The sequence below is a fragment of the Polypterus senegalus genome, chromosome 10 (assembly GCF_016835505.1).
Source record: "Polypterus senegalus isolate Bchr_013 chromosome 10, ASM1683550v1, whole genome shotgun sequence".
In the NCBI taxonomy this organism is placed as follows: Eukaryota; Metazoa; Chordata; class Cladistia; order Polypteriformes; family Polypteridae; genus Polypterus; species Polypterus senegalus.
The window spans coordinates 17514920-17573891 of record NC_053163.1 but is presented as its reverse complement, the minus strand read 5'-3'; the positions used below and the strand labels follow the sequence as shown (position 1 = coordinate 17573891).

Genomic DNA, 58972 nt, shown 5'->3' with positions numbered 1-58972 from the left:
TGGTCGAACTTTCCAGTGTGTTGGCTTTCCAACTGTCAACAAAGAAGAACACTTTCCCGAGTGGAGTGGACGTGGCGATACAGGTCTGGTCATTTCCAGCAGCAGACTTTTATAACGGAGGATTTCTGGTAAGTAACCCTGTTTGTCAACTGTTAATTTTAAGTAAGAACTCGTAATAAAACATACTTTCAAGACAGCTGTAGAAACGTTTAACAATTTTTTGTTGTACAGTATATTTAAGATTTACACTGCAAAATGCTTGTGTATTTGCACTAGAGTTTTAAATAAATGTAAAAAGTACAGCATTGGGATGTGTTATGTTCATAATATTTCTAATAGCATAAAAACAGGTTACGACCAATAAACCATTTTAAATTGTAACAACTTAAAAAATAGAGTTACTTCAGTATAAAATAAGTAAATTAGACACCCAATCTCTGTAAATGATTTGCCTCAACTTAAAATTGTGGGTTCAATAAGATAAGATAAAAATAATTATATTGGTTCAGATTGATAAAATTAAGTGTGACTCACTACCTTGATTATTTTAAGTTGAATGGAGTTTATAGTTTTTTCACTGTACATCAATGACAGGCTAGTATGCAGCAAGAGCTGTTTGAAAATCAGGAACACAGTGGTGTTTCACAAATATGTTAGCATCTATTCATGGCTATCTATGGAACCTGTTACAGATCTAAATAAATAAAGGTTCTTTCTGGAATCTTCTTGTAGGTGGTTCTTTTGGGAATATAAAATGGTCACTCTGAAGAATTACTTTGGCACCTTTAGTTTTAAGAGTGGCGTGTGACGGCCAGCATGGAGTGCTGTGCTAGTATGTTCTTCTGTAAAAAAAAAAATCTATCTATCTATCTATCTATCTATCTATCTATCTATCTATCTATCTATCTATCTATCTATCTATCTATCTATCTATCTATCTATATAGTGCCTTTCATCTATCTATCTATCTATCTATCTATCTATCTATCTATCGATCTATCTATCTATCTATATAGTGCCTTTCATCTATCTATCTATCTATCTATCTATCTATCTATCTATCTATCTATCTATCTATCTATCGATTATATAGTGCCTTTCATCTATCTATCTATCTATCTAGCTATCTATCTATCGTGGTTCACAATTTTTCTTCATTTTAATCAGTTTATTTTTGTATGTGACAAGGTATTGTTGATGTGATGCTTTTATATTTTAGCACAGTATTCTTCAGTGTTCAGTAAACTCTGTCGGCATTTCTTATGAAACACTCCCAAATCAAACTACTTTCAGCACACGTCAGTTCTACAAGAAAAGCAATCTGATGTGCTGGTTAAACACTGCCCTCTTGTGTCTATTTGAATAAACAACAAACTGCAGCGAGTCTATAACCCGTATTGCAAAAACAGTAGAAAATAACATCTGCCAATGCAAATTTCAATTACTTCTATACTCAAAACATTTAGTTTGGTTTAAATTCTTAATATAATCAAAAAGTAGTTAACATCACTACACTGTAAAATGTATTCTTCTAAGTGATAATGTTCACTTACCATATTGTGCCTTTCCATATCTAGACCGGCAACTCGTGGCAGATAACTCCACCAAGATAACTGCCCTGACTACTAAATATTTTAATTTCTGATTTCTAGAAAATTATTGAGATCTTTTCAACCAACACTTGACATATTGCCACCCTCCGATGCCCGATCAGCTTCATTATATAGATTAGAAAACACAAATCTGATGGCCTGATCTTCAGTGATGCTCCTAGCTCATGAAAGCAAGCGGGCCCGACAATGGCCTAGCACCTCAACCAGGCTGGGTCTCTGTCTTGTTTTTCTGAAGAAAGGTGGACAACAAATTTTCCAGTTTATCAAAACAAACAAACAAGCAAATAAATAAAAAAATTAATAAATTTAGGCACAGTTATAGGATGCACTCTGGACCCCCTGGGGATAGTAAGGGAGGAAAGAATAAAGACAATACTGATGGCCGTTATGAACAATTCTGCACATCCTCTCTAGGATACACTAACACTGAGAACTTTTAGCAAACTAATTATTTTTTAGAAGTGTGACAAAAACACGACTGGGGCTCCTTTATACTAAATAGCAATACACCTTTACAATGCCTCAGTGTGACTGCTCTCTTGTCTTTAGCCAAGCCCAAAGTTTTCTTCATTGTAATGCTTGTGTATGTTTGAGTGGTTCTATCTATCTATCTATCTATCTATACAGTGTATGTGTGTATATATATATATATATATATACAGTGGAACCTCTAGATATGAGTTTAATTCGTTCCAGCACTGAGCTTGTATAGCGAATTTCTTGTATCTAGAACAAAACTTCCCCATTGAAAATAATGGAAATCCAGTTAATCCGTTCTGCACCCCCAAAAATATCAACATAAAAATCAATTCTCCTAACAAATAACACTGATAAATAAGTGTGGATACACTTTGTCTGCTAAGCATCATGTGATCATAACTGAGCTGATGGTTCTTCTCTCTCGTGTGCGTCTCCCTCTCCTTATCTCTCTTGCTAGCTCGCTCGCTCGCCTCTCTCTCTCCTCTTGAGGGTAGAGAAAAGCCAAGCAAAATGACACCTTTTATTGTCTAACTAAAAAGATTACAATATGCAAGCTATCGAGGCAACTCAGGCCCCTTCTTCAGGCAAGATGTAATCAAAGCTTGCATATTGTAATCTTTTTAGTTAGCCAATAAAAGGTGTCATTTTGCTTGGCTTTTCTCTACATTCATAATGGCTAACATGGTACAACACCCTAGTACTCCTTCCTATTGAGGGCAATCGTCTCCTATTCTCCATCTGCATGTCCACAATATTTTTGGATACGCTTATACGCGAACTGCTACAGCGAAACAATGAAATCACAAGCGCACAAACGCGTAGATCCTCACGCTACGGGAGAACAAGGAACACTGAGTGAGCTGACGGGCTGGCAGCGTCAGCTTGGGTGAATCCCCGAGTCGAGGCGGATTGGGAAACGCGTCACGCATAACCACAGCCTGGCTCGTGGCTTGTTACGAGTGCCAATGCTTGTATTTAGATCCAAATTTTTCGCTCATACTTTCCTCTTATCTTGAATTTCTCGTATACAGAGGTGATCGTATCTAGAGGTTCCACTGTATATAAAAATCAGTGTATGTATGTATGCTCCAGCATCACTTCCAAACAGCTAGGACGATTTTCATGGAACTTGGTATACATGTTTCTCATTGGTCGACTTATAATACTGTAGGGCAGGGGTGTCGAATTCTGGTCGTAGAGGGAAGAAATGACTGCAGGTTTTCATTCTAACCACCTTCTTAATTAGTGACCTGTTTTTGCTGCTAATTAAGTTCTTTGGCCTTAGTTTTAATTAACTTGACTCAGACCCCTTAGTTCTTTCTATTTCCTTAATTAAAAGCCAAGCAATAATGAAACAGGTGACCAGCTAACCACATTATCTGAACATAAAGAAAGGTGAGGGTCTCAGTAAGGTTGATCTCTCAGGTCAATAATCAGGAACAGAAAATCAACAGTTTGGGAAATGTCTGCTGTGGCAGAATAAGAGCGGCAGCAAGCCATGGAATTAAGTAACAGGTTTAATTAACAGCAAGAATTGGCTTCTCATTAAGAAACTAGTTGGAGTGAAATTGGTTGGAGTTTTAAACCCCAGTTTAGCTGGTCATCTGTTGGCTTGTTTCACATCTCAGTTCTGTTTAGTTGCCATTTAATGAAGAAAGGAATGAATTGAGAGGAGTGAATCCTTAAAAACAAGGCTATTAAAATGAAGGGAAAAGGAGTTAATTAGCAGCAAAACTGGTCAATGATTAGAGAAAGGGTTAGAATGAAAACCTGCAGCCCACCAGGCTTGGATTCGACACCCGTGCTGTAGGGTGAAATCAACCCTAACCCACCCTCTTCTGGGTATGGTGGGGGTGAGCTTGCGGTCTTGTATACGTTATCATCCAGTTGACACTCGAATGACCACCAGAGGGCGAACTGGAGGTGACTGCCACTATTCTTTATGTTTTACCACCACCGCGCTCCTGTTGCTTTTGAAATCGAGTTGGCCGGTTCCGAGCTTCAACTGGACGATAACATACAAACAAGATACAAGACAAGTGCATTGGTGAGTTTTCATTATTTGTTCATTTATTTCTATTTTTAAAATTGTGTTTTTTTTTTTAATTATATTTTTCTCAAACAATTATAAAAAGACTATTTTCTTCCTGGGCAACGCTGGGTATTTCAGCTAGTACACTATATGGACAGACGTATGTGGACATCTTTGTCTTGAATTAGCTTCTAGAATCGCACAAACCCCACGGCATTGGGGGGGGGGAGGTTTACTTTTCAACTTTTTAGCTATCTTTCCAGCTGTAAAATAGTGTGGGGAAGTCTTGGACCACAATGCAATAGAAGGTGTGGGTCTTTACGAAAATATAGGATAGTCGCGAAGAGAAAACGTATTTATTTTATGTTAAATCAATTTAATTCAACTGTGAATAATGAAAATGGGTAAATCATGATTTGAGCATTTAAAAAGTGTTAACAATTCTGTGTAAGATTAACATTAAATTGGTGAATAAAGACAGCATTCTTTGAGGCTGACTACATTTTGGTTAAAAGGAAACAATTTAATGTTTTTTTTTTCAACATCATTTAATTATGTTAAAACGACATCTAAGATAATTATGTCAATGTAACTAGTAAAACGCTACATACTATGAACATACATCCATCCATTTTCTAACCCGCTGAATCCGAACACAGGGTCACGGGGGTCTGCTGGAGCCAATCCCAGCCAACACAGGGCACAAGGCAGGAACCAATCCTGGGCAGGGTGCCAACCCACTGCAGGACACACACAAACACACACCAAGCACACACTAGGGCCAATTTAGAATCGCCAATCCACCTAACCTGCATGTCTTTGGATTGTGGGAGGAAACCGACGAAGACACTTGGAGAACATGCAAACTCCACGCAGGAAGGACCCCGGAAGCGAACCTAATATATATATTTAAGTTATATTAACTCCTAACCTCTTAACTCAAATTAGATAAAGTGAAGGACCCTGCTAAATCAAGTGTTTAGAAACTGGAGGGATTTCTCTTTGAATATATTGTTAAATCTTTTTTTTTTGCCATCAACGTTTTTGGCAAGTTCGGAAGACTATAATTTGCTGATGTAACAGAATACAACAAAAAAGAAGGCGATTTAAAATGATAAACTTTCCAGTCGCACATTAATGAAACACGTGTTGATTCCTCCAGAGCAGATGATGGCAGTAACTAACTACTGGATATTAAGCGCACTAGCAAGAAAAAAACAACTGGAATACTTCCGGTTTTTAGTAAAGCCCAGCAAGAGAGTCGTCGCTGAATGTAAAATGAGGTGCAGGATTTTTGGAATCGGAGCGAGCCATTAGTTAACGACCGTGGTTACTAATCAACCTGAAAATTACGAAAATATTGGAGCAAGCCAAATGGAACTTAGTGGGTGAGGAAATAAATGGGATAACGTCTGATGCTATGCTTATTTTTTATCTTTATTGTGTGGAATCAGAAGTACACAACAGTAGCTCACTAGCGCAGTAACAATTTACGAGTGGGGTTTTTATATTCTATGGTATTTATGTTTCTGATCTTTCAGTTCTCGCGCGTGTTGGCTTTTAAATTAACGCATGCTCATTGTTCGCTGCCACCTTTCAGTTTTGCGCACGCGTGCGTCTTTAAATCTGCAGTCCCCTGCAGTGTTGGCTTGTCGCTAATTGTAGCAGTTTGCCAGACTATTTTGGGTTCTTTATTAAATAGATTTGCGGCGTTTGTTTTGTAAAGTTGCTGACAACAGTTTATGCGACAACTGCTTCTATGCGCAGTGGTAGAGCTGCTGCCTCGCAGTTAGGAGACGCGGGTTCGCCTCCCGGGTCCTCCCTGCGTGGAGTTTGCATGTTCTCCCCGTGTCGCTCCGGTTTCCTCCCACAGGCCAAAGACATGCTGGTTAGGTGGATTGGCAATTCTAAATTGGCCCTAGTGTGTGTCCTGTGGTGGGTTGGCACCCTGCCCTGGATTGGTTCCTGCCTTGTGCCCTGTGTTGGCTGGGATTGGCTCCAGCAGACCCCCGTGACCCTGTGTTCGGATTCAGCGGGTTATAAAATGGATGGATGGAATATTTATCATGCAGTCAAAAAAGAGCGATTTACTTCTTTCCAATTTCATCTTAGTCTGCTTATTCTACATAAATACAATAACGAAAAATCGTAAAATATCCCCGCGCTGTTCTTATGCACAGAACATAACCGACACGTTTTAAAGAGGGATTGTTGTCTGCAGTTGGGTGAAAATGACCTACTAAAGTTATATTTTCCAGAATGGGTGTCAAACCTTAATTTTAAAGGATGGCTGAAGCTCTGCATTGGTAATAATTCTAAGGCATACTGTCTTTACTGCAAAAATTGTGTGGCCAAAAAAAAAAAAAAAGCAATCATGCAACTCTTCAAAGCAATTTGCACTACTGTTCATAACCACATATAAAATTCTTCTAAATTACTTTTTCTTAATATGTTATGGAAACTGACTTTATAAAACGTGCCAATAAACAAAAATTGGGATACATCTCAGGATGTCATATACAACACTCAAGAAATGTGTTCACCTGTCACTGTGTATTCCCAGTTGTCTAATAGAGATGGAAAACCTTTGGTATTTTCTATTCTGTTCTTTCTTTTGATCCACATATTTAAAAATCTCAATAGGACAACATTTTTTCACTGAAATAGCAGACATAATCCAGTAAATAAAGGTTGTTAATGTTCAGTCACTTCTGACTTTACTTTGAAATGAACTGTTGATCATTAGTCATTGTAATAAAAAAATAAATGTTTAGCAATGTTGCTGTCTGAAGTCGTAGTAAAACAACATAAGAAACCATTTTTTTTAAGACAAGATACTCTATCCTATCACATATAAGTGGAGCAGGACAGTGACAGCAGTCTGTCGTTGAAGCTGCTCCACTGTCTGGAGATGATATGGATTCTACATGATTGACAGGAGCCTGCACAGTGCCCATCACTCTGCCATGGAGCTGGACAGTTTGACATCTGTAGCAGAGCGACGGGTGCTGTGCAGGCTCCTGTCAATCATGTAGAATCCACTGCATCCACTGAACAGGATCATCTCCAGACAGAGGAGTAGCTTCAGTGACAGGCTGCTGTCCCCATCCCGCTCCATTGACAGACTGAGGATACCCCACATTATGTGGCTCTTCAATTCTACCCCTTGTAAACGTTAACATTATACAAAGATATTGTCTGTCTGTTATACCTCCATTGTTATCACTCTTTAATATTGTTCTTTATCAGTATGCTGCTGCTGGAATTTGTGAATTTCCCCTTGGGATTAATAAAGTATCTATCTATCTATCTACACTCACCAGCCACTTTATTTAGTATGCCTTGCTAGTACCGGGTTGAAACCCCTTTTACCTTCATAACTGCCATAATTCTCCATGGCATAAATTCAGCAAGGTTTGGAAACATTCCTTAGGGATTTTGGTCCATATCGACATGATAGCATCACGCAGTTGCTGCAGCTTTGTCATCTGCACATCCATGATGTGATCCTCCCGCTCTACCACATCCCACAGGTGCTCTATTGGATTGAGATCTGGTGACTGTGGAGGTCGTTTGAATACAGTGAACTCATTGTCTTGTTCAAGAAGCCAGATTTGATCTTTATGACATGGTGTGTTATCCTGCTGGAAGTAGCCATCAGAGGATGAGTACATGGCAGTCATAAAGAGGTGGACGTGGTCAGCAACAATACTCGGCTAGGCTGTGGCATTTAAATGATGCTCAGTTGGAACTAATTTACCCAAAGTGTGCTAAGAAAATATCCCCCGTGGCATTATACTAACACCACCAGCCTGAACCATTGATACAAGGCAGGATGGATCCATGCTTTCATGTTGTTGACACTAAATTCTGAACTTACCATCCAAATGTTGCAGCAGAAATCAAGATTCATCAGACCAGGAATTGTGTCTCCAATCTTCTTTTGTCCAATTTTCGTGAGCCATTGAGAATTGTAGCCTCAGTTGCCTGTTCTTAGCTGACAAGAGTGGCACCCGGTGTGGTCTCCTGATATTGTAGCCCATCTGCTTCAAAACTTGATGCATGCAGAGATGCTCTTCTGCATACCTCTCTTGTAACAAGTACTAAAATTGAGATACTGTTGCTCTTCTATCAACTCGAACCAGTTTGGCCATTCTCCTCTGACCTCTGCCATCAAGAAGGCATTTTCACCCAGAGAACTGCCACTCGATTGATATTTTCCCTTTTTCTGACAATTCTCTGTAAAGCCTAGAGATGATTGTGCTTGAAAATCCCAGTAGATCAGCAGTTTGTGAAATACTCAGACCAGCCCGTCTGGGACCAACAACCTTGCCACATTCAACGTCACCTAAATCCCCTTTCTGTTGCTCGGTTTGAACCTCCGCAGGTTGTCTTGACAAGGTCTACATTCCAAAATGCATTTAGTTGCTGCCATGTGATTGGCTGACTAGACATTTGCGTTAGCAAGCAGTTGAAGAGACGTACCTGATAAAATGGCCAGGGTGTGTATGTTAAAGATTTAAGATCTAGACTGCCTTCAAACTACTGGTAAAGAATAAGCACTTTGTTCAGTAAGTTTGGTCATTTATTGCTTTAGCTATTAGTATAGCTTGTTTGATCTTTCAGAAGGCATACTGTATATCTGATGAGACATTACTTTTATTTTTCTGATCCAGATCAAGTGTTCCTGTTCTCCAGAATGAAACAATATCATGAATAAGCAACTGGACCATGTCAAGAAAGGTAACAAAAAGAGGTAACAGTTTGAGTGTTTACTAGCCCTTGGACATTTTGTAAAACAATATGGAGGAGGAAGTGTGGCACATTGGAAAAGGAGACCATCTAAGTGTTTCCTAGGCTTGTGTTCTACAGGTATAAAGGATTCCTCTAACCGACAGTCTTGTCTGTTCAGTCCTAAACAACGCACAGCAGACATGCTAAGGCCCATCATATGTTAGCTGACATGGATGAAGGATTTGAACATGTTGAAGACGCTGAAGTATTTCAGTTTAAGAAACCGGTATTTTCATGTGTCAATGAAGAGCTCTTTGATATGAACACCCTATGCACTAAAGGAGAGCTCTGTATGACAGAGATTCCATTAACCAATAATTTAAATTGTGAAGAATCTCATTCTAATGATACGTGTGTTGAGGAAGAACACTCACAAGCGTATCTTCATTCATTTTGTACAGGAGGCACAGACAAAGACTACATTTGTTATGATGATGAGACACATTTTCAACAGAGGAACGGTGTGCAAAATTTCATTCAGTGCAGTGAGTGTGGGGAACATTTAACACATGGAGACAACCTTAACATTCACACGGAGATCCTGAGTAGGTGTAGTAAATTCGAGAAGACGTTTGGTGAAATACAACACTTTAAATTGAACTGGGGACTCGAGTGCAGGAAGAGCAGTACTGAATTTCCAGTGTTAAAAATGCACGAGAGGTTTAACAACGGAGGAAGCGTCCACACTTGAAATGGACGTGGGAAAACCTGCAGTGGATCTGGAATCCTTAAATCGCACCCGAGGATTCACAATATTTTTAACGAATGTGGGAAAGGATTAAGTCAAATGCAGAACCTTACATCACACACAAGAACTGATACTGGAGAAAAACTATATGTGTGTGAAGAATGTGGGGAAGAGTATTGTCATCTTCAGCACTGTACTCTTCACCTAGTTGTTCATAACGGAGAGAAAGTGTCTGACAATTTAAAGCAACATCAGAGTGTTCACACCGATGAAAGGCTATACAGCTGTGATGAATGTGGGAAGAGCTTCAAGAACCCAAAAACATTAAAGGAACATCAAGGAATTCACACCGGAGAGAAACCACACTACTGTAGTGAATGTGGAAAGAGGTTTAGGGGCTTAGGAAAGTTAAAAATTCACAAGAGAATTCACACTGGGGAGAAACCATACTGTTGCAACGAATGTGGGAAGGGCTTCAGTGAAAATGGGCATTTAAGAAGACATCAGAGAGCTCACACAGGAGAGAAGCTGTACTGCTGTGATCAATGTGGCAAGACCTTTTGTGAGTCAGGGACTTTAAAAAAGCACTACCGAATCCACACCGGGGAAAAACCCTACTGCTGCAATGAATGCGGTAAGAGCTTTCGGCAGGCAGGAACTCTACAACAACATCAGAGGATTCACAAAGGAGAAAAGCCCTACTGCTGCACGGAATGTGGAAAGAGCTTTCGGCAATCGGGAACACTGCAGCAACATCAGAAAATCCACAGAGGCGAGAAGACTCACTGTTGCAATGAATGCGGGAAGAGGTTTAGTGAACTAAGAAAGTTGAAGAGTCATCAGAAACTGCACGCAGGAGAGAAACCACACTGCTGTAATGAATGCGGAAAACGGTTTAGCAAATTAAGAAGGTTGACATATCACCAGAGAATTCACACTGGAGAGAAACCACACTGTTGTAATGAATGCGGGAAGAGATTCAGTGAATTGATAAAGCTGAAAACTCACCAGAGGATTCACACAGGAGAGAAGCCCCATTGTTGCGCTGAATGCGGGAAGAGCTTCTGTGTATCTGGAAATTTGAAAAGACATCAGAGGGTTCACATAGGAGAGAAGCTGTACTGCTGTCAGCAGTGTGGAAAGAGCTTTTGTGACCCGAGAACATTAAAAAAGCACCACCAAATCCATCAAGCTGCATCATTGTAATGATTTTGGGATTAGCTTTTTTGCATTTAGAAACATTACAACAGCACTGGAGAGTCGATGCGGGAGCAAACTATACACTGTCATAATGAATTTGGTATAAACTTGACGAATTATGTAATTAAAAACAATCATCCCAGAATTCACACCGCACAGTAGTTGTACATCTCTGATGAATGTGACAAGCACTTAAGTTCCTGTGCCAAAATAAGACACACCACAGCATCCATGTGGTCTTCTGCTCTAGTACAATATGATTGAAATGTTAATTTATTTCAGTAATTCAATTCAAAAAGTGAAATTCATATATTATATAGGTTTATTACACACAGAGTGATATATTTCAAGCGTTCATTTCTTTTCATTTTGCTGATTATGGCCTACAGGTAATGAAAACTCAAAAATCAGTGTCTCACAAAATTATTATAATATTACATAAGACCAATAAAAAAAATGATTTTTAATACAGAAATATTGGCCTACCAAAAAGTATGTCCATGTACGCACTCAATACTTGGTCGGGGCTCCTTTTGCATGAATTACTGCAGCGTTTCTCAACCTTTTGAAGTATTTGCTACCCGAGGTTTCATTTTTTAAAACAGTTTTTATTGCCACCCCCCCCTAACGTTTTTTGAAAGGAACCCACTAATACCAATTTGCTCTTTTTTAATTAATGATATATCATAGATGCATATTTTATTATACCTACTTTTATCGACATTTATCTAACTCTATATTTATTTTTCTAGTATCAGAATTTAGTTTAAGTTAATTTGTTTTGGTTTCAATAGATGTATTTTTTATATTTTTGAATCTTGTTTTCTTTTTTTCACATCTTCGTTCCCCCCCTTTTTGTTATTTCACGCCCCCCTATGGGGGCCCACCCCACAGTTTGAGAACCACTGAATTATTGCATCACTGCAGCATGGCATGGAGATGATCAACCTGTGGCACAGCTGAGTTGTTATGGAAGCCCAGGATGCTTTGATAGCGGCCTTCAGCTCGTCTGCATTGTTGGTTCTGGTGTCTCTAATCTTCCTCACAGATTCTCTATAGGGTTTAGGTTAGGCCAGTTTGCTGGCCAATCAAACACAGTTGATACTATGGTCATTAAACCAGGGATTGGTACTTTTGGCAGTGCGGGCAGGTGTCAAGTCCTGCTGGAAAATGTAATTATTGTTTAAAATAAATAGAGATACAGTTTTCACTGCAGGATTAAGGGACTGTTTGAGAATTATTCATTCAATAATCTGGAATAATGAGAAAGTGGGGAAGCAAAATAAAGTTTCAGTATGCAGTGCCCTCCATAATGTTTGGGACAAGAATACATTTGTCCTTGATTTACCCCTCTGCTCCACAGTTTAAAATTACAAATCAAACCGTTCAGACATCATGATTAAATTACACATTGCAGACTTTCGTTTAGGGGTATTTATGCACATTTTGGTTACACACTTTTTCTACATGGTCCTCCCATTTCAGAGCACCATGTTTGGGATGTATATTAAAACAGTCAAATTTAGGATGTTGTCACATATCCCATGTGTGTAATTCATAGATATCTCCAGGTGCTGAGGATCTTCTTTGGTGATGCTCTGCCAAGCCTCTAATGCAGCCATGGTCAGATCTTGATAATTGGGGGTGGCTTGTTCTAATGAGTGGTCCGTGGCTCTGCACCAATTTTAAATAAATAATTGGACACGCTTGAGCTTGGGAGTGAGCAGGTGCGAATGATTGTCTGTGGAGACGTCTCGTCATACGGGTTGTTGCAGGGGTGTTGAACTCGAGGCCTGGAGGGTCACAGTGGCTGCAGGTTTTCATTCTAACTCTTTTCTTAATCAGTGACCAGTTTTCACTGCTAATTAACTCCTGTTCTTAAGAATTCATCCATCCATCTCCCAACCCGCTGAATCCAAACACAGGGTCACGGGGGGTCTGCTGGAGCCAATCCCAGCCAACAAGGCAGGAACCAATCCTGGACAGGGTGCCAACACACCACAGGACACACACAAACACCAAGCACACACTACGGCCAATTTAGAATCGCCAATCCACCTAACGGGCATGTCTTTGGACTGTGGGAGGAAACCCACGCAGACAAGAGGAGAACATGCAAACTCCACGCAGAGAAGCGAACCCAGGTCTCCTAACTGCGAGGCAGCAGCACTACCACTGCGCCACCGTGCCGCCCTTCTTAAGACTTCATTCCTTTGAATTGATTTCTTTCTTCATTAAATGGCAGCCAAAGAGAAATGAGGCATGAAACGAGCCAACAAATGACCAGCTAAATCGGGGCTTCAGACTCCAAACAGTTTCATAATGAGAAGTTGATTCTTGCTGTTAATTAAACTCATTATTTAATTCCATGGCTTGTTGTTGCTCTCATTATGCCATAGCAGACATTTTCAGAACTGTTGATTTTTCTGTTTTTTCTAAGACCACCCTCACAATGTTTTGTTGAGCTGAGAGATCAGCCTTACTGAGACCTCCACCTTTCTTTATTTTCACATATTTTGTGATGGGCACAGGTGAGCTGGTCATGTAGATTCTTGTTTTGTGTCTCGTTATTGTTTGGCTGTTAATTAAGAAAAAGGAAACAACTAAGGGGCCTGAGTCAAGGTAATTAAAATTACGGCAAAAGAATGTAATTAGCAGCAAAAACTGGTCACAAATTAAGAAGATGGTTAGAATGAAAACCTGCAACCACTGCGGCCCTCCAGGACCGGGGTTCGACTCCCGTGGGTTGTTGCGTGGAGATCAGCCGACCGCACGTTCCCTTGCTGGCCCGTGTGAGCAGTCTTGATTTGTCTCATTATCAGCTTGGGGCGGCTCCCCGGCATATAAAAGGGGAATGCAAGGGCCGGAAAGAACAACGGTAAAGATATATTTTTGATATCTTTTGTGGACTGGAACAGATTAGCAGTTCATGATCCTCCCTTTTGCTCTCATTTATTTCTAACCATTTTACTAACACATATACTTCATGATGCACATTCACCATTGTAAATAGAACCAGGTTAGCTGAGTAGCAGGTGGTTTCTTTATTTTCATTTCATTATTAACCATGAGTGGTTAAGAAGTCGGGAAATGATTAAAAGGCAATTCAGGGTTCTAAAACATTACAAGTAAGTTAATTAAAATGAAGTCTAATGACATATTACTTAAGCAGCTAATAAATGGGTTCTAATCAAGAATTAGGTTGAAGTGAAAACCTGCAGCCACTGTGGCCTTCCAGGACCGTGTTTGAGACTCCCTGGTGTAGAGAGTTTTCATATAGAAATGAAAAGCCTGGGAAAGAGTTTTATACATTGTAAAAGAGAGAGCAAACAGCAGCATAAAGGTTTGGGGTTTCCGGCCCCGTATATTGCAATATGATCCACTTTTGACAGGTCAATGTACATGAAAAAATAAATTCTTAGTGCATGACACCCAAAGATGGCGTTGGCGGACATTTATGGAGGAGGGGCCGGAAGTGGAGGAATGCTGGGAAGGAGCCGTGGTGCAAGATGGGATTGATGACGTCATGAGTAGTGGACGGAGGGAGGGCGGAAGTAGCGTAGTGCGGGAAGCTGTAGGAGGGAGACTCGTGGCGGCGGTGCGTGATTTTTTTCTGTAAGAAACAAAAGGAGAAAGGTTAGTACCCTGCCACTCCCTGTTGGCGTATGTCTTCCCGAACGTATTAAGGTCTGCCCGCGGCCCCCTACTCGCGCGTGCGTGACAACATTTACAGTAACACTTGCCATTACGTTCCTCCTCTCTATTTTCCTTAGCATTCAGGGCAGGAGTGAACCTCAGTCTTGAGTCCTGAGGTGTGCTTGGTTTTTTGGAGTGATTTTTGAGCTGCTGTTACTGTTATTCTCTCAGGTTTTCTTATTAGGCTCGGTGTAACACTTGCATCGTTCCTAATAGCTCTTCCTTCTGTAATTCATATGGAGTGATGGTAATTGGTAAGGCATCCAGATGGGCCTGGAATGTTTTTTCTTTTTAATAAGGCCTGTTGATCCCAGCAGCACTGGTACAATTTCAGTAGTTTTATTCCACATCTGGCTCACCTCTGATTGCACTTCTTGATATTTGGTTATTTTTTGTCCTTCCGTTCGGAGTATGGAGTAATCACTTGAGACTGAAACTTCAATGATTCAATGCTTTATCAGAGTGTTTTTCTTTGACAACTATGTCTGGTTTCCTTGCATCAATTTTTGAATTGAAGAGAAAAAAGTGAAGGGCTGAAAATTAATGATCCATTTTATGCTTCAAATTATCTGCATGATATCCTTAAAAAGCAAAATAATCAACAGTATATAAACACTAACAAGTCCCGATATTAAATAAGACCAGTTATTGGCAAGAATTGTTTAATAAATAAGTATAACTGGATGGGAACAAAACCCTGAAGTCACTGCGGCCCACCAAGACCATTACTGTTCTCCCCTGTTGAAAACAATTATATGTGTAACCTTCATCTCCCAAAAACTGGATGCGATAGAGCAATTATGTTGCCAGATTTGGATGCGGCACCTTCATATCTGTAAGAAAGCTCTAAAATCTTCAATGGCAACAAAAAAATAATTGCTTTTCTTTTCGCATACCAGTACAATAATAAGAAAATAATCACAGTAGGTACCAAGAAGTACAACATCAGATAAAGGGCACAAAAACATTCCAAAATTGTGTTCATGGCTCCCACACAGGTCAATGAAACAGCTGATTCATTTGTGAAATGTAGTCACTCATCTACACCTGATTTGGATTGTCTAGTGCAGTGGTCCTCAATCACGGTCCTGGAGGGCCGCAGTGGCTACGGGTTTTCATTCCCGCTGTCGCAAACTCCACTCTGAGTCATAACAAGGTTTGGGGCAGCCACCCATATATTTGGTATCCTGGCTGTGAAGTTGCAAAAGTATAAACAGCACTGATGTGCACAAAACCGAGTCCAAACAGATCTGAGGGAATAGGGAAAAGGTGGAGGCTTTTAAAGGGGAAGACAGGAAGTGAGGTCAGAGGGGTCCGGCTCATGAAGGTCTTCAACCATAGGCTCGAGCACAGATGTGACATTATAGGGGCTGGAGCCGGCAAAGTCTTCTTCCATAGGCTCGGACCCGGAAGTGACGTCAAGAAGACCAGGTGGAATCTCCCGTGAATAGTCTACAGACAAGTGAGAAAAAGAGTCAGTGCACTCTGCCACACCCCGTCTGATTCGGAAGTGCCCTCACTCAAGCCCTTTAGCTTCCTCCCATGTGCACGTGTGTGACACCGCCAACGTCCTAATTAGAACACAGTCCTTGCTGATAATGATAGTTGGTGTTTAAATCCATGCCTTGTTTGTATTTGATGAATGAAATCACTCATTTTAGTTACTTTGTAGATCAGAGGTCCTCAGTTACAGTCCTGGAGGTCCGCTATGCCTGCAGGTTTTCACTTTAAACAATTTCTTAATTCAAACCCTTTTATTTACTACTAAAGCAATATGTTTTTTACGCTTAATTTTATTTCTCTTGCCTGTTACCAGCCAGAACCCTCAATTACTTATTTCAGATTTTAGCAGCTGCATTTAAGTTTTAATTATTGCCTCTTTTCTTAATCAGACATTACTTAATAATGAGCTGCAGATATAACCAATAAACCAGCCGCTCTCCAGCTCACGTGCTTGAAGTATCATGAAGAATCTGTGATTAAAAAGAAAAGTTGGAATTGGAAGGACCATTAAGTTTAAATCTATTCTGGTCCCCAAAACACTTGGATAATGTTCTCTCAGAAGGAAAAACTACTGTGCAATTAAAATTGCTCTTGAATGAATACAAGAATTAACAAGCCAAGCAATTCAATACCAAGTTTCATTATCAGCATGGACTATTTCCTAATTAGGAAACTAGTTGGAATAAAAACCTGCAGCCACTGCGGCCCTTCAGGACCGTGATTGAAGACCCTTGGTCTAGTGCTGCCTGACTCGCCAGTATGGGAAAAGCCCCACATACAGTATGATCTACCATTCAGCTCATCTTGATGTTTATTTGAGGGAGATTTTGAGCTTCTTGGCTCTCTACACCTGAAACCACCTCACCTTTAGGCCATTTTGGAGACATACGAGGGGAAGTCAAGCTAAAGTTAGAAAATAGGATTTATCAGAAAATGGAACAAATCTTAACAAAACCCATGCTGTCATTTCTCAATGTAGTCTCCATCCTTCTCAGTGCACCTGTGCCACCTGCCTGGAAGTGCCAGGATTCCAGCAGAATAAAATGTATTGTCTTGTCCTCGCAGCCACTTTCTCCACGTTGTCATCTGTTTTTACTCGACAACCACCCAGATGTTTTTTTTTCTGTAGTCCAAAAAAGGTGGCAATCACACAGAGCCAAATCTGTCAAATAAGGAGGATGTGGCAATACCTCAAACTTCAGTTTCTCCAGACAAGCCTTTGTGTTCTTAGCAGTGTGTGTGTCATTGTCTTGCAGCAAAAGGACTCCTTGAGACAGCAGTCTCCGCCACTTGGATCGAATAGCAGACTTCACATTGGTCTCCAGCAAGTCACGGTAACTTGCACTAGTGACTGTAGTACCCCTCAGCATGTAGTGTTCGACAATAACTCCTTAATTGTCAAAAAGAAACACAGCATCAATTTTCCAGTTGAAGGTCGGGCTCAAAATTTCCTAGGTGGTGGTGATGATAAATGACGCCACTCTTTGCTGGCCATTTTTGACTTGGTTGTGAAATGACGAACCCATGATTCATCAGACGTGACAATTCGATCCAGATATGCCTGACCTTCTTGCTCAAAACAATTCAAATTTTCCTGACGTGCCTCCACACGAGCCTCTTTCATTTCTGGTGTCAGACCTCTTGGCACCCATCTGGCACAGACTTTTCTGTATCCCAGCTCCTCATGAATGATTGTAGACACTGAACTGTGACTGATGGACACTTCTGATTCTATTTCATCACTTGGGATATTGTGATTTTGCTGAATCAGATTGTCCACAGCTTCAGTGTTTTCCGACATCACAGCTGTCTTTCCTCTTTTAGGCGGGTCTGCATTGTGTACTAAAGCTACACCTTTCTTGAATTTTTCAACCCTGTTGTAAATCTGAGCCTATTGATGGATTTCAGCTGTGTTCTCACCTTTAGTGTGTAAGAAATGAATGACAGACCGCACTTCTTCCTTGGAGTAAGTTTCCAGGTGAACTGCCATTTCCAAAGCAGCCAGCTTCTCATTATTACATAAGCAAAAGCATAAGTCAGGGTCAGAAGCACTCCTCAGAGAGCGTGGTACACAGTGGTGGACCAATATTCACACTCCTTATTACTGGTGTCATTTTATATGCATTTTCTAGCTTTTGATTGACTCCACCTTGTAGTTTGTGCAGGAAATTTCACCTTTATACCAATACTGATGCTATGTGTAAAAAAGGACAGTGCTGACTATATACTTCCTTAGAAGGCTGGTGTCCTTCAACATCTGCAATAAGATGCTGCAGTTGTTCTATCAGACGGTTGTGCTGAGCACCCTCTTCTACGCGGTGGTGTGCTGGAGAGGCAGCATAAAAAAGGCGGACGCCTTACGCCTGGACAAACTGGTGAGGAAGGCAGGCTCTGTTGTAGGCACAGAGCTGGACAGTTTGACATCTGTGGCAGAGTGACGGGCGCTGAGCAGGCTCCTGTCAATCATGGAGAATCCACTGCATCCACTGAACAGGATCATCTCCAGACAGAGGAGCAGCTTCAGTGACAGACTGCTGTCACCGTCCTGCACCACTGACAGACTGAGGAGATCGTTCCTCCACCACGCTATGCGACTCTTCAAATTCCACGCGGTGGGGTAAACGTTAACATTATACAAAGTTATTGTCTGTTATACCTTCATTTTTATCACTCTTTAATTTAATATTGTTCTTTATGTATGCTGCTGCTGGAGTATGTGATTTTCCCCTTGGGATTAATAAAGTATCTATCTGTCTATCTATCTATCTGTCTGTCTGTCTGATAAAGATTGAAGCAACAGGCATCTTCAGCAAAATTGATCAGAAGCACTTGAAGTTGTGCATGCCATTCCACCGATCCCAAGGTTTCACTCCTAATGGAATACAAGGGGTCAAAGTTGCTCCTTTTCAGAAAACTCTTTAAAACAAAAGGGGGTGTTCAGTAATATAGGCATGTTGAGGGTTATGTTTTTCTATTTCAAGGTTGCTAATCACAAATATAAATAATTTTCTTGATATTTGCTTCTTTATCAGTCGTCCTAGCCCTCTAAGCACCACTCTCAGAAGGTTTAAAAATGCCCAATATAAGCATGTGGGGTATAGCTTTAGACTGTTTCAGGGTCAGTGATTATGAATGTGATTGTGATATCCCGTGTAGTGGGACGTGGCCCCCGCTTACATTCTGGACATCTGGTAGTTCACGAACCAAACAGGATTAATGGAGAGATGAGACACGGACAAAAATTGAGGGGTAAATGGTGCAAGTTTATTTACAAGAGTGCTGTACAACCAAAATGCAGTAGTGTCAGGTGGGCTTTGAGACACAGTCCTTCAACTCGGACACGTCTTCAGAAATTAATAAAAACAAACACAAGGAAAAATATGGTGTATTAACAAAAACAGTGCACTCCTACAAAAATTACACACACACACACACTCCAATAATGAAGGTTGCCTTCTTTTATCCCTGGCTCAAGACGCTCCTCCAGCAGGAAAGAAAAATGCACAAAACAAGTGTGTGTACACTGTAAAAAATAACGCGTTAAAATTACTTAAAAAAAAAAAAAAAAAAGGCAACAAATTACAAGCAATATTTTTGAGTAGATTTATGAATCCATGAATCCATTCTCTTCCTCTTATCCGGGTTCGAGTCGTGGAGGCTGCAGCTTGAGTAGAGATGCCCAGACTTCCCTCTCCCCGGCCACTTCTTCTAGCTCTTACGGGGGAATCCCAAGGTGTTCCCAGGCCAGCCGGTGAGACATAGTCCCTCCAGTATGTCCTGGGTCTTCCCTGGGGCCTCTTCCCGGTTGGAAGTGCCCGGAACACCTCGCCAGGGAGGCGTCCAGGAGGCATCCTGATCAGATGCACGAGCCACCTCATCTGACTCCTCTCGATGCGGAGGAGCAGCGGCTCTACTCTGAGCCCCTCCTGGATGACTGAGCTTCTCACCCTTTCTATCATTCAACCAAACCTCCTATAAAGAACAAAAACCTTGGCCGATGTTTTCCCTATCCCGGCTGCGGGTCACCGGGACCCCCCTCTGGAGGCAGGCCTGGAGGTGGGCCTCAATGGCGAGCACCTGGTGGCCGGGCCTGCACCCATGGGGCTCGGCTGGGCACAGCCCGAAGAGACAACGTGGGTCCCACTTCCCATGGGCTCACCACCTGTAGGAGAGGCCAAGGAGGTCGGGTGCAGTGTGTGGGTGGTGGCCGAAGGCAGGGACCTTGGCGGTCCGATCCTCGGTTACAGAAGCTGGCTCTTGGGACATTCACTTCTCTGGTTTTCTATATTTCTTTACAAAATCGCACGTTACTTGTGTCACATAATCCACAGGTGATATCATCCAGTTTTATTCTTCCAATGCCCAAAACACATGCATTTTTTTTTGCTAAAATATTGGGATCAATCTTGTGAATTGAATACCCATCTTTCACCTCATTAGTTGGTATATTTGTAATTGATTCTGCCAATTTTCCACAGATGTTTTCACTTTAATTTTCAAATGACAAGACAGCCAAACAAAATCCATTGGGATTCAATGTTGTGAAAGCGTTCAAGAGGGTGTCTATTTTTTATAGGCACTGTATCATTCAGATGATGTGTGGACTGGATCAGATTTGTCGACACATTTATTTTCAAAGATTTTATTACAACCGGTCATTCCTAAAGAGCATACACAAGTCTTAATGAGAACTGCTGGTTCCTTTCTCCTTTGTATTTTGGTATTAATTGGCAGCTTACTCAGAAATGAGAAGCAATTAAAACTGAGAACGCAGCTGTTCACAACCCAGAGAAGCAATTAAGGGTTGGTAATTTGAAGAAGCGAGTGCCCTGAAATGAATCACAGCAAAGCTGCTCAAGTGATGATTGCTTCAGCAGCCATAATTGGCTTCTAATTACAAAACGGAGGTGGAACAAAAAACCTGAGGCCCACCAGGACTGAACTTGAGCACGTTACTCTAGATAAGACGCAGACACAGTGTGAGCAGTAATTAGCATGTTAGATTACATCGGTGGGCTTCACGTTCAGTATTGTGGTACCCCTGTGGCTGTAGGTTTTGTCTCAATCAACATTTTCATTTTTTTATTAAATGGACTTCTATCTTAATTATTCAAGCTGTTACTTTACAGTTTCATTGTTGAGGTTTAAAAATTGGGTTTGCTAAAGTTTAGTGGAAAGAGCAAACATGTTATTTTGAGATAATTATGCTGCTATTTCTTATTGTATAGGAGGATGGAGTAGAAATATTATGATAAAATGTACATTTAATACAAGATACTTTATGAACCTATTGTTGTAATTATTACAGATTAGAACTAGTGATGATAAAATGGTCAGCCAGCCTGGGGGAATACAGGTGAGCTATTAATAGGCTGGGATGACCTGGAATGAAAGGTATAAGTAAAATTTATGACACCTCTTCTACCTCCAGGGTGAAAGCCTAGGCTAGAATGGCAGTGGGACTGGAGGACCAAGTTGTGCCTGAATAGGATTGTTATGAAGTGGGGAGTTGGTCAGTCATCGTCCAACCTGCTACATCCTAACACAGGGGTCTGCTGGAGCCAATCCCAGCCAGCACAGGGCACAAGGCAGGAACAAATCCTGGACAGGGTGCCAGCCCACCACAGGGCACACATACGCACACACCCACACACTAGGTACATTTTAGGATCACCAATGAACCTAACCTGCATGTCTTTGGACTGTGCTAGGAAACCGGAGCACCCGGAGGAGACCCACGCATACACGGGGAGAACATGCAAACTCCACGCAGGGAGGTTCCGGGACACACACACACCCTGGTCTCCTTACTGCGAGGCAGCAGTGCTACCACTGTACCACCGGGAGTTGGTTTATCCTATTTATCTATGAGGTATACCAAGGAAGATAAAGACAGAGGTAATGAAGAAATGCTCTCTCTGCCATTTTCCACACTGAGAAGGTCACCTCTTTCACGGCAGCCATATTCAGACATGTTTGCTACTTGGTCCTATGTAGATGATGAGCTTGCTGTGAAGAGAATCGAGTGGGCTACTAGTTTATGAGCTGCTTGAAACCACATACCTAGCACTGTCAGGTTGTGTGATTTACCAAGACACATTGTATTTACTTTTTATTTATGGTTCTAGTTATCCTATTTGAAGAGTAAAACATTTTCTGTAACACAATAAATATGTAACTTCCCTCCTGTGTGTTTCAGTGTTGTAATTCGCTGGAGCTATAGATGTTAAAAGGAATGGCGGTAGTGCTGAACTACCATACTGAGTGGTAAGAGTATAGGATTTGAGGCATTTTTTTAAAGGTCTACATAATCTATACTAATAAAAGGCAAAGCCCTCACTCACTCACTCACTCACTGACTCATCATTAATTCTCCAACTTCCCGTGTATGTAGAAGGCTGAAATTTGGCAGGCTCATTCCTTACAGCTTACTTACAAAAGTTGGGAAGGTTTCATTTCGCAATTCTACGCGTAATGGTCATAACTGGAACCTATTTTTTCGTCCATATACTGTAATAGACTGCAGCTCGATGGCCGTGGGAGGTGGAGTTGCGTCTCACATCATCACGCCTTCAACGTAATTGAGTGCCTGCCCATATAAGGTAAATATTCGTGGGTGAAGGACTGTGCTTAGCATATTATTAAGTAAAAATATCTGAATCACAAACTGATGTTAATTATATTTTTTCCATGAATACTTATTAAATAATTCCAAATAGTCTGTCCACTTTTCCGATGGTTGTGCCACTTCCAGGCATGTATTTTCGTATTAAAGCATTTAACCAATCACATTTCAGCCATCATTTGTTGCCAGGCAGAGAGGACTTTACAATCCATTGTGCAGGCACTCAAACACAGAATAAATGTCGATTAACCTGTTGCTTCAACCAATCAGATTTTGAGTTGGTGTCAGTAGGGCCCTCTAGCAGGCGTACGACAACGTCACCGTATTCAGACAACAGAGGAGGATGGATTTTGTTTACAAATAATCCAAAGTTTTGGTGAGTAAAATGTTGCGATTTTCCTAAATAATATTGCAAGTTTGAGTTATTATTGATGTTTTTTATGTGTGTCTCGGCTGTGGCTGCAGTAGAAAGGAACTTGTTCACCCCTGTTTTGTCTATTCAATAAAGGCATTTATTGTATGGCTACAGGAGTTTTGTACGATGCAGCGGCTCTTTATATTGTATTTCTGCATATTAAGATGGTTTTTATAACCATAAATTAGTTTTTGAGGGGCAGGTTGATTCAGATGGAGCAGTACTGAAGGCCTAGGTGTGAGATGCACGGTCCGCCAATGGACAAGATCATACGTAAATTTAATGAACATTACAACCCGAAAATAAACAAAACTGTAGAGAGGCCCATGATTAAATGAACGGTAAAAAAGTAAGAGCGAAGCGACGGTGATTTGAGGCAGGCAGGCCAGAGCACAGTAGCACGGGGCTCGATTTAGTGTGCGTTAAGTCGATCTAAAATATACGCTCAGTTTCGAAAAAATATATCTTTTCAAGTTCTATTTGGATATAAGTAGGTTCTATTTAGTCGACAGAAATATCTTTGGGAGGAATGTAAGTTGAATTTAGTCTTTATATTTCTATGGTGAAGAAAAATTTATGCAATGATGACTAAATTTAACTTACGTTCCTCCCAAAGATATTTCTGTCGACTAAATAAAAATTACTTATATTTAATATTTAAATAGAACTTGAACAGATACGATAGTTCATAATGCCCACGCAGCACTACGTGCACGTAAGAGCGGGAGCCATCCGTTTTAACAAGCAGCGTATTGCACTGATACAAAATAGCCTGCCCATTTAATAATTTAGGAATGGATAGATAAATTAAGTATTTGTACAAATAATGTTTTTCTGTTTTCTTCCTCGATGGATTCTCGCATGCCCAGCAACAGCTGCTTGCACCCCAAAGGGTATATGTGTATATATATATATATATATATATATATATATATATATATATATATATATATATATATATATATATATATATATATATATAAGCAACACTCATAACAGTGACAAAACAATTACATTAACAATCTTGTTGCGTTATTTTCAAAATGTTTCCTTTTCTTTTTCAATACTTCTTTAAAAAATACTTCTCTGCTGCAAAGCGCGGGTATTTTGCTAGTAAAGATTATAAAGGGAAATAGGGTCAAGTTGAGCCCCCACCATGGCAAAACAGGCATGAACACCACACAGATATCCCCCAATACAATGTATACCTAAAAGCTGACATACTTTGATCCCTGAGAATAACTTAAGCACTTTCCAACTACAGGAACTTTTGTAGCATTCCCACCACATGAACTCAGGTCCTTTGTAATTCCTGGTAGGCAGTTGCTGGTACTATTTTTTTTTTTTTGTCCTATTCCTATTCGTTTAATATAACGAAGAAATGTCATGGGTGGGGCTCAGGTGATGAATTGTGGGGATTAGTTGACCACACATACTGGGACTATCTTGCAATGGCCGACCCCTTACCCAGCCAGCAGCTACACTTCCAAGACCTGATTACTGAGGCTAATCTATGAATACCAAACAATACCTCTAGCAAATAAAATTTTCCCCACAATCAACGGTTTAAACATACAGTAAGCACACTAAAGCAGATGTGTAAAAATAAGTGGATAAATATATTAAATGAAACAATAACAGAAAATGCAACTTTCACACGTAGAAAATAAGTGTATACAGTGGTGTGAAAAACTATTTGCCCCCTTCCTGATTTCTTATTCTTTTGCATGTTTGTCACACAAAATGTTTCTGATCATCAAACACATTTAACCATTAGTCAAATATAACACAAGTAAACACAAAATGCAGTTTTTAAATGATGGTTTTTATTATTTAGGGAGAAAAAATCCAAATCTACATGGCCCTGTGTGAAAAAGTAATTGCCCCCTGAACCTAATAACTGGTTGGGCCACCCTTAGCAGCAATAACTGCAAGCAAGCATTTGCGATAACTTGCAATGAGTCTTTTACAGCGCTCTGGAGGAATTTTGGCCCACTCACCTTTGCAGAATTGTTGTAATTCAGCTTTATTTGAGGGTTTTCTAGCATGAACCGCCTTTTTAAGGTCATGCCATAGCATCTCAATTGGATTCAGGTCAGGACTTTGACTAGGCCACTCCAAAGTCTTCATTTTGTTTTTCTTCAGCCATTCAGAGGTGGATTTGCTGGTGTGTTTTGTGTCATTGTCCTGTTGCAGCACCCAAGATCGCTTCAGCTTGAGTTGACGAACAGATGGCCGGACATTCTCCTTCAGGATTTTTGGTAGACAGTAGAATTCATGGTTCCATCTATCACAGCAAGCCTTCCAGGTCCTGAAGCAGCAAAACAACCCCAGACCATCACACTACCACCACCATATTTTACTGTTGGTATGATGTTCTTTTCTGAAATGCTGTGTTCCTTTTACGCCAGATGTAACGGGACATTTGCCTTCCAAAAGTTCAACTTTTGTCTCATCAGTCCACAAGGTATTTTCCCAAAAGTCTTGGCAATCATTGAGATGTTTCTTAGCAAAATTGAGACGAGCCCTAATGTTCTTTTTGCTTAACAGTGGTTTGCGTCTTGGAAATCTGCCATGCAGGCCGTTTTTGCCCAGTCTCTTTCTTATGGTGGAGTTGTGAACACTGACCTTAATTTAGGCAAGTGAGGCCCGCAGTTCTTTAGACGTTGTCCTGGGGTCTTTTGTGACCTCTCGGATGAGTCGTCTCTGCGCTCTTGGGGTAATTTTGGTCGGCCGGCCACTCCTGGGAAGGTTCACCACTGTTCCATGTTTTTGCCATTTGTGGATAATGGCTCTAACTGTGGTTCGCTGGAGTCCCAAAGCTTTAGAAATGGCTTTATAACCTTTACCAGACTGATAGATCTCAGTTACTTCTGTTCTCATTTGTTCCTGAATTTCTTTGGATCTTGGCATGATGTCTAGCTTTTGAGGTGCTTTTGGTCTACTTCTCTGTGTCAGGCAGCTCCTATTTAAGTGATTTCTTGATTGAAACAGATGTGGCAGTAATCAGGCCTGGGGGTGGCTACGGAAATTGAACTCAGGTGTGATACACCACAGTTAGGTTATTTTTACAAGGGGCAATTACTTTTTCACACAGGGCCATGTAGGTTTGGATTTTTTCTCCTAAATAATAAAAACATCATTTAAAAACAGCATTTTGTGTTTACTTGTGTTATATTTGACTAATGGTTAAATGTGTTTGATGATCAGAAACATTTTGTGTGACAAACATGCAAAAGAATAAGAAATCAGGAAGGGGGCAAATAGTTTTGCACACCACTGTATATATATGTATAAAAAAACCACCACCAAAGCAACAACATGACAACACCATATATACAATAACAATCCCTCCCTTGTCCCAATAACAAACCAAATGCAAAACACAAATAACAATGAATGAATACGGAAAATGCCAAGGATAGTGAACTTGAGTCAGAATATACAACTGTCCTGAATATGGATGACTGGTCAACAGATAAGTGATGGGTTTGAATTTCCCGGAAAAAATGGAACAACCTCACCGTGTGATTGATAATGGAGTCCCTGTCTTGCATCCCAAAACATGAGGCTGAGTCTCAGTACTTTAGCAAAACCAGCTTTATTCATCATATTGTATTTCACATAAAAACTTATTCACATGATGTCCATTAAAAATGCTAACAAACTTTGGTTATACACACTACCATGAAAATGGAGGAAGAAAAACTGAGCATATATGTAAAATGCAGCACCTATAATAAGTAATCATCCCTCATACGTTTTCACATTTCATCCATCCATCCATTTTCTAACCCGCTGAATCTGAATACAGGGTCACAGGGGTCTGCTGGAGCCAATCCCAGCCAACACAGGGCACAAGGCAGGAACCAATCCTGGGCAGGGTGCCAACCCACCGCAGGACACACACATACACACCCACACACCAAGCACACACTAGGGCCAATTTAGAATCGCCAATCCACCTAACCTGCATGTCTTTGGATTGTGGGAGGAAACCCACACAGACACGGGGAGAACATGCAAACTCCATGCAGGGAGGACCCGGGAACCAAACCCGGGTCTCCTAACTGTGAGGCAGCAGCGCTACCACTGCGCCACCGTGCCGCCCAGTTTTCACATTTCATTGGTATACAATATTGAATCACATTTGATTTGATTTGGCATTTTTGACACAGATCTAGGGTTAGGGTTAGGGAATTTCTGTATTATAGTCCTAGGGAGCTTTGTCCCCCACTTTGCTCTTTGTGGGTGTGTTTGAGTGTGTACTGGGGGTGGGGGGGGTATAATCTAAAAGGTGAGATTGTAGCATAGAAGTTATAAAGAATGATATCCTCATGGACTAATTTGGACTTCCAAATGTATTATCTGATATTTTCCCTCCAGTGCCTATAATATCACTGCTTAAAATCTAGGATGAAAATAAAAATGCAAACATTACCTTATCTGTATTGTTGACTTAGAGGGTTCCTGTGTAATTCAAGATATTTTCATCTGTATACGTGGCAGGGGTTTATTCGCACACTTCGACCACATCGTTTTTTATTCTGAATTTGAACACATCCGCCCATAGGTACGGTTAGCTACCACTAGCTGCTTACTCCAGTGAGATCTGCCTACTGCTACCCTCGAGTTCACCATCTGCTCTAAACGGCTCTGCAAGACCTCAAAGCTGCACTCTCTGCCTCCCAGCCCGGGCTGCCTCTGGTCTTCGTTACGGTCAGCTGATGGATGGCTGGTGGTCATCGGTTCCTGCTGCACTGCTATTCAATTCTTAGCTCCAGCATCACCGGCTCCTTTTCTAATAAGAACTGGCCGCTTTGTTCCATATATACTTTATTCAAATCCGACGTATCTACTAAATGATGCAGTCTTTCGATTTCTTTCTTACAGACTCTAAGTTGGACAGGCACCCGTGCGGATCTGGTTTCTATTAACCCCATAAACGCGGACAAGAGGATGTCACCGCCGCCTTCACCGCCTCTTCCATGGCCAGGGACACACAGCAACCGAATTCGTCTTCGCTTTTGAAAATGATGTTATTTTCATGGTCATCGCGTTTTATTCAGAATAGTCGCACATCCTGAAAGAGTTTGCTTAGGACAGCCTGTGAAGCTGATCTCGCTGTTTGCCAAATGTTGTCAGCAAGCCGCTATCTTAAATCGCAAACTGACACCTCGGCATCCATGACTGCCACTTTACAGGCGCGTCCATGCGAGTTGGTCTGTATGGAATGGCACGCGAATGCGCATCGAAACGGATGTCAGCATGGCCGTCTTAACATATGGGCATGCTGGGCATTTTCCCGGGGGCCCCACGAGCATAGTGGGCCACGTTTTTTTCTGATGCCTATGTATGTTTCTGTTTTGCTGTCAAACAAGGTGCCCCAGTGCTCTGCTTTGCCCTGGGGCCCATGATGCTGTTAAAAGGGCCCTGGATGACAGCAAAGATAATAAAGCTTCTCAAATTTTCCGATCGGTGACATGAGGTTCACTTTTCACCTCATTCTATTTTTTAAAACAACAATAACAACAACAACGCAAATTAATAAAACTAATTATTTTCCAAAAGTTCAACTTCATTACCCATACTAAACAATCGACTGGCGTTTTGTTATTCATTCATTACAGGGTGTTGCCGGTGGTACAGACCAGATTAATAAAGAGTTTTGGGGCATCGACTGGGTGACAGTGCTGTTGAGGAAAGGAGAGGAAGTAGGCAGTTGGGCAAATGACCTAAGTCAGAAGGGGCAGAGATCATTCTTGTTGAGGTCACCTACCACTTTGGCTATCTCCTGGCTGAAGGCTGATGAACACTTTTGGCAGAAGGGAGCAAGGCTTGATGTGCGACCTGCTCATTAGCTGAAATGGTGGTGGGGAGTTGTGACCATTAAAGGTTGACACTACCTGTTGGTAGACATCTGAAAACTGAATTGTTAAACTGACCTCTCATCACTCACACAACAGAACATTTTGAGATTTGGGAGACTTATGGAAAAGCAGGTAAGAAAATGAAGTGATGAACATAATTTTTGTGCTCCATTGTAACAAAAGTAATGTCCTTAATATGGACATGTCCTTTTGCTGTACTTGACTCGGTGTAACACCTACACTATGATGCCATAGATCTAAGTTGTCTTGTTCCACAACTCTCTTATTTCGTAGTGCATCTCCTGATATTTTGTTATTTGATATCTCTTCACTGCGGTGGGTTGGTACCCTGCCTGGGGTTTGTTCATATCTTGCTCCCTATGTTGGCTGGGATTGGATCCAGCAGACCCCCGTGACCCTGTGTTAGGATATAGCGGGTTGGATAATGGATGGATGGATGGATATCTCTTCATTAACAGAAACGAGTAATGTCATGGGACTGATACTCAAGTCTCCATCCATCCAGGGCTCACACACACACACTAGGGACAATTTAGGATCCCCAATGCACCTAACCTGCATGTTTGGACTGTGGTAGGAAACCGGAGTACCTGGAGGAAACCCACACAGACATGGGGAGAACATGCAAACTCCATGCAGGGAGGACCCGGGAAGTGAAGCTGGGGTTCCTAACTGCGAGGCAGTAGAGCTACCCACTGCGCCATCGTGCTGCCCCTACTCAAGTCTCTCTCTTTTTTTTTCTCTTTTTTTAATGATAACTCTAGTTTTATCTATCTGGTATATTTTAATATCACCAGTTAGACTTAATGTCTTCACATGGTCAACAAACTCATTTGGCTTCTCCTTAATTTGAACACTCTTAAAATTGTATGTCAGGATCTCTACAACTCTTTCTTCAGTCGGATTTAAGTTCCCTGGTGTGTTTTACAAGATCCAACTTTGCTAAAGCAATTTTGACATTGAAGACAATAATAAGGTTTATCTCCTGTGCAAATTGATGCTTTTCAGGAATCATGAAGAGCTAAAGCTGTTTTAACATTTCAGATCTCTCCTCTGTATGTTAAATAAGGTTTGTCTTAACTCTTTGCGGGCTGAATATTTTTTCAGGGGTCTTCAGAAATGAGCAGCAGAGCAGCCGCCGGAGCAGTTTACATGCAGGTGCCGGCCAACAAAGCTAAAGGCAGATCTGGTAAGAGAGCAAAGCGAATTCACAAAGCAAAATACCCTGTAGACAGTGTTTTCCATATTAATGCTGAATCGGTTTTCTGACTAATTGCACTCTGCACACTGAAAGTGGTGTACCAGCATTAGCTGATCGGTCCCCAGCTAGTATTACTGCTTAATGAGTTCATGCAGCAGCTAGCAGCTGTGTGAAGATACTATTGTATGTAGTTATAAGTCGACACCCGCATCGAAAGAGTTAAAGAGGCATTTTCAATACAACTGTATCTGGAGTGTGGGGTCTGTACGGGAAATTCTGGGATCCGCAAGAGCCAGAGCCTGTGTGCAAGCGCAGTGCTTCACAAGTTTGATTTGCCATGATGTTTGTGGTCACACTCTTCATTTTTTGTACACCTTGTATTTTCTGTGTAATCATTTAGTTGGTAAAGCTCGTTATTGTAGTAATCAATAGATAGGTAATTAAGATAAGAGACTAAAGTTAATGGAAAAAACGTGTTTTGTGTTTCTTTATGTGTAATCTTTTATAGTTAATTTTTTGCTTATATTTTGAAGGAACCGAGAAAGATTTATGTCAGCTTCTTTGGGGTTAGCATAGGTGACAAGTACAATAAACCTGAGAATTCCTCAAATGCAGAATGTTTATTCTGATAACTAGTTTGTTTGTTCTGTGAATCAGCATTTGTGGATACATATTGACTAAGGTGTGAATTGCTAAAGGTCAGAAAATGAATCTATTATATAAAAAAATCTTGGGTCGAGACGTGATCATCACGGATGAGACACTTTGAAGTCCCGCGAGACTACTTGCACATCACGCCCTACTTACCAACAATTTCTCAGAGACGCTTTAATGTCCCATGAGACAAGGAAGTGAGACAAAAGGACATCTGCTGTACAGGCTTTTAAATGATCGACGCGCAGCGCGACAAGCAGAACACGCAGCTCGGTAGCAGCAGCTTCTGTGCATGCTTTTAAATGATCGACGCGCAGCGACAAGCAGAACACGCAGCTCGGTAGCAGCAGCTTCTGTGCAGGCTTTTAAATGATCGACGCGCAGCGCGACAAGCAGAACACGCAGCTCGGTAGCAGCAGCTTCTCTATAGGCTTTTAAATGATCGACGCGCAGCGCGACAAGCAGAACACGCAGCTCGGTAGCAGCAGCTTCTCTGCAGACTTTTAAATGATCGACGCGCAGCGCGACAAGCAGAACATGCAGCTCTATGGCAGCAGCTTCTGTGCAGGCTTTTAAATGATCGACGCGCAGCGCGACAAGCAGAACACGCAGCTCGGTAGCAGCAGCTTCTGTACAGGCTTTTAAATGATCAACGCGCAGCGCGACAAGCAGAACACGCAGCTCGGTAGCAGCAGCTTGTCTGCAGACTTTTAAATGATCGACGCGCAGCGCGACAAGCAGAACACGCATCATGGCAGCAGCAGCTTCTGTGCAGGCTTTTAAATGTGTAGAACACACAGCTTGGTAGCAGCAGCTGATCCATCCGCTTCTCCTTAGCGTGCGTTCTGCCCCCCTCCCCCCCACAACGCAAGTGGCAGAGACACGAAATGGCTAGTGTGACGAGCGCCCCTTGGCGAGTGAAGTGAGTAGGGGGTAAAGCCCCCCAGTTATTATAAAAAGGCAGCTCTGGAAACAAACATCATGCACATGTGAACCTTGTGGCTGGGCTCTGTCTGTGTATGTGACAATAAAGAAATCCTTGCTTGGGGCAATTAAAGAAATAAAGTGCCCGTGATTTATTTTATTTATGTAAATTCTTACTGAACACCTTCAGTTGGTGGCAGCCATGGGATTCAAGACTGGTAGTCTCGGACCTTTCAACAATTGCATGGTGTGTTATTTCTCTTGAATTCTCATTTGTTATTATTGCTTATCAGATAACTAAAAAAGTTTACTCCTCAGTCTGGATAACTATACAGCCACTTACCTCTGCAGCTTTAAAGGTCATCTCAAATTCAGAACTCTTTGGAAAACTTTGGAAAAGGTGGTAGTACTAGGGTGTTGTACCGTGTTAGCCATTATGAATGTAGAAAAAAGCCACGCAAAATGACGCCTTTTATTGGCTAACTAAAAAGATTACAATCTGCAAGCTTTTGAGGCAACTCAGGCCCCTTCTTCAGGCGAGATGAATACAGAAACTGGAGTTCCCTGTGTTTATATACACACACTAGGACAAGAAACAACATTGGTAAATCTTTAAATGAGAAATCTTAAATGTAAAAAATTAATAGATTCATTCAGGCTAGGGTTAATTTAACAAGAGAGAAGAACAATGTATGGTCAAGATCTTTGGATAAGATAAGAATGGGATGTACTTGAACCAAATTTTAAGTGTCATAGCAAAGCATGAGGCAGTAGCACCTTCTGGAAGCTTTGTAGTTGCAATAGTGGAAGAGATTTTAGGTATGAAAATAAATTTTATTTATCAAAAAAAAAAAAAAAATACTTCTAGCAATGCCCAAAGTTTTCTCATGATCCTTTAACTTTCTCCAATCTATGAATGTTTAACCAAACATATAGTTCTAAAAATGTTTTCCTCTTTTCTTTTTTTAATTATTGTATTCCAACTGAGAAAATATACAGACTGAAATTTCAATAATCAACATAGACCTTTGCAGTGCACTATATATAGGAACAAATCTTGTAATGTAGGCAGCAATAAAATGCATTGCATTTATCATTCCATCAGATGGCATACAGCAAAAACATTTGTTGTACTAAAATGCATTGTATTTGTTATTCCAAAAGATGGCTCACCACAAATTATTACTAAAGGTGTTTGTGATGCACCATCTGTTGGAGTTACAAATACAATGCATATGTCTCTGTTATATGCATGCCATTTTATATGGGATTCATAAAAGTAGTGTTAATGTTTATGATGTGCCATATGTTGTCATGATTGATGCAATGTATTTTATTACTACAAATGTTTCTGATGCGCCACTTGTTGGAATGACAGAGACATTGCAAATGGACAGTAGATAGATAAATAAACTTTATTTAACAATGAACTAAACTAAAATAAGTTTGTTTCTCAATGTAATTTATTAAACATTCATGTAGCCTTAAGTCACATTTGATGCCTGTGCCTTATCAGGAATTTATGAATTACTCTTTAGTTTATCCATTTTTTATCTGCTATGGGCAGTCTATAAACATTTTATTAACTCTTTCAGGGCTGATGTCGACTTTTAACGAAATTGAGGGGTAGAGGACTGTAATTGGCCATAAACTGCGACAAAACTCGCCCTTACGTTTTAGTTCAACTCTATTTGCTAGAAGGAAAGTTAAGTAGCCTTTGCTGATTTAACCTCAATTCCCGGAGAGGAAACAACCTCTAAAATAGCATCGACATCTGGCGAGAGACCGAAGTGAATGTGTAAATTAAAATACTCCAAGGAAGTTTTATGTATTATTACTGAACTGGACTCTGACTTGTCGGACTTGGAATTTGATGCAAGTGATCTGGAGATGGCGGTCAAAAGTGAAAGTGAGGGACCAACATCAGCTGATCGGGGTGCTGAACACGTTTGTGTAGCTGATATGCCTACAGCAGCGTTCTCCTGGGAGGACCACCACTTATGATGACAAGAGGTACAAACCATAGTGCATCACACTGCCACTGCCACCGCCGCCCACCTGCTGCCAGAAGACAGCCAGGCAGCCGGCCCACTGTGCATTCCTGCTGGCCATCAAGGCACCCCTGTGCAGCCACTGTCACCAGAGATGCCAAACAGGCACCGACAGTAACCACAGCACGTAGCAACAGACGTTTTATGTTGATTGTTGTGTGAAACCATTGCTTTGTGTGCTTTTCAGAAAACTGAAAAAATATTCAGCCCCCAAAGCCCTCTATGCCATGTAGGAAAATAAAAGTAGTAGGAACAGATGTAAAATGAATAATAAAGCAGTACTGCTAGTTGGTTAAATGCTGGTAAGGAATTGACCCCAATTATAAAAGTAAATGATCACTAGAAGCAGTAGGACTTTGGAAACAAGTCACTGTCGTTTTTCATTGTCTATATTAGGTCAAAAAGGCTTTTAATACATTTTATAACATGCAAACTGTTAACAGCTAGGTTTGATAGTGTGACAGATAGGGGGCGTTGACGTCCCCTTGAACCCTCAGACCAGACACCAGATAAAAGTCCAATAATTTTCTTTATTTGGACAAAACAGTGCACAAAGCGCCCTCCACTCCACTATACTCATAAACATTAACAAATCAATGCACAATAATCAATAATCCTCCACACCCAGACACGTTGTCACCCTGCCACCTGACTCAGCTCGCCTGTCTGGGATCTCCCGCAGTCTTTAATAGTCCATGACCCGGAAGTGCTTCTGATCCCTCAGGTCATGTGATTACCCAGCACTTCCGGGTCAGGTGAAAACTCCTTTTCTTCGTCAGCCTGGAAGCACTTTATTTCTTCTGTCCTCGTGACATGGAAGTGTCTCTGGGCTGTATGGAAAATAAACGTCTCTGTGCAGGGCTGTGCAGTAAACCTATATAGTCCATGATGCCCTGCTGGAATTTGGGGCATCTCCATGTCCCACTGGCGGCCTGGAGGTTATGGCCGGGATGAATGGCCGGCCATGGTCCACAATAGACACCCAAATACTGGTTCTCTAATGGCACTTTAGTGGGTTGTGTGGTTCCTCCTTGAACCAATGATCAAAAAAAGAACCATTTCATTCCGGGACGGTCTGATCCATTCTTCACTAAGAATGAGGGCAAAAGAATAAATTAGTAAAACATCTTTGAATGAATACTAAATATTTTATTTATTTAAACATTTCAGTTCATTCTTACACCATATGTGTTACATCCATCATCAGGACACTGTGTACAGACATTTAGGATAATCCTTTTAATACAAATCTGTCAGTCAGTCATTATCATAGTGCACCTTATATAAGATAGAGAAAAATGTCTACACCTTCAAAACTAGACCACTATTTGTAAGAAATACTGAGTATCCAGTTTAGTGCACTACACCACCATATGTCGGCTTTCCTTTCCAAAATGATGGTATAAATAACCAAACAATAGGGGTTAGGGATAGGGTTAGATATGTCTAATTTTAGGAATGTAAGGACATATAACTATCTGGGTGAGTTCCCTTATAATCCCCCCAACCTGCCCAAAGGTGAGGTGATTGCACTCTCCCTCAGCACATTAGTTCCCCTCTGGCTCTCACCATCTGCTTTATAATAGACTTTATACTGATAGGGTTAGGGTGGACAATGTGGAACTTGATCCTATGTTGGTCCTGGAATAGAATTCTATCCATCAATGTCCACAAGCATATTGTGCAATAAATGAAAAAGTAGATCCTGAAGACACCGAGTAGGTGTCACTACCAGCAGTATTTCATAAAATAACTGCTGAATTTAAAGGAAAACCTGTATTAGAAAGGTGCAGGCTGGAAAGCACATTTTATACTGCATTTAGCAGTGTGTGGTCAGCTGGAACAAAATATGTGATTCTGCAAAAAAAAAAATTGCTTTAAATTTTTCATTTAAAATTTTAACTAGGCACATTTGAGAAACACACGTTTGGTGGTTTTCAGAGGAGTTGTAAATAACCTTGCAATAAACAACATTGAAGCACATCGGGTAGAAAATAAACAAGCAAGCTTTTTATTATAATACCTTACTACAGTGAGCAGCATCACAGAAGACTAAGTCAGCATTTCTCAACCTTTACGTATTTGCGACCCGAGTTTTCATAAGTTTTAATCGCACCCCCCTAACGTTTTTTTGAAAGGAGCCCAGTAATACCAATTTGTTATTTTTTAATTAATGATATATCATAGATGCATATTTTATTATACCTAGTTAACTTTTTATCAACATTCATCTAACTCTATATTTATTTTTCTAGTATGAGAATGTAGTTTAAGTTCATTTGTTTTGGTTTCAATAGATGTATTTTTCATATTTTTGATTCTTGTTTTCACATCGTTGCGCCCCCCTTTTTGTTACTTTGCGCCCCCCCCCCCAGGGGGGCCCGCCTCCAGTTTGAGAACCACTGGACTAAGTCATGGTGCAACTGTCTAACAGTGGTTAGTGTTGTTACTGTACATCACTGATTTAAGGACACAGGTTTGACTTCCAACTTGGCTTTATGAAGTTTGGATGTTTTCTCCCCCGATTCTTGTCAGATTTCTAAGGGAACTCTAGTTAGTCCAAATAATGGCTGTCAATGTACTCTGTGTCAAAGGGTACATCCTGGGATGAATCAGGGTTGGCTCCGACTTTATATCCTGACCTGCTAGAATACCCTGAGTCCCGGTCACCTTGTTTTTGCACAAGCAGGTTAGGACAACCGATGGATTTGACGAGTCTTATCCAGTGGACTATTTCACACTGGAACCAAGTTGTAGTACACTAATTCCAATTAGAAGAAAATAAATAAATTTGCACATTAGAAATACATCCTCCAACCTCTGTCAAGCCAGGTCATTAACATCTGGCATCCCAATGATTATCGTGCTATTCTTTTCTTTTTTCTCTTTTAGGTGCTGACACCTAAAACAGCTTAAATGATGTCAACAGGCACTTGCTTGCACTTTCATGCTAATTTTTCAGTACATGTATCATTTCATTGCTAACGATTGTCCCACCAGCCTTCCAGATTCTGCAATAGTTGAACTACAGTCATGTCACCACCACAATGCTCATGCTAATACCCTCTATGGGGCACATTGACTAGAGTGTGTCAAATGGAAGATACAGAGAGGGGGTACAACTCCACTAGTAGTACTTGATTACTTTAATCTTTCCATTTTAGTACTCTTTGCTCTCTAGGTGCTAGATTATAGCAGGTAGACACATCGGTAGATACATACAGCAACAATTCAGCAGGGCAATCCCATGATGGCTGGTCCATACATTCTCCATAAGCAATTATTTCCTTATTCTAGGGATATGGCCTCTGTCCTATTTTCCTTTCTCGTCTACGTTCTGCTGAATAAACCCTTGATGTCTCATCAGACTTTTGCAAACCACATCGCCAGCACGGCAGTATCCCAAGGTGATTGTGCTTGAACAGTCAAGTGCATGCATGCTTCCCAAAGTTCTTTAACAATACCACTGCTTACCTAAAGCATTTCAGATTCATATAATGAGTCCACACCATTTTTTCTGGTAGTTTCATGTACAGACTATGTTGCTGGGTGACTCTTTATGACACCACAGTACAAGACAGAAGTGCAGTAATCAGGATAAAAGAGAGTGCATAACAGCTCGAGAAAAGTCTGTGGTTAGCAGCAGCGAGATGGCAACATATAGTATGCTGTCAATAAATCACATAATTATATTTATTAAGTAGTTCAGCGGTTCTGAAACTTTCGTATTTCGAACATCCCCCTTTTCTACCTGGAATAATTCTGTACCCCTGCATAATATAAGATAGATGAGAATAACCCATGATACAACTAACAAAGATATGATACTCGTGCGGTGTCGTGGTATCCTATCATTTTTACTTCCATAAAATTTGCATGTGTTCGGCTAACTTCGATTAAATATTTGCAATTTTTTTTTAAATGTGCTTTAATAACTGTTAAAATGCCTCGTGTGGTTTTTGGTAGTAATTCTAATCCCAAAAACAAAGAATAAATTATTTATTTATGTAAAGAAACGATTAAATATGTTTTAATTTTTAAAAATCTCGTAAACGAGGACACCGATGAAGTCAATTTGTGCAAGACGAACGTATTTTAGTTTGACAAATATTATACCGCTGTTAGTTGTATCATGAAAATAACCCAATACGCAGTAAATTTTTTAACTCAATTTGGCAATATTGGCTACGCTGCCAATGTGGTGCAGTCGCGACATGTTATCACCTGATCTACTGTTACCCGAATGTTCGCGACAGATACCGATACGTCTCGAACTTTCTGGATTGAAAATACGCAACTATAAAAGCAGCAGCAGCAGCAGCGCCATTTGTCATAGAAACAAACTTCAAATAGAAAAGGAGCTCGGAGTGTCGTATCTTGAATATCAAACCAAACCTGGACAGGCTGTGTACTTTAAAGCAGGCACATATTAGTCATTAGATCTATGCCTTAGAAATGTTTTATTTTACTTTTAGTTATAATGCATTCGGTGTGATTATATGCTTGCAAATTTAAATTTGAAATAAAAATGTAAAAAAATAATTTTGATGTCTTGTTCATTTATTCAACGCCCCCCTTGTACATCTTTTTTTTTGGGGGGGGGTAAGGGGTGCGCCCCACAATTTGGGAACTGCTTAAGTAGTTTATGATTTTATACCTGCGGTGGGCTGGCGCCCTGCCCGGGCTTTGTTTTCTGCCTTGCGCCCTGTGTTGGCTGGGATTGACTCCAGCAGACTCTCGTGACCCTGTAGTTAGGATATAGCGGGTTGGAAAATGGATGGATGGATTATTTTATATGTGGTGAAAGTATTTATAGGTTTACAGTGCAGCAAAACCAAGCTTTAAGGTTGATTGGGCCTCCACTTGAAGAGAAGCTCACCTGCTAATTTAAAAGATAGGCTTAGCAATGGGACACCCTTTGGACCTCCTGGAGGTGCTAGCGGAAGACAGAAAGAAGACAATATTGCTGAATGCCATTATGAACAATGTTGTACATCCTCTCTCTTGAAAAATGTAGACAATTTATTATTTGGCAGATATGTGTAAAGAGATAATATTGGGGACTTTCATACCTACAGTAATACATCTTCAGAATTCCTTACTGTGATTGTGATCTCTTATCATTAGCCACGTCGGACCTTTTTTCTTCTTCTTTTTTTTTTTTGTTAATTCATAAGTGTGTTTGAGGGAAGGTTGTTGTTTTTTGTAATAATATTTCTATATTTCTCAAGCTTCTGTAAAAGCTAAATTTCCCATTGAAATAAATATGGAAAGCTCATTCATTTGCAGTCTTTCTGTTTGTTCATTTTGTCAAACTGGCACTCCAAACACTTGTATATGTGCAAACACATTCTTTAATGGCAAGGCCATATTCTGACTAAAAAGCTAAAATTAAATTAGAAGACATTGCAGGATTTGATCTTACTTCTCAATCATTTTTATATTGATAAATTGAATTGAGAATATATAGTACAGACTACGGCTGTCAAAGTATCACAATATCGATAAATATCAATTGTAACATTTTCAAAATTGTTTCCAGTACTCACTTTTTATAGCACTAATTCTACAGCCTACATTATGAATGACAGTTGAGCCATGTAGGGTACCAAAGGGTATGCCTGAGCCCCAATGCAGGCCCATTTTCATTAGGAAGACTTTATAGCATCACAGCCTTCACCAGCAGGCTTAATTGACAAGGATGGCAGCCATGGTGGCACCTGGAAATACTTTGGGAATGGAAAACTGCAAGATACACAGAAGCCTGTATGTAAGAATTTGCCACTGCACAATACAAGTCTAAGAGGTTCATACAACCAGCTTAGCCAAACACTTGAAGGACCCACGTGAGAATTAATATGAAGAATTTGGAGGAGGTATCTTTTAAACTTAAATAACAGAAACATTAATCGGGCAGCCCAGTGGCGTAGTGTTAGTGCTGCTGCCTTGCAGTAAGAAGACCTGGGTTTGTGCCCCGGGTCATTTCTACATGGAGTTTACATGTTCTCCCAGTGTCTGTGCGGGCTTCCTCCCACAGTCCTAAGACATGCAGGTTGAGACTTGGCCAGTATGTGTGGTTGGAGTATGAGTGTGTGCTCACCCCGTTATGGAATGGCATCCTGTCCAGGGTTCTTACTGCCTTGCGCCCATTGCTAGCTGCGCTAGACTCCAGCAGACCCCCCCATGACCCTATTCAGGACTAAGTGGGTTTAAAAATAACTGACTGAGAAACATTAATCGGTATAAGCATGTGAACAACTGAGTGTGAGTAGGAGTGGGGCGCTTGTTCTTTTCTACAAGTAATGACATTTTTTTTGTAGTCAGTTAAACATTTAACGCATTAAGATGTAGGCCGGTTTTCTTCTGCACCGTTCATTCATGGGCCACACTCTTATGCCTCCGTGACTCCTTCTAACTTTTAATAACTGCCATTGTGTACATCTGGATGATGCCAATAAATGCTGTCACACACGCACCTGTGCTACAGAAGCACATTGAACGCCAATGAGATGAACTCTGGGACAGCTTTGGTGGAGACACAATTTCTAACTTCTCTTCCTTTTTCAGCCCAAAAAGTTGTGGCAACACTTTGCAGTCCATCCCAGAAACCTTACCCTTGCTATCATACTGCAATCTAAGAAACTACATGCCTGGAAGTAGGTTTTAATTTATTGGACTGCATTTGACGGTACCAGACTGTCCACAAAAGCAACTAAAGCCCAATCACTGAAATGATCTCTCACAGCTTTGTTTCATTATTGCTTTCCTTCATTTTCCTTCAGTTTAATTAGCATGGCTGCAATTTAACAGGGATCGCATTGGGGAATTGAAAACTTATTTTTGTCCTGATTCCCTCTATCCACAAAGTACACTTAGATCAGAAGTGTCCAACTCCAATCCTGGAAGGCCACAATGACTGCAGGCTTTCATTCTATCCATACATCCATCCATCCATCCTCTTCCGCTTATCCGAGGTCGGGTCGCGGGGGCAGCAGCTTGAGCAGAGAGGCCCAGACTTCCCTCACCCCAGCCACTTCAAGCTCTTCCGGGAGAATCACAAGGCGTTCCCAGGCCAGCTGGGAGACATAGTCCTTCCAGCGTGTCCTGGGTCTTCCCCGGAGCCTCCTCCTGGTTGGACGTGCCCGGAACACCTCACCAGGGAGGCATCCAGGAGGTATCCTGATCAGATGCCCGAGCCACCTCATCTGACTCCTCTCGATGCTGAGGAGCAGCGGCTCTACTCTGAGCTCCTCCCAGATGACTGAGCTTCTCACCCTGTCTATCATTCAACCAAACCTCCTATGAGGAACAAAAACCTTGGACGACATTCTCGCCCTATCTTTAAGGGAAAGCCCAGTCACCCTGCGGAGAAAACTCATTTCAGCCGCTTGTATTCGCGATCTCGTTCTTTTGGTCTCTACCTACAGCTCATGACCATAGGTGAGGGTAGGAACGTAGATCGACTGGTAAATTGAGAGCTTTGCCTTACGGCTCATTTACGTTTACTCATTACGACTTTCATTCTAACTATTTTCTTAATTAGTGACCAGTTTCTGCTGCTAATTAACTTCTTTTGCCTTATTCGTAATTGACTTGCTGTTTAAGATGCAGACCCCCTAATTAGCAGTCAAACAATAATGTAACACAAAGTGAGCCAACCCATGACCAGCTAACCTGTGTTTATCATACAATATCTGAAAAATAAAGAAAGGTGAAGGTCTCAATGATGTTGATCTGCTCAAGTCCACAAAACATTTTGATGGTGTTCCTACGTAAAGGAACATCGACAGGTTTGGAAATGTCTGCTGTGGCAGGAAGACAGCATCAGCAAGCCATGGGGGTAAATAACAGGTTTAGTTAACAACAAGAATCATCTTCTACCAGTAACGGCACACTGCACGATAACATGCAGTGAATACACTTGATTTGAGCATTCATAGTTTTCATAGTTTAGCATTCGTTTGCTCAGATGTTGATGCACTTCTTTTCTCTACCCTAGCGACCCGCCACTTATGTTCTTCCGTCTGCATCTTTTCACGTTAAACTGATTAAGTGTTTGTGTTGCAATTAGTTAGTACATTTTTTTTTTTTAATTTTTCACTCAAGCTGGCATTTAAGTCATTAACCTGCCTCAAAAATGATTTAAGATATAAAGAGGTAGAGGAAGTGACGGCAAAGGTGGTAGGATGAGAATGATGCCCGTATGCATGCGCTGCATGGCTGCCCAGCTGCCCGAAGCCGAGAGTTGATTCTACAATAAAATACAATAAAAAGAGTAAGAAATCCCACCCCAAAAGTGGGTAGTAGAGGTCACGTATTATATGTGTACCAAATTTCAGGTCAGTAGGTCAAACGGTTTACCAGCTACAGGTGATTTAAAATCCTGGAAAGACAAACGAACAGCCACTGTAGCGCATTATATATAAAGATTTGAGAAACTGGTTGGAGAGAATTAGGTTGGAGTGAGCTGGTCATCAGTCGGATCACTTCACATCTCATTTTTGTTTGGCTGCTATTTAAGGAAAAAAACAAAAATCAGTTCAGAGGATGGAGTCTTTAAAGACACGACAACTAAAACGAAGGGAATAGAAGTCAATTAACAGTAGATACTGCTCCCTGATGAATAAAGTGCCAGGAAGGAAAATCAGTAGCCCTCCAGAATCGGAGTTGGACACCCCTGATTTAGATTAAAAAAGCAGTCATCCAGCTAACGGTTGGGATTGTCCACTAGTGATGAATTTGAGAATGTCGAGTTACTCTTTTCTCCGTGTACCTCCATCAAGTTCATTTTTAATGCCGCTAGCTTCAATATCTCTGGGGTCTGATTTTCTTTCATTATGTATTTATTAATTACCCCGTGACCCTGTAGTTAGGATATAGCGGGCTGCATAATGGATGGATGTATTTATTAATTATTATTATCATTTTTTTAATGAATATTATGACCTATTGCCTGTTTCTGTTGTCTTTTTACTAGCAAACTACACCTTTCCTCTACTGAACTCAAGAAGATCCAACACTGAATTAGAGGCTACAAGAAAGATGACATCGGCAGTTGAGCGAAAATATTGAAGAATGACAATCTGAAACTTTACAGCTTAAATTTAAAAAATACATCATATTTGCTTCATATTTTCAAATATGAGAAAAATATTTAAAAACCCGAAATGTATTACATTTGCCCACATTCTGAAAACAATAAATCACTTTTAGCCTTGAACCATATGGCGATGTGGAAGAGATATTTAGCATCGCTCTTTACTAATGCATAAAGAAGCTAATACTCTGGGTTAGATTCCATGATATCCTAACTCAAGAACAATTTTCTCAACTAAGCAAATAGATGCACAACATATCTTGAAGTAGACTAAAGTCAGTAGGTTTGCATTTGGCCAACAAATCCAGTGAATTCTCGCTAAGTAGGCTATAAAAAAATGTCGGCTAAGAACTTGTATGGAGTTATAATAAGAGCTATGTCATGGAATTTGTTTTTCTGTCCGAATAATCCCACAGATATACCAAGCTGTAGAGTCCAACATGACCATGTCGTGAAGTTAAGAACTTAACAACTGCGATTCTGGATCTTTGTTTATAGACAGATATGGTTTTGATATGTGGGGGAAGCATAGAAGATTCAAATAAGTTTCTGCTGTCATTAAGATTTTGATTACTGTAGGCAGACATGTCTATACACATAGAAACAACTTGGCACTTTACCACCACTGCTTCATGATCAGAAGCTTCACACTAAAACTGAATACTGGCATTTATTTTGCTGGGGCATCATGAAGCAGTCAGAAGTTTTGCAGTGGTTCTTCATTTCATGAATAACTTAAATCTGGTTCTACCATCCAGAGGATCTTTAGAGTCAGAGCTCTTGTGTTCCTCTGTCCATCTAGGAAGACCATTCAGTCTTGCTCCAGTTCCTAAATAAGACATCTTTTGTGTTGTGCTCAAGCATGGCCTTCCGATTATAAGATGGATGGACACTGACCTCTGAAACTCCTTCTCTGATAATTCAACTTGTCCCTTATATAAAGGGATAGATGGAATTTCCAAGCATTTCTCTTCCTTGATAGACAGATTGTTGTGTCTTCCATCTCTTAAAGAGACCAAGAAAATAATGAAATTAGATTTCAATTTTTAAAATTTTTTAAATAAATCCAAAATGCAACGGTAGTGATGAATAAATTGTCAAATCGTCTATAGAATTGCCCTCATGATGGCTTAGTTAGGCAGAGTTAGGCATCCACTTCTGCCTCATTTGCAGTGCTTGGCTTCTCTCGAAAGTGAATCATCTGGTGTTTTTTAAAAGTTCCCACCTGGGCAAAGCTCTTGTGGCACTGTGGACACGTATACGGCCTTTCTCCAGTATGGATCCTCTGGTGGATTTTAAGCTTACCTGACTCACTAAAACACTTGCCACAGTCTGAACAGCTATATGGCTTCTCCTCAGTGTGAATCCTCTTGTGGATTTTGAGCTTACCCGATATTATAAAGCTCTTCCCACAATCGGAACAGCTATATGGCTTCTCCCCAGTGTGAGTTCTCAGGTGGATCTTGAACTGTCCAGACTGGCTGAAGCTCTTCCCACATTCGGAGCAACTATACGGCCTCTCTCCAGTGTGTGTCCTCTGGTGGACTTTGAGACCGACTAAATAGCCAAAGGTCTTTCCACATTCATTGCAGCTATAGGGCTTCTCTCCGGCGTGATGTTTCTGGTGTGATTTAAGGTTCTGGATCTGACTGAAGCTCTTCCCACATTCTATACAAGTAAATGGCTTCTCCCCAGTGTGGATCCTCTGGTGCACTTTCAGTTTTGTGGATTCATTAAAGCTCTTCCCACATACATTACAAACATGGGGTTTCTCCTCAGTATGAATCCTCTGGTGTCTCTTCAGCTTCCCCGGAGTGCCAAAGCTCTTGCCACACGCCGGACAACTGCAAGGTTTGTCGGACACATGAGTTCTCTTGTGCGTTTTGAGCCTCGCTAAGTAGCTGAAGCTCTTCCCACATTCAGGACAACTGTAAGGCTTATCTTTTCTGCGAGACCTCTTATGAACTTTTGGCAGTTCGGATCCACTCATGCTTTCCCCACATTCAGTTGAAGTATATGATTTATGAGAAGAGTGAACTTGCTGGTGATCATTAAGGTCTGAAACACAACTGAAGGTTTCTCCACACTCCATGCATGCGGCATACGTTAGCAAAGGGCTGTTTGGCTCTAGGTGTGCTACAGCCTCAGAGCAGGCATCCTCATTGGCTATCTTAAATATTTTGATTTCATCTTCTGGTTGCTCCCATTTAATATCTGCATCGCTGGGTATAACCTCTTGTAGTTTGAGTGCATTTTCTGAAGAAATCTCCACGTCCAAGTGTTCCTCTTTAATGGTAACACATTCCTCACCATTGAGTTTTTCTTTTCCTGCTACAGATCCTTCTTGCACATTGTCCAGATGAGACCTCTGTTTAGGGGGCTTTCCATCTATGGACAAGTCTATGACCAAAGGATCTTGACATATCCTTTTGCTTTTCATGGTTGTGGACTCCTCTTGTATGCGATCCATCATCTGAGTCTTTTTCGGAGCAAGTCTGAGTTCATCTGAATCAAGATAAAGAGAGACATGTTAATGGAATACAGTAAACATTATGAGCAGGGGTCGCCAACTCCAGTCCTGGAGGACCACCGTGGCTGCAGATTTTCATTCTAATCTTTTTTTAAATGAGTGCCCTGTTTGTGCTGCTAATTAACTTCTTGAGAATTCATTTTAATTTACTTCTCTTTTAAGATTTGTTCCCTGAATTTCATTGTTCTTCTGAATTGCTTCATTCCTTTCCTTAAATGGCACCCAAACAGAAATGAAATGTGAAGAAAGTGAGTCAACAGAAGACCAACTAAGTCAGGGCCTCAAACTCCAACCAGTTACTTAATTAGGCACTGATTCTTGTTGTTAATTAAACCCGTTCTGTAATTCTGTGGCTTGTTGCTGCTCTCATTGTGCAGTAGCATACATTTACGAAACTGTTGATTTTCTCTTTTCTAAGAGCACTGTGAAAATATTTTGTGGACCTGAGCAGATCAACATTCCCGAGACCTTCACCTTTCTTTATTTTCAGATATTGTATGATGGACACCAGTTGTAATGGCTCATTTTGTATCTCGTTATTGTTTGGGTGCTAATTAAGGAAAAAGAAACAGTTAAGGGGCCTGAGTCTTTAAGAGCAAGTCAATTACAATGAATTCAAAAGAAGTTACTTAGCAGCAAAATCAGGTCACTGCCACAGTGGTCCTCCAGTACTGGAGTTGGTGACCCCTGGTTATGAGCATTGTTAAGCGGCAGTTCTCAACCTGTGGAGCACGCCAACATCAAGGTTTTATGCACCAGAAAACAGACGAGAAAGGAAAATAGGACAGAGGCCATAACCCTAGCATAAGGAAATAATTGTTAATGGAGAATGTATGGACCAGCCCTCATGGGATTGCCCTGCTGAATTGTTGCTGTATGTACAGATGTGTCTACCTGTTATAATCTAGCACCTAGAGAGCAAAGAGTACTGAAATGGAAAAAATAATCAAGTACTACTAGTGGAGTTGTACCCCCTCTCTGTATCTTCCATTTGAGCTTACTTGACATACATAATGACACATAGAGGGCATTAGCATGACCATTGTGGTGGTGACATGACTGTAGTTCAACTACTGCAGAATCTGGAAGGCTGGTGGGACAATCATTAGCAATGAAATGATACAAGTATTGAAAAATTTGCATGAAAGTGCAAGCAAGTGCCTGTTGACGTCACATCATTTAAGCTCTTTAAGGTGTCAGCACCTAAAAGAGAAAAGAAAAGAATAGCACGATAATCATTGGGATGCCAGACGTTAATGACCTGGTTTGACAGAGGTTGGAGTGTGTATTTCTAATGTGCAAATTTATTTATTTTCTTCTAGTTGGAATTAGTGTACTACAACTTGTTTCCAGTGTGAAATAGTCCACTGGATAAGACTCGTCAAGTCCATCGGTTGTCCTAACCTGCTTGTGCAAAACAAGGTGACCGGGACTCAGGGTATTCTAGCAGGCTAGGATATAAAGTCGGAGCCAACCCTGATTCATCCCAGGATGTACCCTTTGACACAGAGAACATTGACAGCCATTATTTGGCCTAACTGGAGTTCCCTTAGAAATCTGACAAGAATCGGGGGAGAACATCCAAACTTCACAAAGCCAAGTTGGAAGTCAAACCTGTGTCCTTAAATCAGTGATGTACAGTAACAACAATAAACACTGTGCCATATACAGTTAGGTCCTTAAATATTTGGACAGAGATGACGTTTTTCTAATTTTGGTGCTGTACATTACCACAATGAATTTTAAATGAAACAACTCAGATGCAGTTGAAGTGCGGACTTTCAGCTTTAATTCATTGGGTTGAACAAAACGATTGCATAAAAATGTGAGGGAACTAAAGTATTTTTTTTAACACAATCCCTTCATTTCAGGGGCTCAAACGTAATTGGACAAATTAAATAACTGGAAATAAAATGTTCATTTCTAATACTTGGTTGAAAACCCTTTGCTGGCAATGCCAGCCTGAAGTGTTGAACTCACGGACATCACCAGATGCTGGGTTTCCTCCTTTTTAATGCTCTGCCAGGCCTTTACTGCAGCGGCTAGTGTCCCAGTGCTAGTACTGGCAGCCATGCACGCCCAAGCCATCACACTGCCTGACTCCACCGTGTTTTACAGATGATGTGCTATGCTTTGGATAATGAGCTGTTCCACGACTTCTCCATTCTTTTTTCTTGCCATCATTCTGGTAGAGGTTGATCTTGGTTTCATCTGTCCAAAGAATGTTTTTCAGAACTGTGCTGGCTTTTTTAGATGTTCTTTAGCAAAGTCCAATGTAGCCTTTCTATTCTTGAGGCTTATGAGTGGCTTGCACCTTGCAGTGCACCCTCTGTATCTACTCTCATGCAGTCTTCTCTTGGATATCGATACGCCGACCCCCTGGAGAGTGTTGTTCACTTGGCTGACCTCATGATTTCATCATGGAAATGATTCTGCAATCATCCACCACTGTTGTCTTCCATGGACATCCAGGTCTTTTTGCGTTGCTGAGTTCACCAGTGCTTGCTTTCTTTCTCAGGATGTACCAAACTGTAGATTTTGACACTCGTAATATTGTAGTAATTTCTCGGATGGGTTTTTTCTGTTTTCGCAGCTTAAGGATGGATTCTGTCACCTGCATGGAGAGCTCCTTTGACCGCATGTTGTCTGTTCACAGCAAAATCTTCCACATGCAAGCACCACACCTCAAATCAACTCCAGGCCTTTCATCTGCTTAATTGAAAATGACATAACGAAGGACTTGAACACACCTGCCATGATATAGCCTTTGAGTCAATTGTCCAAATACTTTTGAGCCCCTGAAATAAAGGAATTGTGTTAAAAAAATGCTTTAGTTGCCTCACATTTTAATGCAATCGTTTTGTTCACCCCACTGAATTAAAGCTGAAAGTCTGCACTTCAACTGCATCGGAGTTGTTTCATTTAAAATTCATTGTTGTTATGTAGAGAACCAAAATTAGAAAAAAGTTGTCTCTGTCCAAATATTTATGGACCTAACTATATGAACAAACAGTTACACCATGACTTAGTCCAGTGGTTCTCAAACTGTGGGGTGGACCCTCCTAGGGGGGCACGAAGTAACAAAAAAGGGGGGCACGAAGATGTGGAAAAAAAGAATCAAAAATATGAAAAATACATCTATTGAAACTGAAACAAATTAACTTAAACTACATTCTGATACTAGAAAAATAAATATAGAGTTAGATAAATGTCGATAAATGTTTAGGTGTAATAAAACTTGTAGCGGTGTATCGGCAGCAAAAACTATAGGCATACATTTTATTAGGGTTTCAAAAAAACATTAGCGATTAAAACTTTTATGAAAACTCAAATACTAGGTAGATTTTAAAATACAAGTTTAAGTCCCAATACATTGAAGTAAGCAACCAAGACCTTAATCCCATTGACTTGTTTTTAAAGATTTGTTCCCCTGAATGTCGTCATCGTTCCTTTGACTTGCTTCATTTCTTTCCTTAAATAGAAATAAAATGTGAAGTGAGGGAGCCAGCAGAAGACCAACTAAGTCAGAGCCTCAAACTCCAACCGATTTCACTCCGACCAGTTGTTTAATTAGGCGCCGAGTCTCATTATTTATTAAACCCGTTCTTTAATTCCATGGCTTGTTGCTGCTCTCGTTGTGCAAAAGCGGACATTTTCAAAGTTGTTGATTTTTCTTTACTTTTCGAAGAGCACTGTTAAAATGTTTTGTGGACCTGAGCAGATCAACATTCCTGAGACCTCCACCCTTTTTATTTTCAGATATTGTATGATGTTCACAGTTTGCTGGTCACGTCGTCGCTCATTTTGTATCTCATTAATTAATTAATCAATATATTGTTTGGCTGCTAATTAAGGAAAAAGAAACAATTATTGGGTCTGAGTCTTCAAGAGCGACTCAATTAAAATGAATTCCAAAGAAGTTAATTAGCAGCAAAAAAAAAAAAAAAAAACAGGTCACTAATTATGAAAATGGTTAGAATGAAAACCCTGCAGCCACTGAAGTCCTCCAGGACTGGAGTCTGAGATCCCTGCTTTATACCCGTAAAGAAAGAAAAGAAAATCTTTAAACCAAAACCTAACATTCAGAGCCTATCTCACAACTTCGGGCGCAGACCGGGTGCTGATTCAACAGCCTCATAATAATCAAATAAAACATAATAATTCATTGCAGAATACACTCATTTGTATACTTTGTCAAAAAAAAGAGCAAACCCAGTTTGTAATTTACAGAATAATCCATTGGCTATGTGTAGATTGGCAGTCGGTCCAGAGGATTGTCCCCGCTTTGTGTCCTATACTTGCTGTGATAAGCTTCAGGTTCCCCGCAACCCTGATGAAGTGGATTTGTAAAAATGGGTGGGTGGATACGAGAAACAGAAATTACAGCACGTGTCAAATAGATGCTGATGAGATCAAAACCTTGCCGGCTTTAAGACTGGACGTCATCACCACTGCCCTGCAGTGCTACAAAGCTTTGAATATAAATTTCATCAACTTTTATACTGTTGTGCTTTTTCCAGGTGTCATAAAGTGCAGAAAGGATTAAAAAAAAAAAACTTGTGACTATTTCTTTAACAGTCCATTGTGATGCATGTGTGCTGTAAGACAAAGGAGAAAAAATTTCCCAACCCTCATTAAGTTCTTTGCTTTAGTTGCTAGGGATACCGTGGAGGCCGAGGTCATTTGTCTGGTGGGATTTTTTTTTTTTTTTACAAAATCAGCCAATTAAAAAAAAAAAAGAGCTGGATTTGCAGCAGATGGGGCTTGGGAAGTAAAGTTTATAGAGCAAAACGATCTACGGTTATGAATAATAATTAAAAAACGGACTGTGGTTTGTGCAAAAAACGTTCATGCTAAAAGTTACCAAAAAGGACACATCACAAATCCTCTCCGCCTCCCAACCTCCTTACCTCGATCGGCAATGTCTGCCGTGGGCACACCGTCGAGCAGCTCTAATCGACGTAAGACCAGCATAAAACACTTCTTCTCCTCTTCCAGTTCATCTCCTAGGTGTTCGCTCGTCTCTTCTTGAGGTGCTCGCTCGTTAACCGGGGTGTCTTTCTGGAACCCCAGCCCGTCTTCTGCTCCAGCTACTCCTCCTGCACGAAGTAGCGGCTCCGCGGGCGATGGCATGTGGATGCCGTCTGCACAGTTCACATGTCCCGGCTTACATCGGCAGCTTTCCAGTTGCTTCTGCAGCCTGTCGATTTCGCGTGCATATCTGGAGATATCAATGCGTAGATCTTCGATTCTTTTATCAATACAGCCGGCAAATTCGTATACAATTATCTCTGCAGCCGCCTTCACGGCCTCCTCGATTATGAGCGACTCGTAGGTTGCCGGGGAGACTCTTCTCCTCAGCTCTGCGTTTTCACGTTTTCTCCCAAACATGCGGATCTCCGCGGACAGTTTGCTCATGACAGCCCGCGTCGTCGCTCTGGCAGTTTGCTGGATGCTGGAGGTGAGCTGCTCCTTCAGATCGCAGGCTGAGACCCCGATGTCCGCTTTGTTCTCGGCCATGGTTCGCTCTCACCCACCCGATCGCTGCTCTCCGGAGTTTTCCTCACTTCGGCAGACCTCTCGGCATCGAAACTGCGCTGCTGTACTGCAGTGGGAGCGACAGGGAACAACTTCCTGCTTTAACGTCGAGTGAATGGAGCGTGTCCCTTCGGGGATAATTAAATATGTCGAGTTTTACATCAAAGCGATCGATGAATACAATATCGGGTTAGTAAACAGGGAAGTTGTAAATCCTCAAAATAACATAGCAGAACACTTCTAAGGAGGATCTTTCCTGATTCTATCTAATACAAATATCCAAAGTCGCACATGCTAAAATAAAAATTGATAAAAAATTTAAACTGATCATGACTGCCTGAGAGGCCCTAATTAACTCGGCCCAATTTTGCAGCGTTTCCAGTCTAAGTGTCGCAGCGTCTGATGTCGCCTCATTTGTCCTTAATGGAGACAACAATGCCTCTCATTTCGCACGGGATGCGCAAATTAGAAGGACGCAGCGCTCTGTGACACTTTCTCGCAGGCAGTGCTACAATATCCGACTGTTACCATAGAAACAGACACATCCCGGAAGTGCACGCGTCACCTTCAAGTTTGTGCAGCGGCGTCTGGAAGTGTACTTAAAGTGTACTTATCTATTGGACACTGAAGTCCGCGAGAGAATTATGGATCTTTCGATCCTCTCTTTGCACAGTCCAGCATCTATGACAATGCAGAAAAGAAACGCGGAATCCAAGTCAATTACATGAATTGGGGGACGGGGGCGAGGGGTTAGGGGTAGTTTTGAAAACTGGATCAAACACAGGGAGTAAAGGCTAATGGTGAGGGGCACATTTTCAGAATGAGGTGATGTTAAAAGTGGTGACCCTCAGGGGTCAATGCTGGGACCTCTGATTAAGAACAATTAGAATATTAGAACAATTTAGACAAGAACAGGCCATTCGGCCGAACAAAGCTTGCCAGTCGTATCCACTTATTTCTTCCAAAAAACATCAAGTCGAGTTTTGAAAGTCCCTCAAGTTTTACTGTCTACCACACTACTTGGTAGCTTATTCCTAGAGTCTATCGTTCTTTGTGTTAAGAAAAACCTAATGTTTGTGCGAAATTTACGTTTAACAAGCTTCCAACTGTGTCCCCGTGTTCTTGATGAACTCACTGTTAAAGTCACAGTCTCGATCCAACGTACTAATTCCCTTCATAATTTTAAACACTTCAGTCATGTCATCTCTTAATCTTCTTTTGCTTCAACTGTAAAGGCTCAGCTCTTTTAATCTTGCCTCATAACTCATCCCCTGTAGCCCTGGAATCAGCCTAGTCGCTCTTCTCTGGACCTTCTTTAGTGCTGCTATGTCCCTTTTGTAGCCTGGAGACCAAAACTGCAAACAGTACTCCAGATGAGGCCTCACCAGTGTATTGAGCAGAACCTCCTGTGACTTGTACTCCACACATCAGGGCGCTATATTACCTAACATTCCGTTTGCCTTCTTAATGGCTTCTGAACACTGTCGTGAAGTCGATAGCTTAGAGTCCACTATGCCTCCTAAATCCTTCTAATAAGGAGTACTCTCGACTTTCCGACTGCCCATTGTGTATTCAAACCTAACATTTTTACTTCCTATGTGTAATACTTTACATTTACTGACAAATAAATTTTATCTGAGACATATCTGCCCAAGCCTGTATGCTATCGAAGTCCTTCTGTGATGATATAACGGATTCCAAATTATCTGCTAATCCACCTATCTTGGTATCATCTGCAAACTTAACCAGCTTGTTACTTATATTCTTATCTAAATCATTTATATATATTAAAAATAGCAGCGGCCCCAGCACTGCCCCCTTTAACATCGGCCAGTTCTGATGAGGTTCCTCGCACCATCATCCTCTGCTTCATGTGTCTGAGCTAATTCTGCACCCATCTAAAAACATCACCCTGAACTCCCACTTCTTTTAACTTGATGCCCAACCTCTCATGTGGCACCTCATCAAATGCTTTCTGAAAGTCCAGATAAATATCATAAGCTCCACTTTGATCGTATCCTTTTGTGGCCTCCTCATAGAATTCCAACATGTTAGTAAAACACGACCTCCCTCTTCTGAACCCATGCTGACTGTTCCTAATAACTCCTGTACTTGCCAGGTGTTGCTCAATCTTATCCTTAATAATTCCTTCCATTGATTTTCCTGTGATCCATGTTAAGCTCAATAGCCTATAGTTGCTTGGATCTGCCCTGTCACCCTATTTTTATGACTGGATGATATTTGCCATTTTCCAGTCCTTCGGAATCTCTCCAGTGTGCAGTGACTTCCTAAAATATGTGTCAAGGGTTTATATCTGCACTCACTAGCCTCCTTAAGAACTTGAGGGTAACTATTATCTAGTCCTGGTGATTTGTTCGATTTTCAGCCTATTTAATATCAGCAGCACTTCTCCCTCTACAATTTCCAAATCCCTCAGTACCTCCTTAATAGTCCCTGTTACCTCTGGGAGGTTATCCACTTCCTCACTTGTGAAGACCTCAGAAAAATGCAAATGTATTTCACAGTCTGTATCTTTTAATTCCCCTTTACTATTCCTAATGCTCTTGACTTCATCCTTGACTGTTCTTTTACTTCTAAAATACAGAAAGAATCTCTTAGGGTTGTCTTTCGCCTTATCTGCTCTATTCCTCTCCAACTGTCTTTTAGCCTCCCTGGTATCCTTCTTAATGGTTGCCCTCATGTTCTCATACGCTCTACGATTCACTTTGGAGTCATTAGTCTCACATGCCTTATAAAGCAGTTTTTTCGTTTGCAGCCTCTTTTTTTAACTCTTTATTTACCCACTGTGGAGTTTTCTTTCTTTTTTTTTTGAATTTCCTATTAATTCCAAATTTAGGTATGTGTCTGTCCTGCACTACATGTAAAACATTTTAAACCTATTCCACTGCTCCTCGACTGTCTCCATACTTAAAACCTTATCCCAATCTATCCTCTTTAGAATTTGTATATATTTTAATATACTTAAGTGAAATGGATGAGAATATATTTAATAAGTTGGTTAATCTGCAGATATTACCAAACTAGGTGAATGTAATGTGTAGAAATGTCAGAACTGAGTACATTTGAATACATTTATTTTCTTGGTCTGCTGCAGACAATGACCAAAAACAATTTTATGTATCTTTGTTTGAAGCCCAAAACAGGCTAACATCTCCAGCAATGAGTAGTTGTGATTCACTTTATTTTAAAAACTAATTTCTCCTGAAATTAAAAGCTTAAGAATCTGAGTGATTGACAAGGGCCAAATTGTGATGGCTAAATGACTGGGTCAGAGCATCTCCAAAATGGCAGATCTTAGATAGATAGATAGATACTTTATTAATTCCTGGGGGAAATTCCCATACTCCAGCAGCAGCATACTGATAAAGAACAATATTAAATTAAAGAGTGATAACAATGCAGGTATATCAGACAATAACTTTGTATAATGTTAACGTTTATCCCCCGGGTGAAACTGAAGGGTCGCATAGTGTGGTGGAGGAACGATCTCCTCAGTCTGTCAGTGCAGCAGGATGGTGACAGTAGTCTGCCGCTGAAGCTGCTCCTCTGTCTTGAGATGATCCTGTTCAGTGGATTCTCCATGATTGACAGGAGTCTGCTCAGTGCCCGTCGCTCTGTCACGGATGTCAAACTGTCCAGCTCCGTGCCTACAATAGAGCCTGCCTTCCTCACCATCATCTTGTAAAGTGTTCCTGGTATGCAGTGGTTAGTACTTACCAAAAGTGGTCCTAGGAAGGTGAATTTGTGAACCTGCAACAGGGCCATGGGCACCCAAGGCTCATTAAGTTGGGTGGGGAGTGAAGACAAGTCCATCTGGTCTGATGCCACAGAAGAGCTATTGTATCACAAACTGCTGAAAAACCCAATTCTGGCCCTGAGAGATGGCTGTCAGAACACACAGTGCATTGCAACCTGCTGCTTATCAAAGTCAAAGCGAACTTTATTGTCTTTTCAACCATATATAAATATACAGACAGACGAAATTGCAAAGCTCAGGGTCCACAGTGTACCAACATGAAGTGCAAATATAAAAAATTAAATTAAAATTAAGATTTAAAAGTAAAGCCGAAACAAGACATTGTGCAAAGACTAGACAAAAGATGATGCTGAGAGTGCCCAAGCTGACCCGTCGATTTCAGAAAGCATCTACAATGGGCATCAAAACTGAACCATGACGCAATGGAAGAAAATGGCCAGGTCTGATGAATTATGTTTCTGTTTAGATTGTGTGGACAGCTGTATGGGTCATTTACTTGATGAAGAGATGGCACCAGGATGCACTATTTTAATAAGGCAAGCTGGCAGACATAGTACGAGGCTCTAGGTAATGCCCTGCTGGGAAAACCTTGGGTCCTGGCATTCGTGCAGATGCTACTTTAACACGCACCACTTACCTAAAGATTGTTGCAGACCACATACACTCCTCCATGGCAACACTATTCCCTGAAGGCAGGATATTGCGCCCTGCCACACCGCAAAAACTGTTCAGGAATGGTGTAAGAAACATGACAAAGAGTTCAAGGTGTTAACTTGGCTTCTAAATTCACCAGATCTCAATCCAATCGAGCAGCTGTGGAATGTGCTGGAAAAACAAGTCTGATCCACAGAAGCTCCACCGTGAAACTTGCAGGATTTAAAGGAACTGCTGCTGAAGAATTGGTGGCAGATACCACAAGACACCTTCAAAGGTCTTGTGGTGTCCATTCCTCGACGGGCCAGAGGCGTTTTGGTGGCACGAGGGGGACCTTCACATTATTAGGTAAGTGGCTGTAATGTTGTAACCGATCGCTGAACAGAATACTGTATTAGGGATCCATAGAAACCATTTGGAAAACAGTACAAGATATTTGGGGTGTTATACAGGCAAAAACTACAACTTATAGTACCGTAATAAAAAGGAATTTTCCACCTTTAATTTCATAACACTTAATATTTTCTCATCTGACAACCTGATTAAACACAAAACACAGTTTTAAAATGATCATTTCATTTATTGAAGGAAAGAAGATCTCAAACACAACCACTAGTAGTTCAGTCAGTCAGTCGTCATTATCCAACCCGCTATATCCTAACACAGGGTTACGGGGGTCTGCTGGAGCCAATCCCAGCCAACACAGGGCACAAGGCAGGAAACAAATCCCCGGGCAGGGCGGGCACACACATACACACACTAGGGACAATTTACGATCGCCAATGCACCTAACCTGCAGGTCTTTGGACTGTGGGAGGAAACCCACACAGACACGGGGAGAACATGCAAACTCCATGCAAGGAGGACCCGGGAAGCGAGCCCAGGTCTCCTAACTGCGAGGCACCACTAGTTCATCCATGCGAAAATGTAATTGGCCCTTTTGTCACTCAATCAACCAATGAACCAAATTAAAATGGTTAGCAGGTTGAATTAGGCTAGAAGCACCCAAGCTTGACTGCCACCAGCCCTGTTGAACTTAAACTCCACTTAAGTAGAACCTTTCCAGCAATATGAAGTTGTCTAAAATTTCTCAACAAGCAGCACTCGATGCTACAATCAAAAAAGAAATTCCAGTTGGCCCGAAGAAGTTACTGAAATATATCAGTCGGGAAACGGTTACAAAGCAATCTTTAAAACCCTAGTACTCCAGCGAACTGCCATGAGTCACCATCATGTCCAAATGGAGAAAACTTGGAACAGTGGTAAATACAGGGTGCAGCAGAAATAACTCCCACATTTCGAAAAATCACTGCGAGGTCCCTAAAGCAGGTAGAGGAGTGTGGTCCATTCTGTTAGGTACGGTACATAATAAAGTTTTTAGTCGTCACCATGCTGTGGTCGGGTGAGCATCGAGGCTTTGTAGTGGAGGCTTTTTTCAAAAATGGTGAATCTGTAGCTGCGACGCAGAGGGCGTTTCACACACGGTTCGGTTTACGTGCTAATGAAAGTGTTCCAGACCAGAAAATGATTTTGCTGTGGGTTCAAAGAGTAAGAGCAACAGGAGGTTTTCAAACATCGTCCTCGGTCCTTGGACCAACTAAAGGAGGCTATTCAAGAAGAAATTGAAGGAATTTCGCCCGACATGCTAGTGAGAGTGATGGAAAACTTCCAAGAACGGCTCCAAATGTGTATCAGCCGTTAAGGCCGCCTTTTGGACGATATAATTTTTAAAACTTAAAGTAAAAAAACTTTTTTATATCTACATTTGGGAAATAAAACGTTTTTGGTGATACCTCGTAGCATTTTATTTCAATCCCCCTTTGAAATGTGGGAGTTATTTCTGCTGCACCCTGTATACCAGGAGTGGCTGGCCTAGAAAAATTTACTCCAAGAGCTTATAGAAAAATTATCAGGGAAGTTACAGAATAACTCAGATGAAGAACTAAGGAACTGCAATCCTCCCTCAGCTTCGTTAATGTCAGCGTTCACGATATTAGAAAGATACTGGGGGGGGAAATGGTACCCATGGGAGAACTTCTCAAAAAGAGGAACATAAAGACTCACGTAACATTTACCAAAAAATATCTTGACTACCCATCAAAGTTTTGGGATATGTTCTATGGAGTGATGAGTTGAAACATTTTAGAAGACATGGATCCCGTTACATCTGGTGTAAAGGTAACCCTACTTTCCACAACATCATGCCCATAGTCAAACATGGCAGTGGTAGTGCGATGCTGGTCGGGAGGCTTTACTGCTTCAGGGCCAGGTTGACTTGCCATAACGGAGGGAAGCTTGAATTCAACTGAAGAAGAGCATGCGGTCATCAGTCCGAGATCTGAAGCTTAAGCACAATCAAATTATACAATAAGACGGCAGTCCAAAGCACAACAGCAAATCCACCTCTGAATGGCTAAAAACAAACAAAATGAAGGTTTTGAAGTGGCCTTGTCAATGAACCCCATTAAGATGTTGTGTTGGGGACTTAAATGGGAAGCTCAGAGTCAAACCCCCATTGGCAGAGTTAAAAACCATTCTGCATAGAAGAATGGACCAACATTTCTCCACAGCATTGTCAAAGATTGGTCCCCAGTAACTGGAAGCACAGTTGTAGTAACGTTTAGAGGACCGTTACTTTTTCACATGGGTGATATCGGTGCATGTGAACTGTTTTTCCTTCAATTACTCAAAATGTTCACTTCAGAACTGTGTATGGTGGTTACTCAGGTTGTCTTCTGTATTATACTAAATTTGCTTGATGATCGGGAACAAGCGTTAGGAACAAGCAAAAACAGAGGATGTTGGGAAGGTGGAAGAATACTTTTTTCCATTCCAGTTGAACTTGTCTTCTTTATTCTTGGCTTGATAATATGAAGACACAGTTCTTCTTGCTTTCAAAATATGAGGAAACAAAGATACCATCATCAGCTAAAAAAGTACATGACTATGCACAGATCCCGTTACATTTATGTTCTTAGGCACTAAAGGTCTTCAACCCGTACTCGCTCTGAACTTCACCAACAGCCTGCAGTGGAGGACAAGTTTTCACCCCAGACGCAGAACAAGACACGGGCAACACTGAATCCAAAGAGTTATACAAGAGTTCTTTTTGCAGAATATAGCCAAGGATCAGATTTACCTCATGAGTCGTTTTAAGTCCATATTGTGGGATTTTAGAATAATACTTCAGTCCACACAGAAACTGGCTGCTTTTCTCCATGATATATGCTGCCTACTCACCATTTTTGGAAGCAGTGTTTACTTAATGCCCAGAATTATTCATAGGTGGTACCTACTTGTCATTCTATGACTTGGCTTGCGCAAGTATTCATTGATTCTATTTTTTACATTCCTCCGATCAGCCACGCGTAAAACATGAAATTTCTGAGACACGCGGTCTAAAATAAACTTTTTTAGATTGTTGGGCAATCCCCACTTGCCTCGGAAGCCACCCCAGTTGACACGCATTGCCCAATCTCTGTATCTTTCATCCGTAATCAAGCGTTGAAATAACAGCAAGGCATAACGATCGGGTCTTGTTTCGGAAATCCTGAAAAGACACAAGTCCACTTCAGCTGGAACGTCCCTCAGTTCGATGTCAGGCAGTG

At 41.0% G+C, this 58972-nt stretch overlaps 3 protein-coding genes across 10 annotated transcripts in view; 1 reads left to right on the top strand and 2 right to left on the bottom strand.

Moving 5' to 3' along the window:
• The first annotated feature begins 5373 nt into the window (after positions 1-5373).
• LOC120536862 (zinc finger protein 501-like) lies at positions 5374-42965 on the top strand. Of its 5 annotated transcripts, XR_005635213.1 has the most exons (4): positions 5374-5513; positions 8802-8881; positions 30045-30126; positions 42745-42820. XR_005635213.1 is itself a non-coding variant. In XM_039765389.1 (3 exons), the coding sequence occupies exon 3, from the start codon at positions 9707-9709 to the stop codon at positions 10811-10813; it is 1107 nt and encodes a 368-aa protein (XP_039621323.1). In that variant the 5' UTR covers positions 5374-5513; positions 8802-8868; positions 9321-9706; the 3' UTR covers positions 10814-11132. The 5 variants fall into 5 exon arrangements, 2 of the variants coding, with proteins under 2 accessions (XP_039621323.1, XP_039621322.1); XR_005635212.1 differs by lacking the exon at positions 30045-30126 and having other exon boundaries at positions 42745-42965; XR_005635214.1 differs by lacking the exon at positions 30045-30126 and having other exon boundaries at positions 8802-8868; positions 42745-42840.
• LOC120536837 (zinc finger protein 239-like) lies at positions 34558-51412 on the bottom strand. 3 transcript variants are annotated; one of them, XR_005635210.1, is made up of 3 exons: positions 50305-51412; positions 43762-45369; positions 34558-34857 (listed from the first exon to the last, which is right to left on the bottom strand). XR_005635210.1 is itself a non-coding variant. In XM_039765353.1 (3 exons), exons 1-3 carry the CDS (start codon positions 50912-50914, stop codon positions 34811-34813), a joined length of 1773 nt encoding a protein of 590 aa, XP_039621287.1. In that variant the 5' UTR covers positions 50915-51412; the 3' UTR covers positions 34558-34810. The 3 variants fall into 3 exon arrangements, 2 of the variants coding, with proteins under 2 accessions (XP_039621287.1, XP_039621285.1); XM_039765353.1 differs by having other exon boundaries at positions 44254-45369; XM_039765351.1 differs by lacking the exon at positions 34558-34857 and having other exon boundaries at positions 43016-45369.
• Positions 51413-58329: 6917 nt separating this feature from the next.
• LOC120536830 overlaps positions 58330-58972 on the bottom strand; it is a 4725-nt gene continuing 4082 nt past the window's right edge. For both annotated transcript variants that reach the window (XM_039765340.1, XM_039765341.1), the window contains exon 2: positions 58330-58972. This exon is cut by the window's right edge. In XM_039765340.1, coding sequence (XP_039621274.1) covers positions 58644-58972 — 329 coding nt within the window. In that variant the 3' untranslated portion in view covers positions 58330-58643.

Coding starts and splice junctions, on each gene's coding strand:
- LOC120536862 (XM_039765389.1), top strand. CDS start 9,707: ATGCAGAACCTTACATCACACACAAGAACTGATACTGGAGAAAAACTA.
- LOC120536837 (XM_039765351.1), bottom strand. CDS start 50,914: ATGGCCGAGAACAAAGCGGACATCGGGGTCTCAGCCTGCGATCTGAAG. Junction 45,370..50,304: donor GGCAGACATTGCCGATCGAG/GTAAGGAGGTTG, acceptor ATCTTGATTCAG/ATGAACTCAGACTTGCTCCG.